Source organism: Dama dama, unplaced genomic scaffold (genome assembly GCF_033118175.1).
Source record: "Dama dama isolate Ldn47 unplaced genomic scaffold, ASM3311817v1 ptg000109l, whole genome shotgun sequence".
Taxonomy (NCBI): domain Eukaryota; kingdom Metazoa; phylum Chordata; class Mammalia; order Artiodactyla; family Cervidae; genus Dama; species Dama dama.
Window position 1 is genome coordinate 5,292,476 of NW_026870920.1, and position 67,934 is coordinate 5,360,409.

Here is a 67,934-nt window from a genome sequence, read left to right on the forward strand (position 1 = left end):
CTGTTCCCGCCAGCCACGCACAATGCTCCCAAGCCCGGGAGAAAAGCGCTTCGGGGTGGTGCTCTCTCCCGGCCCTTGGAAGACCTCCCCGGCTCCCTCCAAAGTCTGGTTTTCAAGAACTCCCTCCCGCTGACCCGCCAGCCGCACACAATGCTCCCAAGCCCGGGAGAAAAGCATTTTGGGGTGGTGCTCTCTCCGGGCCCTTGGAAGACCTTCCCGGCTGCCTACAAAGGCCGGTTTGCAAGCACTCATGTCCGCTGTTCCCGACAGCCGTGCACAATGCTCCCAATTCCGGGAGAAAAGTGCTTCGGGATGGTGCTCTCTCCGGGCACTTGGAAGACCTCCCCGGCTGCCTCCAAAGGCCGGTTTGCAAGCACTCCCACCCGCTGTTCCCGCCAGCCTCGCACAATGCTCCCAAGACCGGGAGAAAAGTGCTTCGGGGTGGTGCTCTCTCCGGGCCCTTGGAAGACCTCCCAAGCTTCCCCAAAGGCCGGTTTGCAAGCACTCCCACTCGCTGTTCCCGCCAGCCACGCACAATCCTCCAAAACCCCGGAGAAAAGCGCTTCGGGGTGGTGTACTCTCCGTGCCCATGGAAGACCTCCCGGGGTGCCCCCAAAGGCCGGTTTGGAAGCACTCCCACTCGCTGTCCCGCCATCCGCGCAAATGTTCCAAGCCCGGGAGAAAAGCGCTTCTGGGTGGTGCTCTCTCCGGGCCCTTGGAAGACCTCCCCGGCTGCCTCCAAAGGCCGGTTTGCAAGCACTCCCGCCCGCTGTTCCCACCAGCCACGCACAATGCTCCCAAGTCCGGGAGAAAAGCATTTTGGGGTGGTGCTCACACTGGGCCCTGGAAGACATCCCCGGCTGCCTCCAAAGGACGGTTTTCAAGCACTCCTGCCTGCTGTTCCCGGCACCCGCGCACAATGCTCCCAAGCCCGGGAGAAAAGCGCTTCGGGGTGGTGCTCTCTACAGGCCCTTGGAAGACCTCCCCGGCTGCCTCCAAAGGCCGGTTTGCAAGGACTCCTTCCTGCTGTTCCCGCCAGCCACGCACAATGCTCTCAAGCCCGGGAGAAAAGCATTTTGGGGTGGTGCTCACTCCGGGCCCTTGGAAGACCTCCCCGGCTGCCTCCAAAGGCCAGTTTGCAAGCACTCCTGCCTGCTGTTCCCGCCAGCCGCGCACAATGCTCCCAAGCCCGGGAGAAAAGCATTTTGGGGTGGTGCTCACTCCGGGCCCTAGGAAGACCTCCCCGGCTGCCTACAAAGGCCGGTTTGCAAGCACTCATGTCCGCTGTTCCCGACAGCCGTGCACAATGCTCCCAATTCCGGGAGAAAAGTGCTTCGGGATGGTGCTCTCTCCGGGCACTTGGAAGACCTCCCCGGCTGCCTCCAAAGGCCGGTTTGCAAGCACTCCCGCCCGCTGTTCACGCCAGCCTCGCACAATGCTCCCAAGACCGGGAGAAAAGTGCTTCGGGGTGGTGCTCTCTCCTGGCCCTTGGAAGACCTCCCAGGCTGTCCCCAAAGGCCGGTTTGCAAGCACTCCCACTCGCTGTTCCCGCCAGCCACGCACAATCCTCCAAAACCCCGGAGAAAAGCGCTTCGGGGTGGTGTACTCTCCGTGCCCATGGAAGACCTCCCGGGGTGCCCCCAAAGGCCGGTTTGGAAGCACTCCCACTCGCTGTCCCCGCCATCCGCGCAAATGTTCCAAGCCCGGGAGAAAAGCGCTTCTGGGTGGTGCTCTCTCCTGGCCCTTGGAAGACCTCCCCGGCTGCCTCCAAAGGCCGGTTTGCAAGCACTCCCGCCCGCTGTTCCCACCAGCCACGCACAATGCTCCCAAGCCAGGGAGAAAAGCGCTTCGGGGTGGTGCTCTCACCGGGCCCTTGCCCCTGAGCCTGGGGGCAATGCAGGGGAAACACACTCCCAGGCCAAGGCAGAACCACATGCACACGTCTGTTCCTGCCCCCTGCACCGGCAGAGAGCTCAGGGGAGCCAGAGTCTGTCAGGCAGCTGCTGGGCTGGCCGCCTGTGTGGGAAGGGGCAGAGCCGACCTAGGGGCAAGTTGGGCCTCTTGCTCTCCCTGCTGCCCTGAGGCTGCTGGGCCAAAGAGGTCTTGGGCATCCAGCCCCTTGCTGGTCCCTTCCCTCTGACGAGGCCCTCTGAGCTCCAGCACCTTGCAGTGTGGAGACAGCCCCTGCCTGCAACCTCCTCTCCAAGGAGGCCTCAACCGAGGCCTAGGCCCAGGGGAAAGGCACCAGCGGGGATGAGCCTGGGGAGGTGCCCGGGCATGTCTGGACCCAGTCCCCGCAGCCTGCCCCTTGGTGGGGCAGTACCCCCGGAGGCCAGGAAGGTCTGGGCAAGGCTGGCCAGGGGCAGGCGCCCTGCTGGGTCCTGCCCATGGCCTCTGGGGCCTCTGAGCACAACCGGCCCTCTCCCACTGGAAGACCTCCCCGGCTGCCTCCAAAGGCCGGTTTGCAACACTCCCGCCCGCTGTTCTTGCCAGGCACGCACAATGCTCCCAAGCCCGGGAGAAAAGCACTTCGGGGTGTTGCTCTCTCCGGGCCCTTGCCCCTGAGCCTGGGGGCCAGGCAGTGGGTCCACACTCCCAGACCAAGGCAGAACCACATGCACACGTCTGTTCCTGACCCGTGCACCGGCAGAGAGCTCGGGGGAGCCAGAGTCTGTCAGGCAGCTGCTGGGCTGGCCGCCTGTGTGGGAAGGGGCAGAGCCGACCTAGGGGCAAGTTGGGCCTCTTGCTCTCCCTGCTGCCCTGAGGCTGCTGGGCCAAAGAGGTCTTGGGCATCCAGCCCTTTGCTGGTCCCTTCCCTCTGACGAGGCCCTCTGAGCTCCAGCACCTTGCAGTGTGGAGACAGCGCCTGCCAGCAACCTCCTCTCCAAAGAGGCCTCAACCTAGGCCTACGCCCAGGGGAAAGGCACCAGCGGGGATGATCCTGGGGAGGCGCACGGACATGTCTGGACCCAGTCCCCACAGCCTGCCCCTTGGTGGGGCAGTACCCCCGGAGGCCAGGAAGGTCTGGGCAAGGCTGGCCAGGGGCAGGGGCCCTGCTGGGTCCTGCCCCTGGCCTGTGGGGCCTCTGAGCACAACCGGCCCTCTCCCACTGGAAGACCTCCCCGGCTGCCTCCAAAGTCCTGTTTGCAAACACTCCCGCCCGCTCTTCACGCCAGGCTCGCACAATGCTCCCAAGCCCGTGAGAAAAGCGCTTCGGGGTGGTGCTCTCTCCGGGCCCTTGCCCCTGAGCCTGGGGGCAAGGCAGGGGGAACACACTCCCAGGCCAAGGCAGAACCACATGCCCACGTCTGTTCCTGTCCCCTGCACTGCCAGAGACCTTGGGGGAGCCAGAGTCTGTCAGGCAGCTGCTGGGTTGGCCGCCTGTGTGGGAAGGGGCAGAGACGCCCTAGGGGCAAGTTGGGCCTCTTGCTCTCCCTGCTGCCCTGAGGCTGCTGGGCCAAAAACGTCTTGTGCATCCAGCCCCTTACTGGTCCCTTCCCTCTGACGAGGCCCTCTAAGTTCCAGCACCTTGCAGTGTGGCACAGCCCCTGCCAGCAACCTCCTCTCCAAGGAAGCCTCAACCGAGGCCTAGGCCCAGGGGAAAGGCACCAGCGGGGATGAGCCAGGGGAGGCGCCCGAGCATGTCTGGACCCAGTCCCCGCAGCCTGCCCCTTGGTGGGGCAGTACCCCCGGAGGCCAGGAAGGTCTGGGCAAGGCTGGCCAGGGACACGGGCCCTGCTGCGTCCTGCCCCTGGCCTGTGGGGCCTCTGAGCACAACCGGCCCTCTCCCACTGGAAGACCTCCCTGGCTGCCTCCAAAGGCCGGTTTGCAAACCCTCCCTCCAACTATTCCCAGCAGGCGTGCACAATGCTCCCAAGCCCGGGAGAAAAGCGCTTCAGGGTGGTGCTCTCTCCGGGCCCTTGCCCCTGAACCTGGGGGCAAGGCAGGGTGTCCACACTCCCAGGCCAAGGCAGAACCACATGCACACGACTGATCTGCCCCCTGCACCGGCAGAGAGCTCGGCAGAGCCAGAGTCTGTCAGGCAGCTGCTGGGCTGGCCGCCTGTGTGGGAAGGGGCAGAGCCGACCTAGGGGCAAGTTGGGCCTCTTGCTCTCCCTGCTGCCCTGAGGCTGCTGGGCCAAAGAGGTCTTGGGCATCCAGCCCCTTGCTGGTCCCTTCCCTCTGACGAGGCCCTCTGAGCTCCAGCACCTTGCAGTGTGGAGACAGCCCCTGCCAGCAACCTCCTCTCCAAGGAGGCCTCAACCGAGGCCTAGGCCCAGGGGAAAGGCACCAGCGGTGATGAGACTGGGGAGGCGCCCGGGCATGTCTGGACCCAGTCCCCGCAGCCTTCCCCTTGGTGGGGCTGTAACGCCGGAGGCAGGAAGGTCTGGGCCAGGCTGGCCAGGGGCAGGGGACCTGCTGGGTCCTGCCCCGGGCCTGTGGGGCCTCTGAGCACAACCGGCCCTCTCCCACTGGAAGACCTCCCCGGCTGCCTCCAAAGGCCGGTTTGCAAGCACTCCCGCCCACTGTTCCCACCAAGCACGCAAATGCTCCCAAGCCCGGGAGAAAAGCGCTTCGGGGTGGTGCTCTCTCCGGGCCCTTGCCCCTGAGCCTGGGGGCCAGGCAGGGGAAACACACTCCCAGGCCAAGGCAGAACGATATGCACACGTCTGTTCCTATCCCCTGCACCGGCAGAGAGCTCGGGGGAGCCAGAGGCTGTCAGGCAGCTGCTGGGCTGGCCGCCTGTGTGGGAAGGGGCAGAGCCGACCTAGGGGCAAGTTGGGCCTCTTGATCTCCCTGCTTCCCTGAGGCTGCTGGGCCAAATACGTCTTGGGCATCTAGCCCCTTACTGGTCCCTTCCCTCTGACGAGGCCCTCTGAGCTCCAGCACCTTGCAGTGTGGAGACAGCCCCTGCCAGGAACCTCCTCTCCTAGGAGGCCTCAACCGAGGCCTAGGCCCAGGGGAAAGGCACCAGCGGGGATGAGCCAGGGGAGGCGCCCGAGCATGTCTGGACCCAGTCCCCGCAGCCTGCCCCTTGGTGGGGCAGTACCCCCGGAGGCCAGGAAGGTCTGGTCAAGGCTGGCCAGGGGCAGGGGCCCTGCTGCGTCCTGCCCCTGGCCTGTGGGGCCTCTGAGCACAACCGGCCCTCTCCCACTGGAAGACCTCCCCGGCTGCCTCCAAAGGCCGGTTTGCCTACACTCCTGCCCACTGTTCCCAGCAGGCGCGCACAATGCTCCCAAGCCCGGGAGAAAAGCACTTCGGGGTGGTGCTCTCACCGGGCCCTTGCCCCTGAGCCTGGGGGCAATGCACGGGGAACACACTCCCAGGCAAAGGCAAAACCACATGCACATGTCTGTTCCTTCCCCCTGCACCGGCAGAGAGCTCAGGGGAGCCAGAGTCTGTCAGGCAGCTGCTGGGCTGGCCGCCTGTGTGGGAAGGGGCAGAGCCGACCTAGGGGCAAGTTGGGCCTCTTGCTCTCCCTGCTGCCCTGAGGCTGCTGGGCCAAAGAGGTCTTGGGCATCCAGCCCCTTGCTGATTCCTTCCCTCTGACGAGGCCCTCTGAGCTCCAGCACCTTGCAGTGTGGAGACAGCCCCTGCCAGCAACCTCCTCTCCAAGGAGGCCTCAACCGAGGCCTAGGCCCAGGGGAAAGGCACCAGCGGGGATGAGACTGGGGAGGCGCCCGGGCATGTCTGGACCCAGTCCCCGCAGCTTGCCCCTTGATGGGGCTGTAACCCCGGAGGCAGGAAGGTCTGGGCAAGGCTGGCCAGGGGCAGGGGCCCTGCTGGGTCCTGCCCCTGGCCTGTGGGGCCTCTGAGCACAACCGGCCCTCTCCCACTGGAAGACCTCCCCGGCTGCCTCCAAAGGCCGGTTTGCAAGCACTCCCGCCCACTGTTCCCACCAAGCACGCAAAATGCTCCCAAGCCCGGGAGAAAAGCGCTTCGGGGTGGTGCTCTCTCCAGGCCCTTGCCCCTGAGCCTGGGGGCCAGGCAGGGGGAACACACTCCCAGGCCAAGGCAGAACGATATGCACACGTCTGTTCCTGCCCCCTACAGCGGCAGAGAGCTCGGGGGAGCCAGAGACTGCCAGGCTGCTGCTGGGCTGGCTGCCTGTGTGGGACGGGGCAGAGCCGACCTAGGGGCAATTTCGGCTTCTTGCTCTCCTTGCTGCCCTGAGGCTGCTGGGCCAAAGAGGTCTTGGGCATCCAGCCCCTTGCTGGTCCCTTCCCGCTGACGAGGCCCTCTGAGCTCCAGCACCTTGCAGTGTGGAGACAGCCCCTGCCAGCAACCTCCTCTCCAAGGAGGCCTCAACCGAGGCCTAGGCCCAGGGGAAAGGCACCAGCGGGGATGAGCCAGGGGAGACGCCCGAGCATGTCTGGACCCAGTCCCCGCAGCCTGCCCCTTTGTGGGGCAGTACCCCCGGAGGCCAGGAAGGTCTGGGCAAGGCTGGCCAGGGGCAGGGGCCCTGCTGGGTCCGGCCCCTGGCCTGTGGGGCCTCTGAGCACAACTGGCCCTCTCCCACTGGAAGACCTCCCCGGCTGTCTCCAATGGCCGGTTTGCAAGCCCTCATGCTCGCTGTTCCCACCAGCCGCGCACAATGCTCCCTAGCCCGGGAGAAAAGCATTTTTGGGTGGTGCTCACTCCGGGCCCTTGGAAGACCTCCCTGGCTGCCTCCAAGGCCGGTTTGCAAGCACTTCTGCCTGCTGTTCCCGCCACACGCGCACAATGCTCCCAAGCCCGGGAGAAAAGCTTTTCGGTGTGGTGTTCTCTCTGGGCCCAAGAAAGACCTCCCGGGCTGCCCCCAAAGGCCGGTTTGCAAGCACTCCCACTCGCTGTTCCCGCCATCCGTGCAAATGCTCCAAGCCCAGGAGAAAAGCGCTTCGGGGTGCTGCTCTCTCCCGGCCCTTGGAAGACCTCCCCGGCTGCCTCCAAAGGCCGGTTTGCAAGCACTCAATCCCGCTGTTCCCGCCAGCCACGCACAATGCTCCCAAGCCCGGGAGAAAAGCGCTTCGGGGTGGTGCTCTCTCCCGGCCCTTGGAAGACCTCCCCGGCTCCCTCCAAAGTCTGGTTTTCAAGAACTCCCTCCCGCTGACCCGCCAGCCGCACACAATGCTCCCAAGCCCGGGAGAAAAGCATTTTGGGGTGGTGCTCTCTCCGGGCCCTTGGAAGACCTTCCCGGCTGCCTACAAAGGCCGGTTTGCAAGCACTCATGTCCGCTGTTCCCGACAGCCGTGCACAATGCTCCCAATTCCGGGAGAAAAGTGCTTCGGGATGGTGCTCTCTCCGGGCACTTGGAAGACCTCCCCGGCTGCCTCCAAAGGCCGGTTTGCAAGCACTCCCGCCGGCTGTTCCCGCCAGCCTCGCACAATGCTCCCAAGACCGGGAGAAAAGTGCTTCGGGGTGGTGCTCTCTCCGGGCCCTTGGAAGACCTCCCAAGCTTCCCCAAAGGCCGGTTTGCAAGCACTCCCACTCGCTGTTCCCGCCAGCCACGCACAATCCTCCAAAACCCCGGAGAAAAGCGCTTCGGGGTGGTGTACTCTCCGTGCCCATGGAAGACCTCCCGGGGTGCCCCCAAAGGCCGGTTTGGAAGCACTCCCACTCGCTGTCCCCGCCATCCGCGCAAATGTTCCAAGCCCGGGAGAAAAGCGCTTCTGGGTGGTGCTCTCTCCGGGCCCTTGGAAGACCTCCCCGGCTGCCTCCAAAGGCCGGTTTGCAAGCACTCCCGCCCGCTGTTCCCACCAGCCACGCACAATGCTCCCAAGCCCGGGAGAAAAGCATTTTGGGGTGGTGCTCACACTGGGCCCTGGAAGACCTCCCCGGGTGCCTCCAAAGGACGGTTTTCAAGCACTCCTGCCTGCTGTTCCCGGCACCCGCGCACAATGCTCCCAAGCCCGGGAGAAAAGCGCTTCGGGGTGGTGCTCTCTACAGGCCCTTGGAAGACCTCCCCGGCTGCCTCCAAAGGCCGGTTTGCAAGGACTCCTTCCTGCTGTTCCCGCCAGCCACGCACAATGCTCCCAAGCCCGGGAGAAAAGCATTTTGGGGTGGTGCTCACTCCGGGCCCTTGGAAGACCTCCCCGGCTGCCTCCAAAGGCCAGTTTGCAAGCACTCCTGCCTGCTGTTCCCGCCAGCCGCGCACAATGCTCCCAAGCCCGGGAGAAAAGCATTTTGGGGTGGTGCTCACTCCGGGCCCTAGGAAGACCTCCCCGGCTGCCTACAAAGGCCAGTTTGCAAGCACTCATGTCCGCTGTTCCCGACAGCCGTGCACAATGCTCCCAATTCCGGGAGAAAAGTGCTTCGGGATGGTGCTCTCTCCGGGCACTGAGAAGACCTCCCCGGCTGCCTCCAAAGGCCGGTTTGCAAGCACTCCCGCCCGCTGTTCCCGCCAGCCTCGCACAATGCTCCCAAGACCGGGAGAAAAGTGCTTCGGGGTGGTGCTCTCTCCTGGCCCTTGGAAGACCTCCCAGGCTGTCCCCAAAGGCCGGTTTGCAAGCACTCCCACTCGCTGTTCCCGCCAGCAACGCACAATCCTCCAAAACCCCGGAGAAAAGCGCTTCGGGGTGGTGTACTCTCCCTGCCCATGGAAGACCTCCCGGGGTGCCCCCAAAGGCCGGTTTGGAAGCACTCCCACTCGCTGTCCCCGCCATCCGCGCAAATGTTCCAAGCCCGGGAGAAAAGCGCTTCTGGGTGGTGCTCTCTCCTGGCCCTTGGAAGACCTCCCCGGCTGCCTCCAAAGGCCGGTTTGCAAGCACTCCCGCCCGCTGTTCCCACCAGCCACGCACAATGCTCCCAAGCCCGGGAGAAAAGCACTTCGGGGTGTTGCTCTCTCCGGGCCCTTGCCCCTGAGCCTGGGGACCAGGCAGTGGGTCCACACTCCCAGACCAAGGCAGAACCACATGCACACGTCTGTTCCTGCCCCCTGCACCGGCAGAGAGCTCAGGGGAGCCAGAGTCTGTCAGGCAGCTGCTGGGCTGGCCGCCTGTGTGGGAAGGGGCAGAGCCGACCTAGGGGCAAGTTGGGCCTCTTGCTCTCCCTGCTGCCCTGAGGCTGCTGGGCCAAAGAGGTCTTGGGCATCCAGCCCCTTGCTGGTCCCTTCCCTCTGACGAGGCCCTCTGAGCTCCAGCACCTTGCAGTGTGGAGACAGCCCCTGCCAGCAACCTCCTCTCCAAGGAGGCCTCAACCGAGGCCTAGGCCCAGGGGAAAGGCACCAGCGGGGATGAGCCTGGGGAGGTGCCCGGGCATGTCTGGACCCAGTCCCCGCAGCCTGCCCCTTGGTGGGGCAGTACCCCCGGAGGCCAGGAAGGTCTGGGCAAGGCTGGCCAGGGGCAGGCGCCCTGCTGGGTCCTGCCCATGGCCTCTGGGGCCTCTGAGCACAACCGGCCCTCTCCCACTGGAAGACCTCCCCGGCTGCCTCCAAAGGCCGGTTTGCAACACTCCCGCCCGCTGTTCTTGCCAGGCACGCACAATGCTCCCAAGCCCGGGAGAAAAGCACTTCGGGGTGTTGCTCTCTCCGGGCCCTTGCCCCTGAGCCTGGGGGCCAGGCAGTGGGTCCACACTCCCAGACCAAGGCAGAACCACATGCACACGTCTGTTCCTGACCCGTGCACCGGCAGAGAGCTCGGGGGAGCCAGAGTCTGTCAGGCAGCTGCTGGGCTGGCCGCCTGTGTGGGAAGGGGCAGAGCCGACCTAGGGGCAAGTTGGGCCTCTTGCTCTCCCTGCTGCCCTGAGGCTGCTGGGCCAAAGAGGTCTTGGGCATCCAGCCCTTTGCTGGTCCCTTCCCTCTGACGAGGCCCTCTGAGCTCCAGCACCTTGCAGTGTGGAGACAGCGCCTGCCAGCAACCTCCTCTCCAAAGAGGCCTCAACCGAGGCCTACGCCCAGGGGAAAGGCACCAGCGGGGATGATCCTGGGGAGGCGCACGGACATGTCTGGACCCAGTCCCCACAGCCTGCCCCTTGGTGGGGCAGTACCCCCGGAGGCCAGGAAGGTCTGGGCAAGGCTGGCCAGGGGCAGGGGCCCTGCTGGGTCCTGCCCCTGGCCTGTGGGGCCTCTGAGCACAACCGGCCCTCTCCCACTGGAAGACCTCCCCGGCTGCCTCCAAAGTCCTGTTTGCAAACACTCCCGCCCGCTGTTCACGCCAGGCTCGCACAATGTTCCCAAGCCGGTGAGAAAAGCGCTTCGGGGTGGTGCTCTCTCCGGGCCCTTGCCCCTGAGCCTGGGGGCAAGGCAGGGGGAACACACTCCCAGGCCAAGGCAGAACCACATGCCCACGTCTGTTCCTGTCCCCTGCACTGCCAGAGACCTTGGGGGAGCCAGAGTCTGTCAGGCAGCTGCTGGGTTGGCCGCCTGTGTGGGAAGGGGCAGAGCCGCCCTAGGGGCAAGTTGGGCCTCTTGCTCTCCCTGCTGCCCTGAGGCTGCTGGGCCAAAGACGTCTTGGGCATCCAGCCCCTTACTGGTCCCTTCCCTCTGACGAGGCCCTCTGAGCTCCAGCACCTTGCAGTGTGGAAACAGCCCCTGCCAGCAACCTCCTCTCCAAGGAGGCCTCAACCGAGGCCTAGGCCCAGGGGAAAGGCACCAGCGGGGATGAGCCAGGGGAGGCGCCCGAGCATGTCTGGACCCAGTCCCCGCAGCCTGCCCCTTGGTGGGGCAGTACCCCCGGAGGCCAGGAAGGTCTGGGCAAGGCTGGCCAGGGACACGGGCCCTGCTGCGTCCTGCCCCTGGCCTGTGGGGACTCTGAGCACAACCGGCCCTCTCCCACTGGAAGACCTCCCCGGCTGCCTCCAAAGGCCGGTTTGCAAGCGCTCCCTCCAACTGTTCCCAGCAGGCGTGCACAATGCTCCCAAGCCCGGGAGAAAAGCGCTTCAGGGTGGTGCTCTCTCCGGGCCCTTGCCCCTGAACCTGGGGGCAAGGCAGGGTGTCCACACTTCCAGGCCAAGGTAGAACCACATGCACACGACTGATCTGCCCCCTGCACCGGCAGAGAGCTCGGCAGAGCCAGAGTCTGTCAGGCAGCTGCTGGGCTGGCCGCCTGTGTGGGAAGGGGCAGAGCCGACCTAGGGGCAAGTTGGGCCTCTTGCTCTCCCTGCTGCCCTGAGGCTGCTGGGCCAAAGAGGTCTTGGGCATCCAGCCCCTTGCTGATCCCTTCCCTCTGACGAGGCCCTCTGAGCTCCAGCACCTTGCAGTGTGGAGACAGCCCCTGCCAGCAACCTCCTCTGCAACGAGGCCTCAACCGAGGCCTAGGCCCAGGGGAAAGGCACCAGCGGGGATGAGCCTGGGGAGGCGCCCGGGCATGTCTGGACCCAGTCCCCGCAGCCTGCCCCTTGGTGGGGCTGTACCCCCGGAGGCAGGAAGGTCTGGGCAAGGCTGCCAGGGGCAAGGATACTGCTGGGTCCTGCCCCTGGCCTGTGGGGCCTCTGAGCAAAACCGGCACTCTCCCGCTGGAAGACCTCCCCGTCTGCCTCTAAAGGCCGGTTTGCAAGCACTCCAGCCCGCTGTTCCCGCCAGGCCCGCACAATGCTCCCAAGCCCGGGAGAAAAGCGCTTCGGGCTGGTGCTCTCTCCGGGCCCTTGCCCCTGAGCCTGGGGGCCAGGCAGGGGGAACACAATCCCAGGCCAAGGCAGAACGACATGCACACGTCTGTTCCTGCCCCCTACACTGGCAGAGAGCTCGGGGGAGCCAGAGACTGCCAGGCTGCTGCTGGGCTGGCTGCCTGTGTGGGACGGGGAAGAGCCGACCTAGGGGCAAGTTGGGCCTCTTGCTCTCCCTGCTGCCCTGAGGCTGCGGGGTCAAAGAGGTCTTGGGCATCCAGCCCTTTGCTGGTCCCTTCCCTCTGACGAGGCCCTCTGAGCTCCAGCACCTTGCAGTGTGGAGACAGCCCCTGCCAGCAACCTCCTCTCCAAAGAGGCCTCAACCGAGGCCTACGCCCAGGGGAAAGGCACCAGCGGGGATGATCCTGGGGAGGCGCACGGACATGTCTGGACCCAGTCCCCGCAGCCTGCCCCTTGGTGGGGCAGTGCCCCCGGAGGCCAGGAAGGTCTGGGCAAGGCTGGCCAGGGGCACGGGCCCTGCTGCGTCCTGCCCCTGGCCTGTGGGGCCTCTGAGCACAACCGGCCCTCTCCCACTGGAAGACCTCCCCGGCTGCCTCCAAAGGCCGGTTTGCAAGCGCTCCCTCCCACTGTTCCCAGCAGGCGTGCACAATGCTCCCAAGCCCGGGAGAAAAGCGCTTCAGGGTGGTGCTCTCTCCGGGCCCTTGCACCTGAACCTGGGTGTAAGGCAGGGTGTCCACACTCCCAGGCCATGGCAGAAGCACATGCACACGTCTGATCTGCCCCCTGCAGCGGCAGAGAGCTCAGGGGAGCCAGAGTCTGTCAGGCAGCTGCTGGGCTGGCCGCCTGTGTGGGAAGGGGCAGAGCCGACCTAGGGGCAAGTTGGGCCTCTTGCTCTCCCTGCTGCCCTGAGGCTGCTGGGCCAAAGAGGTCTTGGGCATCCAGCCCTTTGCTGGTCCCTTCCCTCTGACGAGGCCCTCTGAGCTCCAGCACCTTGCAGTGTGGAGACAGCCCCTGCCAGCAACCTCCTCTGCAACGAGGCCTCAACCGAGGCCTAGGCCCAGGGGAAAGTCACCAGCAGGGATGAGCCTGGGGAGGCGCCCGGGCATGTCTGGACCCAGTCCCCGCAGCCTGCCCCTTGGTGGGGCTGTACCCCCGGAGGCAGGAAGGTCTGGGCAAGGCTGGCCAGGGGCAGGGGCCCTGCTGGATCCTGCCCATGGCCTGTGGGGCCTCTGAGCACAACCGGCCGTCTCCCGCTGGAAGACCTCCCCGGCTGCCTCCAAAGGCCGGTTTGCTAGCACTCCCGCCCGCTGTTCCCGCCAGGCACGCACAATGCTCCCAAGCCCGGGAGAAAACCGCTTCGGGGTGGTTCTCTCTCCGGGCCCTTGCCCCTGAGCCTGGGGGCCAGGCAGGGGTTCCACACTCCCAGGCCAAGTCAGAACCACATGCACACGTCTGTTGCTGCCCCCTGCACCGGCAGAGAGCTCGGGGGAGCCAGAGTCTGCCAGGCAGCTGCTGGGCTGTCTGCCTGTGTGGGAAGGGGCAGAGCCGACCTAGGGGCAAGTTGGGCCTCTTGCTCTCCCTGCTGCCCTGAGGCTGCTGGGCCAAAGAGGTCTTGGGCATCCAGCCCTTTGCTGGTCCCTTCCCTCTGACGAGGCCCTCTGAGTTCCAGCACCTCGCAGTGTGGAGACAGCCCCTGCCAGCAACCTCCTCTCCAAGGAGGCCTCAACCGAGGCCTAGGCCCAGGGGAAAGGCACCAGTGGGGATGAGCCTGGGGATGCGCCCGGGCATGTCTGGACCCAGTCCCGGCAATCTGCCCCTTGGTGGCGCAGTACCCCCAGAGGCCAGGAAGGTCTGGGCAAGGCTGCCAGGGCCAGGGACACTGCTGGGTCCTGCCCCTGGCCTGTGGGGCCTCTGAGCACAACCGGCACTCTCCCGCTGGAAGACCTCCCCGGCTGCCTCCAAAGGCCGCTTTGCAAGCACTCCCATCCGCTGTTCCCGCCAGGCGCGCACAATGATCCCAAGCCCGGGAGAAAAGCGCTTCGGGGTGGTGCTCTCTCCGGGCCCTTGCCCCTGAGCCTGGGGGCCAGGCAGGGGTCCACACTCCCAGGCAAAGGCAGAACCACATGCACACGTCTGTTCCTGTCCCCTGCACCGGCAGAGAGCTTGGGGGAGCCAGAGTCTGTCAGGCAGCTGCTGGGTTTGCCGCCTGTGTGGGAAGGGGCAGAGCCGCCCTAGGGGCAAGTTGGACCTCTTGCTCTCCCTGCTGCCCTGAGGCTGCTGGGCCAAAGAGGTCTTGGGCATCCAGCCCCTTACTGGTCCCTTCCCTCTGACAAAGCCCTCTGAGCTCCAGCACCTTGCAGTGTGGAGACAGCCCCTGCCAGCAACCTCCTCTCCAAGGAAGCCTCAACCAAGGCCTAGGCCCAGGGGAAAGGCACCAGCGGGGATGAGCCAGGGGAGGCACCCGAGCATGTCTGGACCCAGTCCCCACAGCCTGCCCCTTGGTGGGGCAGTACACCCGGAGGCCAGGAAGGTCTGGGCAAGGCTGGCCAGGGGCAGGGGCCCTGCTGGGTCCTGCCCCTGGCCTGTGGGGCCTCTGAGCACAACCGGCCCTCTCCCACTGGAAGACCTCCCCGGCTGCCTCCAAAGGCCGGTTTGCAAGCGCTCCCGCCCACTGTTCCCAGCATGCGCGCACAATGCTCCCAAGCCCGGGAGAAAAGCACTTCGGGGTGGTGCTCTCACCGGGCCCTTGCCCCTGAGCCTGGGGGCAATGCACTGGGAACACACTCCCAGGCCAGGGCAGAACCACATGCACACGTCTGTTCCTGCCCCCTGCACCGGCAGAGAGCTCGGGGGAGCCAGAGTCTGTCAGGCAGCTGCTGGGCTGGCCGCCTGTGTGGGAAGGGGCAGAGCCGACCTAGGGGCAAGTTGGGCCTCTTGCTCTCCCTGCTGCCCTGAGGCTGCTGGGCCAAAGAGGTCTTGGGCATCCAGCCCCTTGCTGGTCCCTTCCCTCTGACGAGGCCCTCTGAGCTCCAGCACCTTGCAGTGTGGAGACAGCCCCTGCCAGCAACCTCCTCTCCAAGGAGGCCTCAACCGAGGCCTAGGCCCAGGGGAAAGGCACCAGCGGTGATGAGACTGGGGAGGCGCCCGGGCATGTCTGGACCCAGTCCCCGCAGCCTTCCCCTTGGTGGGGCTGTAACCCCGGAGGCAGGAAGGTCTGCGCCAGGCTGGCCAGGGGCAGGGGCCCTGCTGGGTCCTGCCCCTGGCCTGTGGGGCCTCTGAGCACAACCGGCCCTCTCCCACTGGAAGACCTCCCCGGCTGCCTCAAAAGGCCGGTTTGCAAGCACTCCCGCCCACTGTTCCCACCAAGCACGCAAAATGCTCCCAAGCCCGGGAGAAAAGCGCTTCGGGGTGGTGCTCTCTCCGGGCCCTTGCCCCTGAGCCTGGGGGCCAGGCAGGGGGAACACACTCCCAGGCCAAGGCAGAACGATATGCACACGTCTGTTCCTATCCCCTGCACCGGCAGAGAGCTCGGGGGAGCCAGAGGCTGTCAGGCAGCTGCTGGGCTGGCCGCCTGTGTGGGAAGGGGCAGAGCCGACCTAGGGGCAAGTTGGGCCTCTTGATCTCCCTGCTTCCCTGAGGCTGCTGGGCCAAATACGTCTTGGGCATCTAGCCCCTTACTGGTCCCTTCCCTCTGACGAGGCCCTCTGAGCTCCAGCACCTTGCAGTGTGGAGACAGCCCCTGCCAGGAACCTCCTCTCCTAGGAGGCCTCAACCGAGGCCTAGGCCCAGGGGAAAGGCACCAGCGGGGATGAGCCAGGGGAGGCGCCCGAGCATGTCTGGACCCAGTCCCCGCAGCCTGCCCCTTGGTGGGGCAGTACCCCCGGAGGCCAGGAAGGTCTGGGCAAGGCTGGCCAGGGGCAGGGGCCCTGCTGCGTCCGGCCCCTGGCCTGTGGGGCCTCTGAGCACAACCGGCCCTCTCCCACTGGAAGACCTCCCCGGCTGCCTCCAAAGGCCGGTTTGCCTACACTCCTGCCCACTGTTCCCAGCAGGCGCGCACAATGCTCCCAAGCCCGGGAGAAAAGCACTTCGGGGTGGTGCTCTCACCGGGCCCTTGCCCCTGAGCCTGGGGGCAATGCACGGGGAACACACTCCCAGGCAAAGGCAGAACCACATGCACATGTCTGTTCCTTCCCCCTGCACCGGCAGAGAGCTCAGGGGAGCCAGAGTCTGTCAGGCAGCTGCTGGGCTGGCCGCCTGTGTGGGAAGGGGCAGAGCCGACCTAGGGGCAAGTTGGGCCTCTTGCTCTCCCTGCTGCCCTGAGGCTGCTGGGCCAAAGAGGTCTTGGGCATCCAGCCCCTTGCTGATCCCTTCCCTCTGACGAGGCCCTCTGAGCTCCAGCACCTTGCAGTGTGGAGACAGCCCCTGCCAGCAACCTCCTCTCCAAGGAGGCCTCAACCGAGGCCTAGGCCCAGGGGAAAGGCACCAGCGGTGATGAGACTGGGGAGGCACCCGGGCATGTCTGGACCCAGTCCCCGCAGCTTGCCCCTTGATGGGGCTGTAACCCCGGAGGCAGGAAGGTCTGGGCAAGGCTGGCCAGGGGCAGGGTCCCTGCTGGGTCCTGCCCCTGGCCTGTGGGGCCTCTGAGCACAACCGGCCCTCTCCCACTGGAAGACCTCCCCGGCTGCCTCCAAAGGCCGGTTTGCAAGCACTCCCGCCCACTGTTCCCACCAAGCACGCAAAATGCTCCCAAGCCCGGGAGAAAAGCGCTTCGGGGTGGTGCTCTCTCCAGGCCCTTGCCCCTGAGCCTGGGGGCCAGGCAGGGGGAACACACTCCCAGGCCAAGGCAGAACGACATGCACACGTCTGTTCCTGCCCCCTACACCGGCAGAGAGCTCGGGGGAGCCAGAGACTGCCAGGCTGCTGCTGGGCTGGCTGCCTGTGTGGGACGGGGCAGAGCCGACCTAGGGGCAATTTGGGCCTCTTGCTCTCCTTGCTGCCCTGAGGCTGCTGGGCCAAAGAGGTCTTGGGCATCCAGCCCCTTGCTGGTCCCTTCCCGCTGACGAGGCCCTCTGAGCTCCAGCACCTTGCAGTGTGGAGACAGCCCCTGCCAGCAACCTCCTCTCCAAGGAGGCCTCAACCGAGGCCTAGGCCCAGGGGAAAGGCACCAGCGGGGATGAGCCAGGGGAGACGCCCGAGCATGTCTGGACCCAGTCCCCGCAGCCTGCCCCTTGGTGGGGCAGTACCCCCGGAGGCCAGGAAGGTCTGGGCAAGGCTGGCCAGGGGCAGGGGCCCTGCTGGGTCCGGCCCCTGGCCTGTGGGGCCTCTGAGCACAACTGGCCCTCTCCCACTGGAAGACCTCCCCGGCTGCCTCCAATGGCCGGTTTGCAAGCCCTCATGCTCGCTGTTCCCACCAGCCGCGCACAATGCTCCCTAGCCCGGGAGAAAAGCATTTTTGGGTGGTGCTCACTCCGGGCCCTTGGAAGACCTCCCTGGCTGCCTCCAAGGCCGGTTTGCAAGCACTTCTGCCTGCTGTTCCCGCCACACGCGCACAATGCTCCCAAGCCCGGGAGAAAAGCTTTTCGGTGTGGTGTTCTCTCTGGGCCCAAGAAAGACCTCCCGGGCTGCCCCCAAAGGCCGGTTTGCAAGCACTCCCACTCGCTGTTCCCGCCATCCGTGCAAATGCTCCAAGCCCAGGAGAAAAGCGCTTCGGGGTGTTGCTCTCTCCCGGCCCTTGGAAGACCTCCCCGGCTGCCTCCAAAGGCCGGTTTGCAAGCACTCAATCCCGCTGTTCCCGCCAGCCACGCACAATGCTCCCAAGCCCGGGAGAAAAGCGCTTCAGGGTGGTGCTCTCTCCCGGCCCTTGGAAGACCTCCCCGGCTCCCTCCAAAGTCTGGTTTTCAAGAACTCCCTCCCGCTGACCCGCCAGCCGCACACAATGCTCCCAAGCCCGGGAGAAAAGCATTTTGGGGTGGTGCTCTCTCCGGGCCCTTGGAAGACCTTCCCGGCTGCCTACAAAGGCCGGTTTGCAAGCACTCATGTCCGCTGTTCCCGACAGCCGTGCACAATGCTCCCAATTCCGGGAGAAAAGTGCTTCGGGATGGTGCTCTCTCCGGGCACTTGGAAGACCTCCCTGGCTGCCTCCAAAGGCCGGTTTGCAAGCACTCCCGCCCGCTGTTCCCGCCAGCCTCGCACAATGCTCCCAAGACCGGGAGAAAAGTGCTTCGGGGTGGTGCTCTCTCCGGGCCCTTGGAAGACCTCCCAAGCTTCCCCAAAGGCCGGTTTGCAAGCACTCCCACTCGCTGTTCCCGCCAGCCACGCACAATCCTCCAAAACCCCGGAGAAAAGCGCTTCGGGGTGGTGTACTCTCCGTGCCCATGGAAGACCTCCCGGGGTGCCCCCAAAGGCCAGTTTGGAAGCACTCCCACTCGCTGTCCCCGCCATCCGCGCAAATGTTCCAAGCCCGGGAGAAAAGCGCTTCTGGGTGGTGCTCTCTCCGGGCCCTTGGAAGACCTCCCCGGCTGCCTCCAAAGGCCGGTTTGCAAGCACTCCCGCCCGCTGTTCCCACCAGCCACGCACAATGCTCCCAAGCCCGGGAGAAAAGCATTTTGGGGTGGTGCTCACACTGGGCCCTGGAAGACCTCCCCGGCTGCCTCCAAAGGACGGTTTTCAAGCACTCCTGCCTGCTGTTCCCGGCACCCGCGCACAATGCTCCCAAGCCCGGGAGAAAAGCGCTTCGGGGTGGTGCTCTCTACAGGCCCTTGGAAGACCTCCCCGGCTGCCTCCAAAGGCCGGTTTGCAAGGACTCCTTCCTGCTGTTCCCGCCAGCCACGCACAATGCTCCCAAGCCCGGGAGAAAAGCATTTTGGGGTGGTGCTCACTCCGGGCCCTTGGAAGACCTCCCCGGCTGCCTACAAAGGCCGGTTTGCAAGCACTCATGTCCGCTGTTCCCGACAGCCGTGCACAATGCTCCCAATTCCGGGAGAAAAGTGCTTCGGGATGGTGCTCTCTCCGGGCACTTGGAAGACCTCCCCGGCTGCCTCCAAAGGCCGGTTTGCAAGCACTCCCGCCCGCTGTTCCCGCCAGCCTCGCACAATGCTCCCAAGACCGGGAGAAAAGTGCTTCGGGGTGGTGCTCTCTCCTGGCCCTTGGAAGACCTCCCAGGCTGTCCCCAAAGGCCGGTTTGCAAGCACTCCCACTCGCTGTTCCCGCCAGCCACGCACAATCCTCCAAAACCCCGGAGAAAAGCGCTTCGGGGTGGTGTACTCTCCGTGCCCATGGAAGACCTCCCGGGGTGCCCCCAAAGGCCGGTTTGGAAGCACTCCCACTCGCTGTCCCCGCCATCCGCGCAAATGTTCCAAGCCCGGGAGAAAAGCGCTTCTGGGTGGTGCTCTCTCCTGGCCCTTGAAAGACCTCCCCGGCTGCCTCCAAAGGCCGGTTTGCAAGCACTCCCGCCCGCTGTTCCCACCAGCCACGCACAATGCTCCCAAGCCCGGGAGAAAAGCATTTTGGGGTGGTGCTCACACCGGGCCCTGGAAGACCTCCCCGGCTGCCTCCAAACGACGGTTTTCAAGCACTCCTGCCTGCTGTTCCCGGCACTCGCGCACAATGCTCCCAAGCCCGGGAGAAAAGCGCTTCGGGGTGGTGCTCTCTACAGGCCCTTGGAAGACCTCCCCGGCTGCCTCCAAAGGCCGGTTTGCAAGGACTCCTTCCTGCTGTTCCCGCCAGCCACGCACAATGCTCCCAAGCCCGGGAGAAAAGCATTTTGGGGTGGTGCTCACTCCGGGCCCTTGGAAGACCTCCTTGGCTGCCTCCAAAGGCCAGTTTGCAAGCACTCCTGCCTGCTTTTCCCGCCAGCCGCGCACAATGCTCCCAAGCCCGGGAGAAAAGCGCTTCAGGGTGGTGCTCTCTCCGGGCACTTTCAAGACCTCCCCGGCTGCCTCCAAAGGCAGGTTTGTAAGTACTCATTCCCGCTGCTTCCGCCAGCCACGCACAATGCTCCCAAGCCCGGGAGAAAAGCATTTTGGGATGGTGATCAGTCCGGGCCCTTGGAAGACCTCCCCGGCTGCCCCCAAAGGCCGGTTTGGAAGCACTCCCACTCGCTGTTCCCGCCATCCGCGCAAATATTTCAAGCCCGGGAGAAAAGCGCTTCGGGGTGGTGCTCTCTCCTGGCCCTTGGAAGACCTCCCCGGCTGCCTCCAAAGGCCGGTTTGCAAGCACTCCCGCCCGCTGTTCCCGCCAGCCGCGCACAATGCTCCCAATCACGGGAGAAAAGCGCTTCGGGGTGCTGCTCTGTCCGGGCCCTTGGAAGACCTCCCCGTCTGCCTCCAATGGCCAGTTTGCAAGCACTCATACCCGCTGTTCCCACCAGCCGCGCACAATGCTCCCAAGCCCGGGAGAAAAGCTTTTTGGGGTGGTGCTCACACCGGGCCCTGGAAGACCTCCCCGGCTGCCTCCAAAGGCCGGTTTTCAAGCACTCCTGCCTGCTGTTCCCGCCACCCGCGCACAATGCTCCCAAGCCCGGGAGAAAAGCGCTTCGGGGTGGTGCTCTCTACAGGCCCTTGGAAGACCTCCCCGGCTGCCTCCAAAGGCCGGTTTGCAAGGACTCCTTCCTGCTGTTCCAGCCAGCCACGCACAATGCTCCCAAGCACGGGAGAAAAGTGCTTCGGGGTGGTGCTCTCTCCAGCCCTTGGAAGACGTTTCTGGCTGCCTCCAAAGGCCGGTTTGCAAGCACTCATGCCCGTTGTTCCCACCAGCCGCGCACAATGCTCCCAAGCCCGGGAGAAAAGCATTTTGGGGTGGTGCTCACTCCGGGCCCTTGGAAGACCTCCCCGGCTGCCTCCAAAGGCCAGTTTGCAAGCACTCCTGCCTGCTGTTCCCGCCAGTCACGCACAATGCTCCCAAGCCCAGGAGAAAAGCGCTTCGGGGTGGTGCTCTCTCCGGGCACTTTCAAGACCTCCCCGGCTGCCTCCAAAGGCCGGTTTGTAAGTACTCATTCCCGCTGCTTCCGCCAGCCACGCACAATGCTCCCAATCCCGGGAGAAAAGCATTTTGGGGTGGTGCTCTCTCCGGGCCCTTGGAAGACCTCCCCGGCTGCCTCCAAAGGCCGGTTTGTAAGCACTCATGTCCGCTGTTCCCAACAGCCGCAGACAATGCTCCCAAGCCCGGGAGTAAAGCATTTTGGGGTGGTGATCAGTCCGGGCCCTTGGAAGACCTCCCCGGCTGCCTCCAAAGGACAGTTTGCATGCACTCATGCCCGCTGTTCCCGCCAGCCGCGCACAATGCTCCCAAGACCGTGAGAAAAGCGCTTCGGGGTGGTGTTCTCTCCGGGACCATGGAGGACGTCCCCGGCTGCCCCCAAAGGCCGGTTTGCAAGCACTCCCACTCGCTGTTCCCGCCAGCCACACACAATGTTCCAAAACGCCGGAGAAAAGCGCTTCGGGGTGCTGCTCTCTCCGGGCCCTTGGAAGACTTCTCTGGCTGCCTCCAAAGGCCGGTTTGCAAGAATTCCCTCCCGCTGTTCCACCAGCCGCACACAATGCTCCAAAACCCGAGAGAAAAGCGCTTCGAGGTGGTGTTCTCTCCGGGCCCTTGGAAGTCCTCCCCGGCTGCCTCCAAAGGCCGGTTTGCAAGCACTCCTGCCTGCTGTTCCCGCCACAAGCGCACAATGCACCCAAGCCCGGGAGAAAAGCGCTTCGGGGTGGTGCTCTCTCCGGGCCTTTGGAAGACCTCCCCGGCTGCCTCCAAAGGCCGGGTTGCAAGGACTCCTTCCTGCTGTTCCCGCCAGGCACGCACAAGGCTCCCAATCCCGGGAGAAAAGTGCTTCCGGATGGTGCTCTCTCCGGGCCCTTGGAAGACCTCCCCGGCTACCTCCAAAGGCGGGTTTGCAAGTACTCATTCCCGCTGTTCCCGCCAGCTGCGCACAATGCTCCCAAGCCCGGGAGAAAAGCATTTTGGGGTGGTGCTCACTCCGGGCCCTTGAAAGACCTGCCCGGCTGCCTCAAAAGGCCGGTTTGCAAGCACTCAGGCCCGCTGTTCCCGCCAGCCGCGTACAATGCTCCCTAGCCCGGGAGAAAAGCATTTTGGGGTGGTGCTCACTCCGGGCCCTTGAAAGACCTGCCCGGCTGCCTCCAAAGTCCGGTTTGCAAGAACTCATGCCCGCTGTTCCCGCCAGCCACGCACAATGCTCCCAAGACCGGGAGAAATGCGCTTCGGGGTGGTGTTCTCTCCGTGCCCATGGAGGACCTCCCCGGCTGCCCCCAAAGGCCGGTTTGCAATCACTCCCACTCACTGTTCCGGCCAGCCACGCACATGCTCCAAAACACGGGAGAGAAGCGCTTTGGGGTGGTGCTCTCTCCCGGCCCTTGGAAGACTTCCCCGGCTGCCTCCAAAGGCCGGTTTGCAAGAACTCCCTCCCGCTGTTCCGCCAGCCGCACACAATGCTCCCAATCACGGGAGAAAAGCGCTTCGTGGTGGTGCTCTCTCAGGGCCCTTTGAAGACCTCCCCGGCTGCCTCCAATGGCCGGTATGCAAGCACTCATGCCCGCTGTTCCCACCAGCCGTGTACAATGCTCCCAGGCACGGGAGAAAAGCATTTTGGGGTGGTGCTCACTCCTTGCCCTTGGAAGACCTCCGCGCCTGCCTCCAAAGGCCGGTTTGCAAGCACTCCTGCCTGCTGTTCCCGCCACACGCGCACACTGCTCCCAAGCCCGGGAGAAAAGCGCATCGGGGTGGTGTTCTCTCCGGGCCCATGGAGGACCTCCCAGGCTGCAACCAAAGGCTGGTTTGCAAGCATTCCCACTAGCTGTTCCCGCCAGCCATGCAAATGCTCCCAAGCCGGGGGGAAAAGCATTTTGGGGTGGTGCTCTCTCCGGGCCCTTGCCCCTGTGCCTGGGGGCCAGGCAGGGCGTCCACACTCCCAGGCCAAGTCAGAACCACATGAACACGTTTGTTCCTGCCCCCTGCACCGGCAGAGAGCTCGGGGGAGCCAGAGTCTGCCAGGCAGCTGCTGGGCTGGCTGCCTGTGTGGGAAGGGGCAGAGCCGACCTAGGGGCAAGTTGGGCCTCTTGCTCTCCCTGCTGCCCTGAGGCTGCTGGGCCAAAGAGGTCTTGGGCATCCAGCCCCTTGCTGGTCCCTTCCCTCTGACGAGGCCCTCTGAGCTCCAGCATCTCGCAGTGTGGAGACAGCCCCTGCCAGCAACCTACTCTCCAAGGAGGCCTCAACCGAGGCCTAGGCCCAGGGGAAAGGCACCAGCGGGGATGAGCCTGGGGAGGCGCCCGGGCATGTCTGGACCCAGTCCCCGCAGCCTGCCCCTTGGTGGGGCTGTACCCCCGAAGGCCAGGAAGGTCTGGGCAAGGCTGGCCAGGGGCAGGGGCCCTGCTGGGTCCTGCCCCTGGGCTGTGGGGCCTCTGAGCAGGACCGGCCCTCTCCCGCTGGAAGACCTCCCCGGCTGCCTCCAAAGGCTGGTTTGCAAGCACTCCCGCCCACTGTTCCCACCAGGCGCGCACAATGCTCCCAAGCCCAGGAGAAAAGCACTTCGGGGGGGTGCTCTCTCCGGGCCCTTGCCCCTGAGCATGGGGGCCAGGCAGGGGGTCCACACTCCCAGGCCAAGGCAGAACCACATGCACACGTCTGTTCCTGCCCCCTGCACCGGCAGAGAGCTCGGGGGAGCCAGAGTCTGTCAGGCAGCTGCTGGGCTGGCCCCCTGTGTGGGAAGGGGCAGAGACGACCTAGGGGCAAGTTGGGCCTCTTGCTCTCCCTGCTGCCCTGAGGCTGCTGGTCCAAAGAGGTCTTGGGCATCCAGCCCCTTGCTGGTCCCTTCCCTCTGACGAGGCCCTCTGAGCTCCAGCACCTTGCAGTGTGGAGACAGCCCTTGCCAGCAACCTCCTCTCCAAGGAGGCCTCAACCGAGGCCTAGGCCCAGGGGAAAGGCACCAGCGGGGATGAGACTGGGGAGGCGCCCGGGCATGTCTGGACCCAGTCCCCGCAGCCTGCCCCTCGGTGGGGCTGTAACCCCGGAGGCAGGAAGGTCTGGGCAAGGCTGCCCAGGGGCTGGGGCCCTGCTGGGTCCTGCCCCTGGCCTGTGGGGCCTCTGAGCACAACCGGCCCTCTCCCACTGGAAGACCTCCCCGGCTGCCTCCAAAGGCCGGTTTGCAAGCACTCCCGCCCACTGTTCCCAACAAGCACGCAAAATGCTCCCAAGCCCGGGAGAAAAGCGCTTCGGGCTGGTGCTCTCTCCGGGCCCTTGCCCCTGAGCCTGGGGGCCAGGCAGGGCGCAAACACTCCCAGGCCAAGGCAGAACGACATGCACACGTCTGTTCCTGCCCCCTGCACCGGCAGAGAGCTCGGGGGAGCCAGAGACTGCCAGGCTGCTGCTGGGCTGGCTGCCTGTGTGGGACGGGGCAGAGCCGACCTAGGGGCAAGATGGGCCTCTTGCTCTCCCTGCTGCCCTGAGGCTGCTGGGTCAAAGAGGTCTTGGGCATCTAGCCCTTGGCTGGTCCCTTCCCTCTGACGAGTCCCTCTGAGCTCCAGCACCTTGCAGTGTGGAGACAGCCCCTGCCAGCAATCTCCTCTCCAAAGAGGCCTAAACCGAGGCCTACGCCCAGGGGAAAGGCACCAGCAGGGATGATCTTGGGGAGGCGCACGGACATGTCTGGACCCAGTCGCCGCAGCCTGCCCCTTGGTGGGGCAGTACCCCCGGAGGCCAGGAAGTTCTGGGCAAGGCTGGCTAGGGGCAGGGGCCCTGCTGGGTCCTCCCCCTGGCCTGTGGGGCCTCTGAGCACAACCGGCCCTCTCCCACTGGAAGACCTCCCCGGCTGCCTCCAAAGTCCTGTTTGCAAACACTCCGGCCCGCTGTTCACGCCAGGCTCTCACAATGCTCCCAAGCCCGGGAGAAAAGCGCTTTGGAGTGATGCTCTCACCGGGCCCTTTCCCCTGAGCCTGGGGGCAAGGCAGGGGGAACACACTCCCAGGCCAAGGCAGAACCACATGCCCACGTCTGTTCCTGTCCCCTGCACCGGCAGAGAGCTTGGGGGAGCCAGAGTCTGTCAGGCAGCTGCTGGGTTGGCCGCCTGTGTGGGAATTAGCAGAGCCGCCCTAGGGGCAAGTTGGGCCTCTTGCTCTCCCTGCTGCCCTGAGGCTGCTGGGCCAAAGAGGTCTTGGGCATCCAGCCCCTTGCTGGTCCCTTCCCTCTGACGAGGCCCTCTGAGCTCCAGCACCTTGCAGTGTGGAGACAGCCCCTGCCAGCAACCTCCTCTCCAAGGAGGCCTCAACCGAGGCCTAGGCCCAGGGCAAAGGCACCAGCGGGGATGAGACTGGGGAGGCGCCCGGGCATGTCTGGACCCAGTCCCCGCAGCCTGCCCCTTGGTGGGGCAGTACCCCCGGAGGCCAGGAAGGTCTGGGCAAGGCTGGCCAGGGGCAGGGGCCCTGCTGGGTCCTGCCCATGGCCTCTGGGGCCTCTGAGCACAACCGGCCCTCTCCCACAGGAAGACCTCCCCGGCTGCCTCCAAAGGCCGGTTTGCAACACTCCCGCCCGCTGTTCTTGCCAGGCACGCACAATGCTCCCAAGCCCGGGAGAAAAGCACTTCGGGGTGTTGCTCTCTCCGGGCCCTTGCCACTGAGCCTGGGGGCCAGGCAGTGGGTCCACACTCCCAGACCAAGGCAGAACCACATGCACACGTCTGTTCCTGACCCCTGCACCGGCAGAGAGCTCGGGGGAGCCAGAGTCTGTCAGGCAGCTGCTGGGCTGGCCGCCTGTGTGGGAAGGGCCAGAGCCGACCTAGGGGCAAGTTGCGCCTCTTGCTCTCCCTGCTGACCTGAGGCTGCTGGGCCAAAGAGGTCTTGGGCATCCAGCCCCTTGCTGGTCACTTCCCGCTGACGAGGCCCTCTGAGCTCCAGCACCTTGCAGTGTGGAGACAGCCCCTGCCAGCAACCTCCTCTCCAAGGAGGCCTCAACCGAGGCCTAGGCCCAGGGGAAAGGCACCAGCGGGGATGAGCCTGGGGAGGCGCCCGGCCATATCTGGACCCAGTCCCCGCAGCCTGCCCCTTGGTGAGGCAGTACTCCCGGAGGCCAGGAAGGTCTGGGCAAGGCTGCCAGGGGCAGGGACACTGCTGGGTCCTGCCCCTGGCCTGTGGGGCCTCTGAGCACAACCGGCACTCTCCCGCTGGAAGACCTCCCCGTCTGCCTCCAAAGGCCGGTTTGCAAGCACTCCAGCCCGCTGTTCCCGCCAGGCCCGCACAATGCTCCCAAGCCCGGGAGAAAAGCGCTTCGGGCTGGTGCTCTCTCCGGGCCCTCGCCCCTGAGCCTGGGGGCCAGGCAGGGAGAACACACTCCCAGGCCAAGGCAGAACGACATGCACACGTCTGTTCCTGCCCCCTACACCGGCAGAGAGCTCGGGGGAGCCAGAGACTGCCAGGCTGCTGCTGGGCTGGCTGCCTGTGTGGGACGGGGCAGAGCCGACCTAGGGGCAAGTTGGGCCTCTTGCTCTCCCTGCTGCCCTGAAGCTGCTGGGTCAAAGAGGTCTTGGGAATCCAGCCCTTTGCTGGTCCCTTCCCTCTGACGAGGCCCTCTGAGCTCCAGCACCTTGCAGTGTGGAGACAGCCCCTGCCAGCAACCTCCTCTCCAAAGAGGCCTCAACCGAGGCCTACGCCCAGGGGAAAGGCACCAGCGGGGATGATCCTGGGGAGGCGCACGGACATGTCTGGACCCAGTTACCACAGCCTGCCCCTTGGTGGGGCAGTACCCCTGGAGGCCAGGAAGGTCTGGGCAAGGCTGGCTAGGGGCAGGGGCCCTGCTGGGTCCTGCCCCTGGCCTGTGGGGCCTCTGAGCACAACCGGCCCTCTCCCACTGGAAGACCTCCCCGGCTGCGTCCAAAGTCCTGTTTGCAAACACTCCCGCCCGCTGTTCACGCCAGGCTCGCACAATGCTCCCAAGCCCGGGAGAAAAGCGCTTCGGGGTGGTGCTCTCTCCGGGCCCTTGCCCCTGAGCCTGGGGGCAAGGCAGGGGGAACACAATCCCAGGCCAAGGCAGAACCACATGCCCACGTCTGTTCCTGTCCCCTGCACTGCCAGAGAACTTGGGGGAGCCAGAGTCTGTCAGGCAGCTGCTGGGTTGGCCGCCTGTGTGGGAAGGGGCAGAGCAGCGCTAGGGGCAAGTTGGGCCTCTTGCTCTCCCTGCTGCCCTGAGGCTGCTGGGCCAAAGACGTCTTGGGCATCCAGCCCCTTACTGGTCCCTTCCCTCTGACGAGGCCCTCTGAGCTCCAGCACCTTGCAGTGTGGACACAGCCCCTGCCAGCAACCTTGTCTCCAAGGAGGCCTCAACCGAGGCCTAGGCCCAGGGGAAAGGCACCAGCGGGGATGAGCCAGGGGAGGCGCCCGAGCATGTCTGGACCCAGTCCCCGCAGCCTGCCCCTTGGTGGGGCAGTACCCCCGGAGGCCAGGAAGGTCTGGGCAAGGCTGCCAGGGGCAGGGACACTGCTGGGTCCTGCCCCTGGCCTGTGGGGCGTCTGAGCACAACCGGCACTCTCCCGCTGAAAGACCTCCCCATCTACCTCCAAAGGACGGTTTGCAAGCACTCCCACCCGCTGTTCCCGCCAGGCACGCACAATGCTCCCAAGCCCGGGAGAAAAGCGCTTCGGGCTGGTGCTCTCTCCGGGCCCTTGCCCCTGAGCCTGGGGGCCAGGCAGGGGGAAAACACTCCCAGGCCAAGGCAGAACGACATGCACACGTCTGTTCCTGCCCCCTGCACCGGCAGAGAGCTCGGGGGAGCCAGAGACTGCCAGGCTGCTGCTGGGCTGGCTGCCTGTGTGGGACGGGGCAGAGCCGACCTAGGGGCAAGTTGGGCCTCTTGCTCTCCCTGCTGCCCTGAGGCTGCTGGGTCAAAGAGGTCTTGGGCATCCAGCCCTTTGCTGGTCCCTTCCCTCTGACGAGTCCCTCTGAGCTCCAGCACCTTGCAGTGTGGAGACAGCCCCTGCCAGCAACCTCCTCTCCAAAGAGGCCTAAACCGAGGCCTACGCCCAGGGGAAAGGCACCAGCAGGGATGATCTTGGGGAGGCGCACGGACATGTCTGGACCCAGTCGCCGCAGCCTGCCCCTTGGTGGGGAGGTACCCACGGAGGCCAGGAAGTTCTGGGCAAGGCTGGCCAGGGGCAGGGGCCCTGCTGGGTCCTGCCCCTGGCCTGTGGGGCCTCTGAGCACAACCGGCCCTCTCCCACTGGAAGACCTCCCCGGCTGCCTCCAAAGTCCTGTTTGCAAACACTCCCGCCCGCTGTTCCCGCCAGGAACGCACAACGCTCCCAAGCCCGGGAGAAAAGCGCTTCGGGGTGGTGCTCTCACCGGGCCCTTGCCCCGGAGCCTGGGGGCAATGCAGGGGGAACACACTCCCAGGCCAAGGCAGAATCACAAGCACACGTCTGTTCCTGCCCCCTGCACCGGCAGAGAGCTCGGGGGAGCCAGAGTCTGTCAGGCAGCTGCTGGGCTGGCGGCCTGTGGGGGAAGGGGCAGAGCCGACCTAGGGGCAAGTTGGGCCTCTTGCTCTCCCTGCTGCCCTGAGGCTGCTGGGCCAAAGAGGTCTTGGGCATCCAGCCCCTTGCTGGTCCCTTCCCTCTGACGAGGCCGTCTGAGCTCCAGCACCTTGCAGTGTGGAGACAGCCCCTGCCAGCAACCTCCTCTCCAAGGAGGCCTCACCCGAGGCCTAGGCCCAGGGGAAATGCACCAGCGGGGATGAGCCTGGGGAGGCGCCCGGGCATGTCTGGACCCAGTCCCCGCAGCCTGCCCCTTGTTGGGCCAGTACCCCCGGAGGCCAGGAAGGTCTGGGCAAGGCTGGCCAGGGGCAGGGGCCCTTCTGTGTCCTTCCCCTTGCCTGTGAGGCCTCTGAGCACAACCGGCCCTCTCTCGCTGGAAGACCTCCCCGGCTGCCTCCAAAGGCCGATTTGCCAACACTCCCGCCCGCTGTTCCCGCCAGGCACGCACAATGCTCCCAAGCCTGGGAGAAAAGTGCTTCGGGGTGGTGCTCTCACCGGGCCCTTGCCCCTGAGCCTGGGGGCAATGCAGGGGGAACACGCTTCCAGGCCAAGGCAGAACCACATGCACACGTCTGTTCCTGCCCCCTGCAATGGCAGAGAGCTCGGGGGAGCCAGAGTCTGCCAGGCAGCTGCTGGGCTGGCCGTCTGTGTGGGAAGTGGCAGAGCCGACCTTGGGGCAAGTTGGGCTGCTTGCTCGGCCTGCTGCCCTGAGGCTGCTGGGCCAAAGAGGTCTTGGGCATCCAGCCCCTTGCTGGTCCCTTCCCTCTGACGAGGCCCTCTGAGCTCCAGCACCTTGCAGTGTGGAGACAGCCCCTGCCAGCAACCTCCTCTCCAAGGAGGCCTCACCCGAGGCCTAGGCCCAGGGGAAAGGCACCAGGAGGGATGAGCCTTTGGAGGCGCCCGGGCATGTCTGGACCCAGTCCCCGCAGCCTGCCCCTTGGTGGGACAGTACCCCCAAAGGCCAGGAAGGTCTGGGCAAGGCTGGCCAGGGGCAGGGGCCCTGCTGGGTCCTGCCCCTGGCCTGTGGGTCCTCTGAGCACAACCGTCCCTCTCCCGCTGGAAGACCCCCCCGGCTGCCTCCAAAGGCCTGTTTGCCAACACTTCCGCCCACTGTTCCCACCAGGCACGCACAATGCTCCCAAGCCCGGGAGAAAAGTGCTTCAGGGTGTTGCTCTCTCCGGGCCCTTGCCCCTGAGCCTGGGGCCAGGCAGGGGGAACACACTCCCAGGCCAAGGCAGAACCACATGCCCACGTCTGTTCCTGTCCCCTGCACCGGCAGAGTGCTCGGGGGAGCCAGAGTCTGCCAGGCAGCTGCTGTTCTGGCCGCCTGTGTGGGAAGGGGCAGAGCCGATCTAGGGGCAAGTTGGGCCTCTTCCTCTCCCTGCTGCCCTGAGGCTGCTGGGCCAAAGAGGTCTTGGGCATCCAGCCCCTTGCTGGTCCATTCCATCTGACGAGGCCCTCTGAGCTCAAGCACCTTGCAGTGTGGAGACAGCCCTGCCAGCAACCTCCTCTCCAAGGAGGCCTAAACCGAGGCCTAGGCCCAGGGGAAAGGCACCATCGGGGATGAGCCTGGGGAGGCGCCCGGGCATGTCTGGACCCTGTCCCCGCAGCCTGCCCCTTGGTGGGGCAGTACCCCCGGAGGCCAGGAAGGTCTGGGCAAGGCTGGCCAGGGGCAGGGGCCCTGCTGGGTCCTGCCCCTGGCCTGTGGGACCTCTGAGCACAACCGGCCCTCTCTCGCTGGAAGACCTCCCCGGCAGCCTCCAAAGGCCGGTTTGCTAGCACTCATGCCCGTTGTTCCCACCAGCCGCGCACAATGCTCCCAAGCCCGGGAGAAAAGCATTTTGGGGTGGTGCTCACTCCGGGCCCTTGGAAGACCTCCCCGGCTGCCTCCAAAGGCCAGTTTGCAAGAACTCCTGCCTGCTGTTCCCGCCAGCCGCGCACAATGCTCCCAAGCCCGGGAGAAAAGCGCTTCGGGGTGGTGCTCTCTCCGGGCACTTTCAAGACCTCCCCGGCTGCCTCCAAAGGCCGGTTTGTAAGTACTCATTCCCGCTGCTTCCGCCAGCCACGCACAATGCTCCCAAGCCCGGGAGTTAAGCATTTTGGGGTGGTGCTCTCTCCGGGCCCTTGGAAGACCTCCCGGGCTGCCTCCAAAGGCCGGTTTGTAAGCACTCATGTCCGCTGTTCCCGACAGCCGCACACAATGCTCCCAAGCCCGGGAGTTAAGCATTTTGGGGTGGTGATCAGTCCGGGCCCATGGAAGACCTCCCCGGCTGCCTCCAAAGGACAGTTTGCAAGCACTCATGCCCGCTGTTCCCGCCAGCCGCGCACAATGCTCCCAAGACCGTGAGAAAAGTGCTTCGGGGTGGTGTTCTCTCCGGGACCATGGAGGACGTCCCCGGCTGCCCCCAAAGGCCGGTTTGCAAGAATTCCCTCCCGCTGTTCCACCAGCCACACACAATGTTCCAAAACCCCAGAGAAAAGCGCTTCGGGGTGGTGCTCTCTCCGGGCCCTTGGAAGACTTCTCTGGCTGCCTCCAAAGGCCGGTTTGCAAGAATTCCCTCCCGCTGTTCCACCAGCCGCACACAATGCTCCAAAACCCGAGAGAAAAGCGCTTCGAGGTGGTGTTCTCTGCGGGCCCTTGGAAGACCTCACTGGCTGCCTCCAAAGGCCGTTTTGCAAGCACTCCTGCCTGCTGTTCCCGCCACACGCGCACAAGGCACCCAAGCCCGGGAGAAAAGCGCTTCGGGGTGGTGCTCTCTCCGGGCCTTTGGAAGACCTCCCCGGCTGCCTCCAAAGGCCGGTTTGCAAGGACTCCTTCCTGCTGTTCCCGCCAGGCTCGCACAATGCTCCCAATCCGGGAGAAAAGTGCTTCGGGATGGTGCTCTCTCCGGGCCCTTGGAAGACCTCCCCGGCTACCTCCAAAGGCGGGTTTGCAAGTACTCATTCCCGCTGTTCCCGCCAGCTGCGCACAATGCTCCCAAGCCCGGGAGAAAAGCATTTTGGGGTGGTGCTCTCTCCGGGCCCTTGGAAGACCACCCCGGCTGCCTCAAAAGGCCGGTTTGCAAGCACTCAGGCCCACTGTTCCCGCCAGCCGCGTACAATACTCCCTAGCCCGGGAGAAAAGCATTTTGGGGTGGTGCTCACTCCGGGCCCTTGAAAGACCTGCCCGGCTGCCTCCAAAGTCCGGTTTGCAAGAACTCATGCCCGCTGTTCCCGCCAGCCGCGCACAATGCTCCCAAGACCGGGAGAAATGCGCTTCGGGGTGGTGTTCTCTCCGTGCCCATGGAGGACCTCCCCGGCTGCCCCCAAAGGCCGGTTTGCAATCACTCCCACTCACTGTTCCGGCCAGCCACGCACATGCTCCAAAACACGGGAGAGAAGCGCTTTGGGGTGGTGCTCTCTCCCGGCCCTTGGAAGACTTCCCCGGCTGCCTCCAAAGGCCGGTTTGCAAGAACTCCCTCCCGCTGTCCCGCCAGCCGCACACAATGCTCCCAATCACGGGAGAAAAGCGCTTCGGGGTGGTGCTCTCTCCCTGCCCTTGGAAGACCTCCCCGGCTGCCTCCAATGGCCGGTATGCAAGCACTCATGCCCGCTGTTCCCACCAGCCGTGTACAATGCTCCCAATCCCGGGAGAAAAGCGCTTCGGGGTGGTGCTCTCTCCGGGCCCTTGCCCCTGAGCCTGGGGGCCAGGCAGGTGATCCACACTCCCAGGCCAAGGCAGACCCACATGCACACGTCTGTTCCTGCCCCTGCACCGGCAGAGAGCTCGCGGGAGCCAGATTCTGTCAGGCAGCTGTTGGGCTGGCCGCCTGTGTGGGAAGGGGCAGAGCTGACCTAGGGGCAAGTTGGGCCTCTTGTTCTCCCTGCTGCCCTGAGGCTGCTGGGCCAAAGAGGTCTTGGGCATCCAGCCCCTTGCTGGTCCCTTCCCTCTGATGAGGCCCTCTGAGCTCCAGCACCTTGCAGTGTGGAGACAGCCCCTGCCAGCAACCTCCTCTCCAAGGAGGCCTAAACCGAGGCCTAGGCCCGGGGGAAAGGCACCAGCGGGGATGAGCCTGGGGAGGCGCCCGGGCATGTCTGGACCCACTCCCCGCAGCCTGCCCCTTGGTGGGGCAGTACCCCCGGAGGCCAGGAAGTTCTGGGAAAGGCTGGCCAGGGGCAGGGGACCTGCTGGGTCCTGCCCCTGGCCTGTGGGGCCTCTGAGCACATCCGGCCCTCTCCCGCTGGAAGACCTCCCCGGCTGCCTCCAAAGGCCGGTTTGCCAACACTCACGCCCACTGTTCCCACCAGGCGCGCACAATGCTCCCAAGCCCGGGAGAAAAGCGCTTCGGGGTGGTGCTCTCACCGGGCCCTTGCCCCTGAGCCTGGGGGCAATGCAGGGGGAACACACTCCCAGGCCAAGGCAGAACCACATGCACACGTCTGTTCCTGCCCCCTGCACCGGCAGAGAGCTCAGGGGAGCCAGAGTCTGTCAGGCAGCTGCTGGGCTGGCCGCCTGTGTGGGAAGGGGCAGAGCCGACCTGGGGCAAGTTGGGCCTCTTGCTCTCCCTGCTGCCCTGAGGCTGCTGGGCCAAAGAGGTCTTGGGCATCCAGCCCCTTGCTGGTCCCTTCCCTCTGACGAGGCCCTCTGAGCTCCAGCACCTTGCAGTGTGGAGACAGCCCCTGCCAGCAACCTGCTCTCCAAGGAGGCCTCAACCGAGGCCTAGGCCCAGGGGAAAGGCACCAGCGGGGATGAGCCTGGGGAGGCGCCCGGGCATGTCTGGACCCAGTCCCCTCAGCCTGCCCCTTGGTGAGGCAGTACTCCCGGAGGCCAGGAAGGTCTGGGCAAGGCTGGCCAGGGGCAGGCGCCCTGCTGGGTCCTGCCCCTGGTCTCTGGGGCCTCTGAGCACAACCGGCCCTCTCCCACTGGAAGACCTCCCCGGCTGCCTCCAAAGGCCGGTTTGCAACACTCCCGCCCGCTGTTCCCGCCAGGCACGCACAATGCTCCCAAGACCAGGAGAAAAGCACTTCGGGGTGTTGCTCTCTCCGGGCCCTTGCCCCTGAGCCTGGGGGCCAGACAGTGGGTCCACACTCCCAGACCAAGGCAGAACCACATGCACACGTCTGTTCCTGACCCCTGCACCGGCAGAGAGCTCGGGGGAGCCAGAGTCTGTCAGGCAGGTGCTGGGCTGGCCGCCTGTGTGGGAAGGGGCAGAGCCGACCTAGGGGCAAGTTGGGCCTCTTGCTCTCCCTGCTGCCCTGAGGCTGCTGGGCCAAAGAGGTCTTGGGCATCCAGCCCCTTGCTGGTCCCTTCCCTCTGACGAGGCCCTGTGAGCTCCAGCATCTCGCAGTGTGGAGACAGCCCCTGCCAGCAACCTCCTCTCCAAGGAGGCCTCAACCGAGGCCTAGGCCCAGGGGAAAGGCACCAGCGGGGATGAGCCTGGGGAGGCGCCCGGGCATGTCTGGACCCAGTCCCCGCATCCTGCCCCTTGGTGGGGCAGTACCCCCGGAGGCCAGGAAGGTCTGGGCAAGGCTGGCCAGGGGCAGGGGCCCTGCTGGGTCCTGCCCCTGGGCTGTGGGGCCTCTGAGCACGACCGGCCCTCTCCCGCTGGAAGACCTCCCCGGCTGCCTCCAAAGGCTGGTTTGCAAGCACTCCCGCCCACTGTTCCCACCAGGCGCGCACAATGCTCCCAAGCCCGGGAGAAAAGCACTTCGGGGTGGTGCTCTCTCCGGGCCCTTGCCCGTGAGCCTGGGGGCCAGGCAGGGGGTCCACACTCCCAGGCCAACGCAGAACCACATGCACACGTCTGTTCCTGCCCCCTGCACCGGCAGAGAGCTCGGGGGAGCCAGAGTCTGTCAGGCAGCTGCTGGGCTGGCCCCCTGTGTGGGAAGGGGCAGAGCCGACCTAGGGGCAAGTTGGGCCTCTTGCTCTCTCTCGTGCCCTGAGGCTGCTGGGCCAAAGAGGTCTTGGGTATCCAGCCCCTTGCTGGTCCCTTCCCTCTGACGAGGCCCTCTGAGCTCCAGCACCTTGCAGTGTGGAGACAGCCCCTGCCAGCAACCTCCTCTCCAAGGAGGCCACAACCGAGGCCTAGGCCCAGGGGAAAGGCACCAGCGGGGATGAGACAGGGGAGGCGCCCGGGCATGTCTGGACCCAGGCCCCGCAGCCTGCCCCTTGGTGGGGCAGTACCCCCGGAGGCCAGAAAGGTCTGGGCAAGGCTGGCGAGGGGCAGGGGCCGTGCTGGGTCCTGCCCCTGGCCTGTGGGGCCTCTGAGCACAACCGACCCTCTCCCACTGGAAGACCTCCCCGGCTGCCTCCAAAGGCCGGTTTGCAAGCGCTCCCGCCCACTGTTCCCACCAGGCGCGCACAATGCTCCCAAGCCCGGGAGAAAAGCGCTTCGGGGTGGTGCTCTCACCGGGCCCTTGCCCCTGAGCCTGGGGCAATGCAGGGGGAACACACTCCCAGGCCAAGGCAGAACCACATGCACACGTCTGTTCCTGCCCCCTGCACCGGCAGAGAGCTCAGGGGAGCCAGAGTCTGTCAGGCAGCTGCTGGGCTGGCTGCCTGTTTGGGAAGGGGCAGAGCCGACCTAGGGGTAAGTTGGGCCTCTTGCTCTCCCTGCTGCCCTGAGGCTGCTGGGTCAAAGAGGTCTTGGGCATGCAGCCCCTTGCTGGTCCCTTCCCTCTGACGAGGCCCTCTGAGCTCCAGCACCTTGCAGTGTGGAGACAGCCCCTGCCAGCAACCTCCTCTCCAAGGAGGCCTCAACCGAGGCCTACGCCCAGGGGAAAGGCACCAGCGGGGATGAGCCAGGGGAGGCGCCCGAGCATGTCTGGACCCAGTCCCCGCAGCCTGTCCCTTGGTGGGGCAGTACCCCCGGAGGCCAGGAAGGTCTGGGCAAGGCTGGCCAGGGGCAGGGGCCGTGCTGGGTCTTGCCCCTGGCCTGTGGGGCCTCTGAGCACAACCGGCCCTCTCCCACTGGAAGACCTCCCCGGCTGCCTCCAAAGGCAGGTTTGCAAGCGCTCCCGCACACTGATCCCAGCAGGCGCGCACAATGCTCTCAAGCCCGGGAGAAAAGCGCTTCGGGGTGGTGCTCTCACCGGGCCCTTGCCCCTGAGCCTGGGGGCAATGCAGGGGGAACACACTCCCAGGCCAAGGCAGAACCACATGCACACGTCTATTCCTGCCCCCTGCACCGGCAGAGAGCTCAGGGGAGCCAGAGTCTGTCAGGCAGCTGCTGGGCTGGCCGCCTGTGTGGGAAGGGGCAGAGCCGACCTAGGGGCAAGTTGGGCCTCTTGCTCTCCCTGCTGCCCTGAGGCTGCTGGGCCAAAGAGGTCTTGGGCATCCAGCCCCTTGCTGGTCCCTTCCCTCTGACGAGGCCCTCTGAGCTCCAGCACCTTGCAGTGTGGAGACAGCCCCTGCCAGCAACCTCCTCTCCAAGGAGGCCTCAACCGAGGCCTACGCCCAGGGGAAAGGCACCAGCGGGGATGAGACTGGGGAGGCGCCCGGGCATGTCTGGACCCAGTCCCCGCAGCCTGCCCCTTGGTGGGGCTGTAACCCCGGAGGCAGGAAGGTCTGGGCAAGGCTGGCCAGGGGCAGGGGCCCTGCTGGGTCCTGCCCATGGCCTCTGGGGCCTCTGAGCACAACCGGCCCTCTCCCACTGGAAGACCTCCCCGGCTGCCTCCAAAGGCCGGTTTGCAACACTCCCGCCCGCTGTTCTTGCCAGGCACGCACAATGCTCCCAAGCCCGGGAGAAAAGCACTTCGGGGTGTTGCTCTCTCCGGGCCCTTGCCCCTGAGCCTGGGGGCCAGGCAGTGGGTCCACACTCCCAGACCAAGGCAGAACCACATGCACACGTCTGTTCCTGACCCCTGCACCGGCAGAGAGCTCGGGGGAGCCAGAGTCTGTCAGGCAGCTGCTGGGCTGGCCGCCTGTGTGGGAAGGGGCAGAGCCGACCTAGGGGCAAGTTGGGCCTCTTGCTCTCCCTGCTGACCTGAGGCTGCTGGGCCAAAGAGGTCTTGGGCATCCAACCCCTTGCTGGTCACTTCCCGCTGACGAGGCCCTCTGAGCTCCAGCACCTTGCAGTGTGGAGACAGCCCCTGCCAGCAACCTCCTCTCCAAGGAGGCCTCAACCGAGGCCTACGCCCAGGGGAAAGGCACCAGCGGGGATGATCCTGGGGAGGCGCACGGACATGTCTGGACCCAGTCCCCACAGCCTGCCCCTTGGTGGGGCAGTACCCCCGGAGGCCAGGAAGGTCTGGGCAAGGCTGGCCAGGGGCAGGGGCCCTGCTGGGTCCTGCCCCTGGCCTGTGGGGCCTCTGAGCACAACCGGCCCTCTCCCACTGGAAGACCTCCCCGGCTGCCTCCAAAGTCCTGTTTGCAAACACTCCCTCCCGCTGTTCACGCCAGGTTCGCACAATGCTCCCAAGCCCGGGAGAAAAGCGCTTCGGGGTGGTGCTCTCTCCGGGCCCTTGGAAGACGTTTCTGGCTGCCTCCAAAGGCCGGTTTGCAAGCACTCATGCCAGCTGTTCCCACCAGCCGCGCACAATGCTCCCAAGCCCGGGAGAAAAGCTTTTTGGGGTGGTGCTCACACCGGGCCCTGGAAGACCTCCCCGGCTGCCTCCAAAGGCCGGTTTTCAAGCACTCCTGCCTGCTGTTCCCGCCACCCGCGCACAATGCTCCCAAGCCCGGGAGAAAAGCGCTTCGGGGTGGTGGTCTCTACAGGCCCTTGGAAGACCTCCCCGGCTGCCTCCAAAGGCCGGTTTGCACGGAATCCTTCCTGCTGTTCCCGCCAGCCACGCACAATGCTCCCAAGCACGGGAGAAAAGTGCTTCGGGCTGGTGCTCTCTCCGGGCCCTTGGAAGACGTTTCTGGCTGCCTCCAAAGGCCGGTTTGCAAGCACTCATGCCCGTTGTTCCCACCAGCCGCGCACAATGCTCCCAAGCCCGGGAGAAAAGCATTTTGGGGTGGTGCTCACTCCGGGCCCTTGGAAGACCTCCCCGGCTGCCTCCAAAGGCCAGTTTGCAAGCACTCCTGCCTGCTGTTCCCGCCAGTCGCGCACAATGCTCCCAAGCACAGGAGAAAAGCGCTTCGGGGTGGTGCTCTCTCCGGGCACTTTCAAGACCTCCCCGGTTGCCTCCAAAGGCCGGTTTGTAAGTACTCATTCCCGCTGCTTCCGCCAGCCACGCACAATGCTCCCAATCCCGGGAGAAAAGCATTTTGGGGTGGTGCTCTCTCCGGGCCCTTGGAAGACCTCCCCGGCTGCCTCCAAAGGCCGGTTTGTAAGCACTCATGTCCGCTGTTCCCGACAGCCGCAGACAATGCTCCCAAGCCCGGGAGTAAAGCATTTTGGGGTGGTGATCAGTCCGGGCCCTTGGAAGACCTCCCCGGCTGCCTCCAAAGGACAGTTTGCAAGCACTCATGCCCGCTGTTCCCGCCAGCCGCGCACAATGCTCCCAAGACCGTGAGAAAAGCGCTTCGGGGTGGTGTTCTCTCCGGGACCATGGAGGACGTCCCCGGCTGCCCCCAAAGGCCGGTTTGCAAGCACTCCCACTCGCTGTTCCCGCCAGCCACACACAATGTTCGAAAACCCCGGAGAAAACGCTTCGGGGTGGTGCTCTCTCTGGGCCCTTGGAAGACTTCTCTGGCTGCCTCCAAAGGCCGGTTTGCAAGAATTCCCTCCCGCTGTTCCACCAGCCGCACACAATGCTCCAAAACCCGAGAGAAAAGCGCTTCGAGGTGGTGTTCTCTCCGGGCCCTTGGAAGACCTCCCCGGCTGCCTCCAAAGGCCGGTTTGCAAGCACTCCTGCCTGCTGTTCCCGCCACACGCGCACAATGCACCCAAGCCCGGGAGAAAAGCGCTTCGGGGTGGTGCTCTCTCCGGGCCTTTGGAAGACCTCCCCGGCTGCCTCCAAAGGCCGGGTTGCAAGGACTCCTTCCTGCTGTTCCCGCCAGGCACGCACAATGCTCCCAATCCGGGAGAAAAGTGCTTCCGGATGGTGCTCTCTCCGGGCCCTTGGAAGACCTCCCCGGCTACCTCCAAAGGCGGGTTTGCAAGTACTCATTCCCGCTGTTCCCGCCAGCTGCGCACAATGCTCCCAAGCCCGGGAGAAAAGCATTTTGGGGTGGTGCTCACTCCGGGCCCTTGAAAGACCTGCCCGGCTGCCTCAAAAGGCCGGTTTGCAAGCACTCAGGCCCGCTGTTCCCGCCAGCCGCGTACAATGCTCCCTAGCCCGGGAGAAAAGCATTTTGGGGTGGTGCTCACTCCGGGACCTTGAAAGACCTGCCCGGCTGCCTCCAAAGTCCGGTTTGCAAGAACTCATGCCCGCTGTTCCCGCCAGCCACGCACAATGCTCCCAAGACCGGGAGAAATGCGCTTCGGGGTGGTGTTCTCTTCGTGCCCATGGAGGACCTCCCCGGCTGCCCCCAAAGGCCGGTTTGCAATCACTCCCACTCACTGTTCCGGCCAGCCACGCACATGCTCCAAAACACGGGACAGAAGCGCTTTGGGGTGGTGCTCTCTCCCGGCCCTTGGAAGACTTCCCCGGCTGCCTCCAAAGGCCGGTTTGCAAGAACTCCCTCCCGCTGTTCCGCCAGCCGCACACAATGCTCCCAATCACAGGAGAAAAGCATTTTGAGGTGGTGCTCACTCCGGGCCCTTGGAAGACCTCCCCGGCTGCCTCCAAAGGCCGGTATGCAAGCATTCATGCCCGCTGTTCCCACCAGCCGTGTACAATGCTCCCAAGCACGGGAGAAAAGCATTTTGGGGTGGTGCTCACTCCTTGCCCTTGGAAGACCTCCGCGCCTGCCTCCAAAGGCCGGTTTGCAAGCACTCCTGCCTGCTGTTCCCGCCACCCGCGCACACTGCTCCCAAGCCCGGGAGAAAAGCGCATCGGGGTGGTGTTCTCTCCGGGCCCATGGAGGACCTCCCAGGCTGCAACCAAAGGCCGCTTTGCAAGCATTCCCACTAGCTGTTCCCGCCAGCCATGCAAATGCTCCCAAGCCGGGGGGAAAAGCATTTTGGGGTGGTGCTCTCTCCGGGCCCTTGCCCCTGTGCCTGGGGGCCAGGCAGGGGGTCCACACTCCCAGGCCAAGTCAGAACCACATGCACACGTTTGTTCCTGCCCCCTGCACCGGCAGAGAGCTCGGGGGAGCCAGAGTCTGCCAGGCAGCTGCTGGGCTGGCTGCCTGTGTGGGAAGGGGCAGAGCCGACCTAGGGGCAAGTTGGGCCTCTTGCTCTCCCTGCTGCCCTGAGGCTGCTGGGCCAAAGAGGTCTTGGGCATCCAGCCCCTTGCTGGTCCCTTCCCTCTGACGAGGCCCTCTGAGCTCCAGCATCTCGCAGTGTGGAGACAGCCCCTGCCAGCAACCTCCTCTCCAAGGAGGCCTCAACCGAGGCCTAGGCCCAGGGGAAAGGCACCAGCGGGGATGAGCCTGGGGAGGCGCCCGGGCATGTCTGGACCCAGTCCCCGCAGCCTGCCTCTTGGTGGGGCAGTACCCCCGGAGGCCAGGAAGGTCTGGGCAAGGCTGGCCAGGGGCAGGGGCCCTGCTGGGTCCTGCCCCTGGGCTGTGGGGCCTCTGAGCACGACCGGCCCTCTCCCGCTGGAAGACCTCCCCGGCTGCCTCCAAAGGCTGGTTTGCAAGCACTCCCGCCCACTGTTCCCACCAGGCGCGCACAATGCTCCCAAGCCCGGGAGAAAAGCACTTCGGGGGGGTGCTCTCTCCGGGCCCTTGCCCCTGAGCCTGGGGGCCAGGCAGGGGGTCCACACTCCCAGGCCAAGGCAGAACCACATGCACACGTCTGTTCCTGCCCCCTGCACCGGCAGAGAGCTCGGGGGAGCCAGAGTCTGTCAGGCAGCTGCTGGGCTGGCCCCCTGTGTGGGAAGGGGCAGAGCCGACCTAGGGGCAAGTTGGGCCTCTTGCTCTCCCTCGTGCCCTGAGGCTGCTGGGCCAAAGAGGTCTTGGGTATCCAGCCCCTTGCTGGTCCCTTCCCTCTGACGAGGCCCTCTGAGCTCCAGCACCTTGCAGTGTGGAGACAGCCCCTGCCAGCAACCTCCTCTCCAAGGAGGCCACAACCGAGGCCTAGGCCCAGGGGAAAGGCACCAGCGGGGATGAGACAGGGGAGGCGCCCGGGCATGTCTGGACCCAGGCCCCGCAGCCTGCCCCTTGGTGGGGCAGTACCCCCGGAGGCCAGGAAAGTCTGGGCAAAGCTGGCCAGGGACAGGGGCCCTGCTGTGTACTGTCCCTGGCCTGTGGGGCCTCTGAGCACAACCGGCCCTCTCCCGCTGGAAGACTTCCCCGGCTGCCTCCAAAGGCCGGTTTGCCAACACTCCGCCCACTGTTCCCACCAGGAACGCACAATGCTCCCAAGCCCGGGAGAAAAGCACTTCGGGGTGGTGCTCTCTCCGGGCCCTTGCCCATGAGCCTGGGGCCAGGCAGGTGATCCACACTCCCAGGCCAAGGCAGAACCACATGCACACGTCTGTTCCTGCCCCCTGCACCGGCAGAGAGCTCGCGGGAGCCAGAGTCTGTCAGGCAGCTGCTGGGCTGGCCGCCTGTGTGGGAAGGGGCAGAGCTGACCTAGGGGCAAGTTGGGCCTCTTGCTCTCCCTGCTGCCCAGAGGCTGCTGGGCCAAAGAGGTCTTGGGCATCCAGCCCCTTGCTGGTCCCTTCCATCTGACGAGGCCCTCTGAGCTCCAGCACCTTGCAGTGTGGAGACAGCCCCTGCCAGCAACCTCCTCTCCAAGGAGGCCTCAACCGAGGCCTAGTCCCAGGGAAAGGCACCAGCGGGGATGAACCTGGGGAGGCGCCCGGGAATGTCTGGACCCAGTCCCCGCAGCCTGCCCCTTGGTGGGGCAGTACCCCCGGAGGCCAGGAAGGTCTGGGCAAGGCTGGCCAGGGGCAGGGGCCCTGCTGGGTCCTGCCCCTGGCCTGTGGGGCCTCTGAGCACAACCGGCCCTCTCCCACTGGAAGACCTCCCCGACTGCCTCCAAAGTCCTGTTTGCAAACACTCCCGCCCGCTGTTCACGCCAGGTTCGCACAATGCTCCCAAGCCCGGGAGAAAAGCGCTTCGGGGTGGTGCTCTCTCCTGGCCCTTGCCCCTGAGCCTGGGGGCAAGGCAGGGGGAACACACTCCCAGGCCAAGGCAGAACCACATGCCCACGTCTGTTCCTGTCCCCTGCACTGCCAGAGAACTTGGGGGAGCCAGAGTCTGTCAGGCAGCTGCTGGGTTGGCCGCCTGTGTGGGAAGGTGCAGAGCCGCCCTAGGGGCAAGTTGGGCCTCTTGCTCTCCCTGCTGCCCTGAGGCTGCTGGGCCAAAGACCTCTTGGGCATCCAGCCCCTTACAGGTCCCTTCCCTCTGACGAGGCCCTCTGAGCTCCAGCACCTTGCAGTGTGGACACAACCCATGCCAGCAACCTCCTCTCCAAGGAGGCCTCAACCGAGGCCTAGGCCCAGGGGAAAGGCACCAGCGGGGATGAGCCAGGGGAGGCGCCCGAACATGTCTGGACCCAGTCCCCGCAGCCTGCCCCTTGGTGGGGCAGTACCCCCGGAGGCCAGGAAGGTCTGGGCAAGGCTGCCAGGGGCAGGGACACTGCTGGGTCCTGCCCCTGGCCTGTGGGGTGTCTGAGCACAACCGGCACTCTCCCGCTGAAAGACCTCCCCGTCTGCCTCCAAAGGACGGTTTGCAAGCTCTCCCACCCGCTGTTCCCGCCAGGCACGCACAATGCTCCCAAGCCCGGGAGAAAAGCGCTTCGGGGTGGTGCTCTCTCCGGGCCCTTGCCCCTGAGCCTGGGGGCCAGGCAGGGGGAAAACACTCCCAGGCCAAGGCAGAACGACATGCACACGTCTGTTCCTGCCCCCTGCACCGGCAGAGAGCTCGGGGGAGCCAGAGACTGCCAGGCTGCTGCTGGGCTGGCTGCCTGTGTGGGACGGGGCAGAGCCGACCTAGGGGCAAGTTGGGCCTCTTGCTCTCCCTGCTGCCCTGAGGCTGCTGGGTCAAAGAGGTCTTGGGCATCTAGCCCTTTGCTGGTCCCTTCCCTCTGACGAGTCCCTCTGAGCTCCAGCACCTTGCAGTGTGGAGACAGCCCCTGCCAGCAACCTCCTCTCCAAAGAGGCCTAAACCGAGGCCTACGCCCAGGGGAAAGGCACCAGCAGGGATGATCTTGGGGAGGCGCACGGACATGTCTGGACCCAGTCGCCGCAGCCTGCCCCTGGGTGGGGCAGTACCCCCAGAGGCCAGGAAGTTCTGGGCAAGGCTGGCTAGGGGCAGGGGCCCTGCTGGGTCCTGCCCCTGGCCTGTGGGGCCTCTGAGCACAACCGGCCCTCTCCCACTGGAAGACCTCCCCGGCTGCCTCCAAAGTCCTGTTTGCAAACACTCCGGCCCGCTGTTCACGCCAGGCTCTCACAATGCTCCCAAGCCCGGGAGAAAAGCGCTTTGGAGTGATGCTCTCACCGGGCCCTTGCCCCTGAGCCTGGGGGCAAGGCAGGGGGAACACACTACCAGGCCAAGGCAGAACCACATGCCCACGTCTGTTCCTGTCCCCTGCACCGGCAGAGAGCTTGGGGGAGCCAGAGTCTGTCAGGCAGCTGCTGGGTTGGCCGCCTGTGTGGGAATTAGCAGAGCCGCCCTAGGGGCAAGTTGGGCCTCTTGCTCTCCCTGCTGCCCTGAGGCTGCTGGGCCAAAGAGGTCTTGGGCATCCAGCCCCTTGCTGGTCCCTTCCCTCTGACGAGGCCCTCTGAGCTCCAGCACCTTGCAGTGTGGAGACAGCCCCTGCCAGCAACCTCCTCTCCAAGGAGGCCTCAACCGAGGCCTAGGCCCAGGGGAAAGGCACCAGCGGGGATGAGACTGGGGAAGCGCACGGGCATGTCTGGACCCAGTCCCCGCAGCCTGCCCCTTGGTGGGGCAGTACCCCCGGAGGCCAGGAAGGTCTGGGCAAGGCTGGCCAGGGGCAGGGGCCCTGCTGGGTCCTGCCCATGGCCTCTGGGGCCTCTGAGCACAACCGGCCCTCTCCCACAGGAAGACCTGCCCGGCTGCCTCCAAAGGCCGGTTTGCAACACTCCCGCCCGCTGTTCTTGCCAGGCACGCACAATGCTCCCAAGCCCGGGAGAAAAGCACTTCGGGGTGTTGCTCTCTCCGGGCCCTTGCCCCTGAGCCTGGGGGCCAGGCAGTGGGTCCACACTCCCAGACCAAGGCAGAACCACATGCACACGTCTGTTCCTGACCCCTGCACCGGCAGAGAGCTCGGGGGAGCCAGAGTCTGTCAGGCAGCTGCTGGGCTGGCCGCCTGTGTGGGAAGGGGCAGAGCCGACCTAGGGGCAAGTTGCGCCTCTTGCTCTCCCTGCTGCCCTGAGGCTGCTGGGCCAAAGAGGTCTTGGGCATCCAGCCCCTTGCTGGTCACTTCCCGCTGACGAGGCCCTCTGAGCTCCAGCACCTTGCAGTGTGGAGACAGCCCCTGCCAGCAACCTCCTCTCCAAGGAGGCCTCAACCGAGGCCTAGGCCCAGGGGAAATGCACCAGCGGGGATGAGCCTGGGGAGGCGCCCGGCCATATCTGGACCCAGTCCCCGCAGCCTGCCCCTTGGTGGGGCTGTACCCCCGGAGGCCAGGAAGGTCTGGGCAAGGCTGCCAGGGGCAGGGGCCCTGCTGGGTCCTGCCCCTGGCCTGTGGGGCCTCTGAGCACAACCGGCACTCTCCCGCTGGAAGACCTCCCCGTCTGCCTCCAAAGGCCGGTTTGCAAGCACTCCAGCCCGCTGTTCCCGCCAGGCCCGCACAATGCTCCCAAGCCCGGGAGAAAAGCGCTTCGGGCTGGTGCTCTCTCCGGGCCCTCGCCCCTGAACCTGGGGGCCAGGCAGGGAGAACACACTCCCAGGCCAAGGCAGAACGACATGCACACGTCTGTTCCTGCCCCCTACACCGGCAGAGAGCTCGGGGGAGCCAGAGACTGCCAGGCTGCTGCTGGGCTGGCTGCCTGTGTGGGACGGGGCAGAGCCGACCTAGGGGCAAGTTGGGCCTCTTGCTCTCCCTGCTGCCCTGAGGCTGCTGGGTCAAAGAGGTCTTGGGAATCCAGCCTTTTGCTGGTCCCTTCCCTCTGACGAGGCCCTCTGAGCTCCAGCACCTTGCAGTGTGGAGACAGCCCCTGCCAGCAACCTCCTCTCCAAAGAGGCCTCAACCGAGGCCTACGCCCAGGGGAAAGGCACCAGCGGGGATGATCCTGGGGAGGCGCACGGACATGTCTGGACCCAGTTACCACAGCCTGCCCCTAGGTGGGGCAGTACCCCCGGAGGCCAGGAAGGTCTGGGCAAGGCTGGCTAGGGGCAGGGGCCCTGCTGGGTCCTGCCCCTGGCCTGTGGGGCCTCTGAGCACAACCGGCCCTCTCCCACTGGAAGACCTCCCCGGCTGCCTCCAAAGTCCTGTTTGCAAACACTCCCGCCCGCTGTTCACGCCAGGCTCGCACAATGCTCCCAAGCCCGGGAGAAAAGCGCTTCGGGGTGGTGCTCTCTCCGGGCCCTTGCCCCTGAGCCTGGGGGCAAGGCAGGGGGAACACAATCCCAGGCCAAGGCAGAACCACATGCCCACGTCTGTTCCTGTCCCCTGCACTGCCAGAGAACTTGGGGGAGCCAGAGTCTGTCAGGCAGCTGCTGGGTTGGCCGCCTGTGTGGGAAGGGGCAGAGCCGCGCTAGGGGCAAGTTGGGCCTCTTGCTCTCCCTGCTGCCCTGAGGCTGCTGGGCCAAAGACGTCTTGGGCATCCAGCCCCTTACTGGTCCCTTCCCTCTGACGAGGCCCTCTGAGCTCCAGCACCTTGCAGTGTGGACACAGCCCCTGCCAGCAACCTCCTCTCCAAGGAGGCCTCAACCGAGGCCTAGGCCCAGGGGAAAGGCACCAGCGGGGATGAGCCAGGGGAGGCGCCCGAGCATGTCTGGACCAAGTCCCCGCAGCCTGCCCCTTGGTGGGGCAGTACCCCCGGAGGCCAGGAAGGTCTGGGCAAGGCTGCCAGGGGCAGGGACACTGCTGGGTCCTGCCCCTGGCCTGTGGGGCGTCTGAGCACAACCGGCACTCTCCCGCTGAAAGACCTCCCCATCTACCTCCAAAGGACGGTTTGCAAGCACTCCCACCCGCTGTTCCCGCCAGGCCCGCACAATGCTCCCAAGCCCGGGAGAAAAGTGCTTCGGGCTGGTGCTCTCTCCGGGCCCTTGCCCCTGAGCCTGGGGGCCAGGCAGGGGGAAAACACTCCCAGGCCAAGGCAGAACGACATGCACACGTCTGTTCCTGCCCCCTGCACCGGCAGAGAGCTCGGGGGAGCCAGAGACTGCCAGGCTGCTGCTGGGCTGGCTGCCTGTGTGGGACGGGGCAGAGCCGACCTAGGGGCAAGTTGGGCCTCTTGCTCTCCCTGCTGCCCTGAGGCTGCTGGGTCAAAGAGGTCTTGGGCATCCAGCCCTTTGCTGGTCCCTTCCCTCTGACGAGTCCCTCTGAGCTCCAGCACCTTGCAGTGTGGAGACAGCCCCTGCCAGCAACCTCCTCTCCAAAGAGGCCTAAACCGAGGCCTACGCCCAGGGGAAAGGCACCAGCAGGGATGATCTTGGGGAGGCGCACGGACATGTCTGGACCCAGTCGCCGCAGCCTGCCCCTTGGTGGGGAGGTACCCCCGGAGGCCAGGAAGTTCTGGGCAAGGCTGGCCAGGGGCAGGGGCCCTGCTGGGTCCTGCCCCTGGCCTGTGGGGCCTCTGAGCACAACCGGCCCTCTCCCACTGGAAGACCTCCCCGGCTGCCTCCAAAGTCCTGTTTGCAAACACTCCCGCCCGCTGTTCCCGCCAGGAACGCACAACGCTCCCAAGCCCGGGAGAAAAGCGCTTCGGGGTGGTGCTCTCACCGGGCCCTTGCCCCGGAGCCTGGGGGCAATGCAGGGGGAACACACTCCCAGGCCAAGGCAGAATCACAAGCACACGTCTGTTCCTGCCCCCTGCACCGGCAGAGAGCTCGGGGGAGCCAGAGTCTGTCAGGCAGCTGCTGGGCTGGCGGCCTGTGTGGGAAGGGGCAGAGCCGACCTAGGGGCAAGTTGGGCCTCTTGCTCTCCCTGCTGCCCTGAGGCTGCTGGGCCAAAGAGGTCTTGGGCATCCAGCCCCTTGCTGGTCCCTTCCCTCTGACGAGGCCGTCTGAGCTCCAGCACCTTGCAGTGTGGAGACAGCCCCTGCCAGCAACCTCCTCTCCAAGGAGGCCTCACCCGAGGCCTAGGCCCAGGGGAAATGCACCAGCGGGGATGAGCCTGGGGAGGCGCCCGGGCATGTCTGGACCCAGTCCCCGCAGCCTGCCCCTTGTTGGGCCAGTACCCCCGGAGGCCAGGAAGGTCTGGGCAAGGCTGGCCAGGGGCAGGGGCCCTTCTGTGTCCTTCCCCTTGCCTGTGAGGCCTCTGAGCACAACCGGCCCTCTCCCGCTGGAAGACCTCCCCGGCTGCCTCCAAAGGCCGATTTGCCAACACTCCCGCCCGCTGTTCCCGCCAGGCACGCACAATGCTCCCAAGCCTGGGAGAAAAGTGCTTCGGGGTGGTGCTCTCACCGGGCCCTTGCCCCTGAGCCTGGGGGCAATGCAGGGGGAACACGCTTCCAGGCCAAGGCAGAACCACATGCACACGTCTGTTCCTGCCCCCTGCAATGGCAGAGAGCTCGGGGGAGCCAGAGTCTGCCAGGCAGCTGCTGGGCTGGCCGTCTGTGTGGGAAGTGGCAGAGCCGACCTTGGGGCAAGTTGGGCTGCTTGCTCGGCCTGCTGCCCTGAGGCTGCTGGGCCAAAGAGGTCTTGGGCATCCAGCCCCTTGCTGGTCCCTTCCCTCTGACGAGGCCCTCTGAGCTCCAGCACCTTGCAGTGTGGAGACAGCCCCTGCCAGCAACCTCCTCTCCAAGGAGGCCTCACCCGAGGCCTAGGCCCAGGGGAAAGGCACCAGGAGGGATGAGCCTTTGGAGGCGCCCGGGCATGTCTGGACCCAGTCCCCGCAGCCTGCCCCTTGGTGGGACAGTACCCCCAAAGGCCAGGAAGGTCTGGGCAAGGCTGGCCAGGGGCAGGGGCCCTGCTGGGTCCTGCCCCTGGCCTGTGGGTCCTCTGAGCACAACCGGCCCTCTCCCGCTGGAAGACCCCCCCGGCTGCCTCCAAAGGCCTGTTTGCCAACACTCCCGCCCACTGTTCCCGCCAGGCACGCACAATGCTCCCAAGCCCGGGAGAAAAGTGCTTCAGGGTGTTGCTCTCTCCGGGCCCTTGCCCCTGAGCCTGGGGCCAGGCAGGGGGAACACACTCCCAGGCCAAGGCAGAACCACATGCCCACGTCTGTTCCTGTCTCCTGCACCGGCAGAGTGCTCGGGGGAGCCAGAGTCTGCCAGGCAGCTGCTGTTCTGGCCGCCTGTGTGGGAAGGGGCAGAGCCGACCTAGGGGCAAGTTGGGCCTCTTCCTCTCCCTGCTGCCCTGAGGCTGCTGGGCCAAAGAGGTCTTGGGCATCCAGCCCCTTGCTGGTCCATTCCATCTGACGAGGCCCTCTGAGCTCAAGCACCTTGCAGTGTGGAGACAGCCCTGCCAGCAACCTCCTCTCCAAGGAGGCCTAAACCGAGGCCTAGGCCCAGGGGAAAGGCACCATCGGGGATGAGCCTGGGGAGGCGCCCGGGCATGTCTGGACCCTGTCCCCGCAGCCTGCCCCTTGGTGGGGCAGTACCCCCGGAGGCCAGGAAGGTCTGGGCAAGGCTGGCCAGGGGCAGGGGCCCTGCTGGGTCCTGCCCCTGGCCTGTGGGACCTCTGAGCACAACCGGCCCTCTCTCGCTGGAAGACCTCCCCGGCAGCCTCCAAAGGCTGGTTTGCTAGCACTCATGCCCGTTGTTCCCACCAGCCGCGCACAATGCTCCCAAGCCCGGGAGAAAAGCATTTTGGGGTGGTGCTCACTCCGGGCCCTTGGAAGACCTCCCCGGCTGCCTCCAAAGGCCAGTTTGCAAGCACTCCTGCCTGCTGTTCCCGCCAGCCGCGCACAATGCTCCCAAGCCCGGGAGAAAAGCGCTTCGGGGTGGTGCTCTCTCCGGGCACTTTCAAGACCTCCCCGGCTGCCTCCAAAGGCCGGTTTGTAAGTACTCATTCCCGCTGCTTCCGCCAGCCACGCACAATGCTCCCAATCCCGGGAGAAAAGCATTTTGGGGTGGTGCTCTCTCCGGGCCCTTGGAAGACCTCCCGGGCTGCCTCCAAAGGCCGGTTTGTAAGCACTCATGTCCGCTGTTCCCGACAGCCGCACACAATGCTCCCAAGCCCGGGAGTTAAGCATTTTGGGGTGGTGATCAGTCGGGCGCCATGGAAGACCTCCCCGGCTGCCTCCAAAGGACAGTTTGCAAGCACTCATGCCCGCTGTTCCCGCCAGCCGCGCACAATGCTCCCAAGACCGTGAGAAAAGTGCTTCGGGGTGGTGTTCTCTCCGGGACCATGGAGGACGTCCCCGGCTGCCCCCAAAGGCCGGTTTGCAAGAATTCCCTCCCGCTGTTCCACCAGCCACACACAATGTTTCAAAACCCCAGAGAAAAGCGCTTCGGGGTGGTGCTCTCTCCGGGCCCTTGGAAGACTTCTCTGGCTGCCTCCAAAGGCCGGTTTGCAAGAATTCCCTCCCGCTGTTCCACCAGCCGCACACAATGCTCCAAAACCCGAGAGAAAAGCGCTTCGAGGTGGTGTTCTCTCCGGGCCCTTGGAAGACCTCCCTGGCTGCCTCCAAAGGCCGTTTTGCAAGCACTCCTGCCTGCTGTTCCCGCCACACGCGCACAAGGCACCCAAGCCCGGGAGAAAAGCGCTTCGGGGTGGTGCTCTCTCCGGGCCTTTGGAAGACCTCCCCGGCTGCCTCCAAAGGCCGGTTTGCAAGGACTCCTTCCTGCTGTTCCCGCCAGGCTCGCACAATGCTCCCAATCCCGGGAGAAAAGTGCTTCGGGATGGTGCTCTCTCCGGGCCCTTGGAAGACCACCCCGGCTGCCTCAAAAGGCCGGTTTGCAAGCACTCAGGCCCACTGTTCCCGCCAGCCGCGTACAATACTCCCTAGCCCGGGAGAAAAGCATTTTGGGGTGGTGCTCACTCCGGGCCCTTGAAAGACCTGCCCGGCTGCCTCCAAAGTCCGGTTTGCAAGAACTCATGCCCGCTGTTCCCGCCAGCCGCGCACAATGCTCCCAAGACCGGGAGAAATGCGCTTCGGGGTGGTGTTCTCTCCGTGCCCATGGAGGACCTCCCCGGCTGCCCCCAAAGGCCGGTTTGCAATCACTCCCACTCACTGTTCCGGCCAGCCACGCACATGCTCCAAAACACGGGAGAGAAGCGCTTTGGGGTGGTGCTCTCTCCCGGCCCTTGGAAGACTTCCCCGGCTGCCTCCAAAGGCCGGTTTGCAAGAACTCCCTCCCGCTGTCCCGCCAGCCGCACACAATGCTCCCAATCACGGGAGAAAAGCGCTTCGGGGTGGTGCTCTCTCCCTGCCCTTGGAAGACCTCCCCGGCTGCCTCCAATGGCCGGTATGCAAGCACTCATGCCCGCTGTTCCCACCAGCCGTGTACAATGCTCCCAATCCCGGGAGAAAAGCGCTTCGGGGTGGTGCTCTCTCCGGGCCCTTGCCCCTGAGCCTGGGGGCCAGGCAGGTGATCCACACTCCCAGGCCAAGGCAGACCCACATGCACACGTCTGTTCCTGCCCCTGCACCGGCAGAGAGCTCGCGGGAGCCAGATTCTGTCAGGCAGCTGTTGGGCTGGCCGCCTGTGTGGGAAGGGGCAGAGCTGACCTAGGGGCAAGTTGGGCCTCTTGCTCTCCCTGCTGCCCTGAGGCTGCTGGGCCAAAGAGGTCTTGGGCATCCAGCCCCTTGCTGGTCCCTTCCCTCTGATGAGGCCCTCTGAGCTCCAGTACCTTGCAGTGTGGAGACAGCCCCTGCCAGCAACCTCCTCTCCAAGGAGGCCTCAACCGAGGCCTAGGCCCAGGGGAAAGGCACCAGCGGTGATGAGCCTGGGGAGGCGCCCGGGCATGTCTGGACCCAGTCCCCGCAGCCTGCCCCTTGGTGGGGCTGTAACCCCGGAGGCAGGAAGGTCTGGGCAAGGCTGGCCAGGGGCTGGGGCCCTGCTGGGTCCTGCCCCTGGCCTGTGGGGCCTCTGAGCACAACCGGCCCTCTCCCACTGGAAAACCTCCCCGGTTGCCTCCAAAGGCCGGTTTGCAAGCACTCCCGCCCACTGTTCCCACCAAGCACGCAAAATGCTCCCAAGCCCGGGAGAAAAGCGGTTCGGGGTGTTGCTCTCTCCGGGCCCTTGCCCCTGAGCCTGGGGACCAGGCAGTGGGTTCACACTCAAAGACCAAGGCAGAACCACATGTACACGTCTGTTCCTGCCCCCTGCACCGGCAGAGAGCTCGGGGGAGCCAGAGTCTGTCAGGCAGCTGCTGGGCTGGCCGCCTGTGTGGGAAGAGGCAGAGCCGACCTAGGGGCAAGTTGGGCCTCTTCCTCTCCCTGCTGCCCTGAGGCTGCTGGGCCAAAGAGGTCTTGGGCATCCAGTCCCTTGCTGGTCCCTTCCCTCTGATGAAGCCCTCTGAGCTCCAGCACCTTGCAGTGTGGAGACAGCCCCTGCCAGCAACCTCCTCTCCAAGGAGGCCTTAACCGAGGCCTAGGCCCAGGGGAAAGGCACCAGCGGGGATGAGACTGGGGAGGCACCCGGGCCTGTCTGGACCCACTCCCCGCTGCCTGCCCCTTGGTGGGGCAGTACCCCCGGAGGCCAGGAAGATCTGGGCAAGGCTGGCCAGGGATAGGGGCCCTGCTGGGTCCTGCCCCTGGCCTCTGGGTCCTCTGAGCACAACCGGCCCTCTCCCACTGGAAGACCTCCCCAGGCTGCCTCCAAAGGCCGGTTTGCAAACACTCCCGCCCGCTGTTCACGCCAGGCACGCACAATGCTCCCAAGCCCGGGAGAAAAGCGCTTCGGGGTGGTGCTCTCTCCGGGCCCTTGCCCCTGAGCCTGGGGGCCAGGCAGGGGCCCACACTCCCAGGCAAAGGCAGAACCACATGCACACGTCTGTTCCTGTCCCCTGCACCGGCAGAGAGCTTGAGGGAGCCAGAGTCTGTCAGGCAGCTGCTGGGTTGGCCGCCTGTGTGGGAAGGGGCAGAGCCGACCTAGGGGCAAGTTGGGCCTCTTGCTCTCCCTGCTGCCCTGAGGCTGCTGGGCCAAAGAAGTCTTGGGCATCCAGCCCCTTGCTGGTCCCTTCCCTCTGATGAGACCCTCTGAGCTCCAGCACCTTGCAGTGTGGAGACAGCCCCTGCCAGCAACCTCCTCTCCAAGGAGGCCTCAACCGAGGCCTAGGCCCAGGGGAAAGGCACCAGCGGGGATGAGCCAGGGGAGGCACCCGAGCATGTCTGGACCCAGTCCCCACAGCCTGCCCCTTGGTGGGGCAGTACACCCGGAGGCCAGGAAGGTCTGGACAAGGCTGGCCAGGGGCAGGGGCCCTGCTGGGTCCTGCCCCTGGCCTGTGGGTCCTCTGAGCACAACCGGCCCTCTGCCACTGGAAGACCTCCCCGGCTGCCTCCAAAGGCCGGTTTGCAAGCGCTCCCGCACACTGTTCCCAGCAGGCGCGCACAATGCTCCCAAGCCCGGGAGAAAAGCACTTCGGGGTGGTGCTCTCACCGGGCCCTTGCCCCTGAGCCTGGGGGCAATGCAGGGGGAACACACTCCCAGGCCAAGGCAGAACGACATGCACACGTCTGTTCCTGCCCCCTACACCGGCAGAGAGCTCGGGGGAGCCAGAGACTGCCAGGCTGCTGCTGGGCTGGCTGCCTGTGTGGGACAGGGCAGAGCCGACCTAGGGGCAAGTTGGGCCTCTTGCTCTCCCTGCTGCCCTGAGGCTGCTGGGTCAAAGAGGTCTTGGGCATCCAGCCCTTTGCTGGTCCCTTCCCTCTGACGAGGCCCTCTGAGCTCCAGCACCTTGCAGTGTGGAGACAGCCCCTGCCAGCAACCTCCTCTCCAAGGAGGCCTAAACCGAGGCCTAGGCCCAGTGGAAAGGCACCAGCGGGGATGAGCCTGGGGAGGCGCCCGGGCATGTCTGGACCCAGTCCCCGCAGCCTGCCCCTTGGTGGGGCAGTACCCCCGGAGGCCAGGAAGGTCTGAGCAAGGCTGGCCAGGGGTACGGGCCCTGCTGCGTCCTGCCCCTGGCCTGTGGGGCCTCTGAGCACAACCGGCCCTCTCCCGCTGGAAGACCTCCCCGCCTGCCTCCAAAGGCCGGTTTGCCAACACTCGCGCCCGCTGTTCCCGCCAGGTACGCACAATGATCCCAAGCCCGGGAGAAAAGCGCTTCGGGGTGGTGCTCTCTCCCGGCCCTTGCCCATGAGCCTGGGGGCCAGGCATGGGGTCCACACTCCCAGGCCAAGGCAGAACCACATGCACACGTCTGTTCCTGACCCCTGCACCGGCAGAGAGCTCGGGGGAGCCAGAGTCTGCCAGGCAGCTGCTGGGCTGGCGGCCTGTGTGGGAAGGGGCAGAGCCGACCTAGGGGCAAGTTGGGCCTCTTGCTCTCCCTGCTGCCTTGAGGCTGCTGGGCCAAAGAGGTCTTGGGCATCCAGCCCCTTTCTGGTCCCTTCCCTCTGACGAGGCCCTCTGAGCTCCAGCACCTTGCAGTGTGGAGACAGCCCCTGCCAGCAACCGCCTCTCCAAGGAGGCCTCAACCGAGGCCTAGGCCTAGGGGAAAGGCACCAGCGGGGATGAGCCTGGGGAGGCGCCCGTTCATGTCTGGACCCAGTCCCCCCAACCTGCCCCTTGGTGGGGCAGTACCCCCGGAGGCCAGGAAGGTCTGGGCAAGGCTGCCAGGGGCAGGGACACTGCTGGGTCCTACCCATGGCCTGTGGGGCGTCTGAGCACAACCGGCACTCTCCCCCTGGAAGACCTCCCCGTCTGCCTCCAAAGGACGTTTGCAAGCACTCCCACCCGCTGTTTCCACCAGGCACGCACAATGCTCCCAAGCCCGGGAGAAAAGCGCTTCGGGCTGGTGCTCTCTCCGGGCCCTTGCCCCTGAGCCTGGGGGCCAGGCAGGGGGAACACACTCCCAGGCCAAGGCAGAACGACATGCACACGTCTGTTCCTGCCCCCTACACCGGCAGAGAGCTCGGGGGAGCCAGAGACTGCCAAGCTGCTGCTGGGCTGGCTGCCTGTGTGGGACGGGGCAGAGCCGACCTAGGGGCAAGTTGGGCCTCTTGCTCTCCCTGCTGCCCTGAGGCTCCTGGGTAAAAGAGGTCTTGGGCATCCAGCCCTTTGCTGGTCCCTTCCCTCTGACGAGGCCCTCGGAGCTCCAGCACCTTGCAGTGTGGAGACAGCCCCTGCCAGCAACCTCCTCTCCAAAGATGCCTAAACCGAGGCCTAGGCCCAGGGGAAAGGCACCAGCGGGGATGATCCTGGGGAGGCTCACGGACATGTCTGGACCCAGTCCCCACAGCCTGCCCCTTGGTGGGGCAGTACCCCCGGAGGCCAGGAAGGTCTGGGCAAGGCTGGCCAGGGCAGGGGCCCTGCTGGGTCCTGCCCCTGGCCTGTGGGGCCTCTGAGCACAACCGGCCCTCTGCCACTGGAAGACCTCCCCGGCTGCCTCCAAAGGCCGGTTTGCAAGCGCTCCCGCCCACTGTTCCCAGCAGGCGCGCACAATGCTCCCAAGCCCGGGAGAAAAGCACTTCGGGGTGGTGCTCTCACCGGGCCCTTGCCCCTGAGCCTGGGGGCAATGCAGGGGGAACACACTCCCAGGCCAAGGCAGAACCACATGCACACGTCTGTTCCTGCCCCCTGCACCGGCAGAGAGCTCAGGGGAGCCAGAGTCTGTCAGGCAGCTGCTGGGCCGGCCGCCTGTGTGGGAAGGGGCAGAGCCGACCTGGGGCAAGTTGGGCCTCTTGCTCTCCCTGCTGCCCTGAGGCTGCTGGGCCAAAGAGGTCTTGGGCATCCAGCCCCTTGCTGGTCCCTTCCCTCTGACGAGGCCCTCTGAGCTCCAGCACCTTGCAGTGTGGAGACAGCCCCTGCCAGCAACCTGCTCTCCAAGGAGGCCTCAACCGAGGCCTAGGCCCAGGGGAAAGGCACCAGCGGGGATGAGCCTGGGGAGGCGCACGGGCATGTCTGGACCCAGTCCCCTCAGCCTGCCCCTTGGTGGGGCAGTACTCCCGGAGGCCAGGAAGGTCTGGGCAAGGCTGGCCAGGGGCAGGCGCCCTGCTGGGTCCTGCCCCTGTCCTCTGGGGCCTCTGAGCACAACCGGCCCTCTCCCACTGGAAGACCTCCCCGGCTGCCTCCAAAGGCCGGTTTGCAACACTCCCGCCCGCTGTTCCCGCCAGGCACGCACAATGCTCCCAAGACCGGGAGAAAAGCGCTTCGGGGTGATGCTCTCTCCGGGCCCTTGCCCCTGAGCCTGGGGGCCAGGCAGTGGGTCCACACTCCAAGACCAAGGCAGAACCACATGCACACGTCTGTTCCTGCCCCCTGCACCGGCAGAGAGCTCGGGGGAGCCAGAGTCTGTCAGGCAGCTGCTGGGCTGGCCGCCTGTGTGGGAAGGGGCAGAGCCGACCTAGGGGCAAGTTGGGCCTCTTCCTCTCCCTGCTGCCCTGAGGCTGCTGGGCCAAAGAGGTCTTGGGCATCCAGCCCCTTGCTGGTCCCTTCCCGCTGACGAGGCCCTCTGAGCTCCAGCACCTTGCAGTGTGGAGACAGCCCCTGCCAGCAACCTCCTCTCCAAGGAGGCCTCAACCGAGGCCTAGGCCCAGGGGAAAGGCACCAGCGGGGATGAGACTGGGGAGGCGCCCGGGCATGTCTGGACCCAGTCCCCGCAGCCTGCCCCTTGGTGGGGCTGTAACCCCGGAGGCAGGAAGGTCTGGGCAAGGCTGGCCAGGGGCTGGGGCCCTGCTGGGTCCTGCCCCTGGCCTGTGGGGCCTCTGAGCACAACCGGCCCTCTCCCACTGGAAAACCTCCCCGGCTGCCTCCAAAGGCCGGTTTGCAAGCACTCCCGCCCACTGTTCCCACCAAGCACGCAAAATGCTCCCAAGCCCGGGAGAAAAGCGCTTCGGGGTGGTGCTCTCTCCGGGCCCTTGCCCCTGAGCCTGGGGGCCAGGCAGGGGGAACACACTCCCAGGCCAAGGCAGAACGACATGCACACGTCTGTTCCTGCCCCCTACACCAGCAGAGAGCTCGGGGGAGCCAGATACTGCCAGGCTGCTGGTGGCTGGCTGCCTGTGTGGGACGGGGCAGATCCGACCTACGGGCAAGTTGGGCCTCTTGCTCTCCCTGCTGCCCTGAGGCTGCTGGGCCAAAGAGGTCTTGGGCATCCAGCCCCTTGCTGGTCCCTTCCCTCTGACGAGGCCCTCTGAGCTCCAGCACCTTGCAGTGTGGAGACAGCCCCTGCCAGCAACCTCCTCTCCAAAGATGCCTCAACCGAGGCCTACGCCCAGGGGAAAGGCACCAGCGGGGATGATCCTGGGGAGGCGCACGGACATGTCTGGACCCAGTCCCCGCAGCCTGCCCCTTGGTGGGGCAGTACCCCCGGAGGCCAGGAAGGTCTGGGCAAGGCTGGCCAGGGGTCACGGGCCGTGCTGCGTCCTGCCCCTGGCCTGTGGGGCCTCTGAGCACAACCGGCCCTCTCCCACTGGAAGACCTCCCCGGCTGCCTCCAAAGGCCGGTTTGCAAGCGCTCCCTCCCACTGTTCCCAGCAGGCATGCACAATGCTCCCAAGCCCGGGAGAAAAGCGCTTCAGGGTGGTGCTCTCTCCGTGCACTTGCCCCTGAGCCTGGGGGCAAGGCAGGGTGTCCACACTCCCAGTCCAAGGCAGAACCACTTGCACATGTCTGATCTGCCCCCTGCACCGGCAGAGAGCTCGGCAGAGCCAGAGTCTGTCAGGCAGCTGCTGGGCTGGCCGCATGTGTGGGAAGGGGCAGAGCCGACCTAGGGGCAAGTTGGGCCTCTTGCTCTCCCTGCTGCCCTGAGGCTGCTGGGCCAAAGAGGTCTTGGGCATCCAGCCCCTTGCTGGTCCCTTCCCTCTGACGAGGCCCTCTGAGCTCCAGCACCTTGCAGTGTGGAGACAGCCCCTGCCAGCAACCTCCTCTCCAAGGAGGCCTCAACCGAGGCCTAGGCCCAGGGGAAAGGCACCAGCGGGGATGAGCCTGGGGAGGCGCCCGGGCATATCTGGACCCAGTCCCCGCAGCCTGCCCCTTGGTGGGGCAGTACCCCCGGAGGCGAGGAAGGACTTGGAAAGGCTGGCCAGGGGCAGGGGACCTGCTGGGTCCTGCCCCTGGCCTGTGGGGCCTCTGAGCACATCCGGCCCTCTCCCGCTGGAAGACCTCCCCGGCTGCCTCCAAAGGCCAGTTTGCCATCACTCCCGCCCACTGTACCCACCAGGCGCGCACAATGCTCCCAAGCCCGGGAGAAAAGTGCTTCGGGGTGGTACTCCCACCGGGCCCTTGCCCCTGAGCCTGGGGGCAATGCAGGGGTTACACACTCCCAGGCCAAGGCAGAACCACATGCACACGTCTGTTCCTGCCCTCTCCACCGGCAGAGAGCTGGGGGGAGCCAGAGTCTGTCAGGCAGCTGCTGGGCTGGCCGCCTGTGTGGGAAGGGGCAGAACCGACCTAGGGGCAAGTTGGGCCTCTTGCTCTCCCTGCTGCCCTGAGGCTGCTGGGCCAAAGAGGTCTTGGGCATCCAGCCCCTTGCTGGTCCCTTCCCTCTGACGAGGCCCTCTGAGCTCCACCACCTTGCAGTGTGGAGACAGCCCCTGCCAGCAACCTCCTCTCCAAGGAGGCCTCAACCGAGGCCTAGGCCCAGGGGAAAGGCACCAGCGGGGATGAGCCAGTGGAGGCGCCCGGGCATGTCTGGACCCAGTCCCCGCAGCCTGCCCCTTGGTGGGGCAGTAACCCCGGAGGCCAGGAAGGTCTGGGCAAGGCTGGCCAGGGGCAGGGGCCCTGCTGGGTCCTGCCCCTGGCCTGTGGGGCCTCTGAGCACAATAGGCCCTCTCCCACTGGAAGACCTCCCCGGCTGCCTCCAAAGGCCGGTTTGCCAACACTCGGGCCCGCTGTTCCCGCCAGGTACGCACAATGCTCCCAAGCTCGGGAGAAAAGCGCTTCGGGGTGGTGCTCTCTCCGGGCCCTTGCCCCTGAGCCTGGGGGCCAGGCAGTGGGTCCACACTCCAAGACCAAGGCAGAACCACATGCACACGTCTGTTCCTGCCCCCTGCACCGGCAGAGAGCTCGGGGGAGCCAGAGTCTGTCAGGCAGCTGCTGGGCTGGCCGCCTGTGTGGGAAGGGGCAGAGCCGACCTAGGGGCAAGTTGGGCCTCTTGCTCTCCCTGCTGCCCTGAGGCTGCTGGGCCAAAGAGGTCTTGGGCATCCAGCCCCTTGCTGGTCCCTTCCCTCTGACTAGGCCCTCTGAGCTCCAGCACCTTGCAGTGTGGAGACAGCCCCTGCCAGCAACCTCCTCTCCAAGGAGGCCTCAACCGAGGCCTAGGCCCAGGGGAAAGGCACCAGCGGGGATGAGCCTGGGGAGGCGCCCGGGCATGTCTGGACCCAGTCCCCGCAGCCTGCCCCTTGGTGGGGCAGTACCCCCGGAGGCCAGGAAGGTCTGGGCAAGGCTGGCCAGGGGCAGGCGCCCTGCTGGGTCCTGCCCATGGCCTCTGGGGCCTCTGAGCACAACCGGCCCTCTCCCACTGGAAGACCTCCCCGGCTGCCTCCAAAGGCCGGTTTGCAACACTCCCGCCCGCTGTTCTTGCCAGGCACGCACAATGCTCCCAAGCCCGGGAAAAAAGCGCTTCGGGGTGGTGCTCTCTCCGGGCCCTTGCCCCTGAGCCTGGGGGCAAGGCAGGGGGAACACACTCCCAGGCCAAGGCAGAACCACATGCCCAAGTCTGTTCCTGTCCCCTGCACCGGCAGAGAGCTTGAGGGAGCCAGAGTCTGTCAGGCAGCTGCTGGGTTGGCCGCCTGTGTGGGAAGGGGCAGAGCCGTCCTAGGGGCAAGTTGGGCCTCTTGCTCTCCCTGCTGCCCTGAGGCTGCTGGGCCAAAGTCGTCTTGGGCATCCAGCCCCTTACTGGTCCCTTCCCTCTGACGAGGCCCTCTGAGCTCCAGCACCTTGCAGTGTGGAGACAGCCCCTGCCAGCAACCTCCTCTCCAAGGAGGCCTCAACCGAGGCCTAGGCCCAGGGGAAAGGCACCAGCGGGGATGAGCCAGGGGAGGCGCCCGAGCATGTCTGGACCCAGTCCCCGCAGCCTGCCCCTTGGTGGGGCAGTACCCCCGGAGGCCAGGAAGGTCTGGGCAAGGCTGGCCAGGGGCATGGGCCCTGCTGAGTCCTGACCCTGGCCTGTGGTGCGTCTGAGCACAACCGGCACTCTCCCGCTGGAAGCCCTCCCCGTCTGCCTCCAAAGGACGTTTGCAAGCACTCCCACCCGCTGTTCCCACCAGGCACGCACAATGCTCCCAAGCCCGGGAGAAAAGCGCTTCGGGCTGGTGCTCTCTCCGGGCCCTTGCCCCTGAGCCTGGGGGCCAGGCAGGGGGAACACACTCCCAGGCCAAGGCAGAACGACATGCACACGTCTGTTCCTGCCCCCTACACCGGCAGAGAGCTCGGGGGAGCCAGAGACTGCCAGGCTGCTGCTGGGCTGGCTGCCTGTGTGGGAAGGGGCAGAGCCGACCTAGGGGCAAGTTGGGCCTCTTGCTCTCCCTGCTGCCCTGAGGCTCCTGGGTCAAAGAAGTCTTGGGCATCCAGCCCTTTGCTGGTTCCTTCCCTCTGACGAGGCCCTCTGAGCTCCAGCACCTTGCAGTGTGGAGACAGCCCCTGCCAGCAACCTCCTCTCCAAAGAGGCCTAAACCGAGGCCTACGCCCAGGGGAAAGGCACCAGCGGGGATGATCCAGGGGAGGCGCACGGACATGTCTGGACCCAGTCCCCGCAGCCTGCCCCTTGGTGGGGCAGTACCCCCGGAGGCCAGGAAGGTCTGGGCAAGGCTGGCCAGGGGCATGGGCCCTGCTGAGTCCTGACCCTGGCCTGTGGGGCCTCTGAGCACAACCGGCCCTCTCCCACTGGAAGACCTCCCCGGCTGCCTCCAAAGTCCTGTTTGCAAACACTCCCGCCCGCTGTTCACGCCAGGCTCGCACAATGCTCCCAAGCCCGGGAGAAAAGCGCTTTGGAGTGATGCTCTCTGCGGGCCCTTGCCCCTGAGCCTGGGGGCAAGGCAGGGGGAACACACTCCCAGGCCAAGGCAGAACCACATGCCCACGTCTGTTCCTGTCCCCTGCACCGGCAGAGAGCTTGGGGGAGCCAGAGTCTGTCAGGCAGCTGCTGGGTTGGCCGCCTGTGTGGGATGGGGCAGAGCCGCCCTAGGGGCAAGTTGGGCCTCTTGCTCTCCCTGCTGCCCTGAGGCTGCTGGGCCAAAGAGGTCTTGGGCATCCAGCCCCTTACTGGTCCCTTCCCTCTGACGAGGCCCTCTGAGCTCCAGCACCTTGCAGTGTGGAGACAGCCCCTGCCAGCAACCTCCTCTCCAAGGAGGCCTCAACCGAGGCCTAGGCCCAGGGGAAAGGCACCAGCGGGGATGAGCCAGGGGAGGCGCCCGAGCATGTCTGGACCCAGTCCCCGCAGCCTGCCCCTTGGTGGGGCAGTACACCCGGAGGCCAGGAAGGTCTGGGCAAGGCTGGCCAGGGGCAGGGGCCCTGCTGGGTCCTGCCCCTGGCCTGTGGGGCCTCTGAGCACAACCGGCCCTCTCCCACTGGAAGACCTCCCCGGCTGCCTCCAAAGGCCGGTTTGCAAGCGCTCCCGCCCACTGTTCCCAGCAGGCGCGCACAATGCTCCCAAGCCCGTGAGAAAAGCACTTCGGGGTGGTGCTCCCACCGGGCCCTGGCCCCTGAGCCTGGGGGCAATGCAGGGGGAACACACTCCCAGGCCAAGGCAGAACCACATGCACACGTCTGTTCCTGCCCCTTGCACTGGCAGAGAGCTCAGGGGAGCCAGAGTCTGTCAGGCAGCTGCTGGGCTGGCCGCCTGTGTGGGAAGGGGCAGAGCCGACCTAGGGGCAAGTTGGGCCTCTTGCTCTCCCTGCTGCCCTGAGGCTGCTGGGCCAAAGAGGTCTTGGGCATCCAGCCCCTTGCTGGTCCCTTCCCTCTGACGAGGCCCCCTGAGCTCCAGCACCTTGCAGTTTGGAGACAGACCCTGCCAGCAACCTCCTCTCCAAGGAAGCCTCAACCGAGGCCTAGGCCCAGGGGAAAGGCACCAGCGGGGATGAGACTGGGGAGGCGCCCGGGCATGTCTGGACCCAGTCCCCGCAGCCTTCCCCTTGGTGGGGCTGTAACCCCGGAGGCAGGAAGGTCTGGGCAAGGCTGGCCAGGGGCAGGGGCCCTGCTGGGTCCTGCCCCTGGCCTGTGGGGCCTCTGAGCACAACCGGCCCTCTCCCACTGGAAGACCTCCCCGGCTGCCTCCAAAGGCCGGTTTGCAAGCACTCCCGCCCACTGTTCCCACCAAGCACGCAAAATGCTCCCAAGCCCGGGAGAAAAGCGCTTCGGGGTGGTGCTCTCTCCGGGCCCTTGCCCCTGAGCCTGGGGGCCAGGCATGGGGAACACACTCCCAGGCCAAGGCAGAACGACATGCACACGTCTGTTCCTGCCCCCTACACCGGCAGAGAGCTCGGGGGAGCCAGAGACTGCCAGGCTGCTGCTGGGCTGGCTGCCTGTGTGGGACGGGGCAGAGCCGACCTAGGGGCAAGTTGGGCCTCTTGCTCTCCCTGCTGCCCTGAGGCTGCTGGGCCAAAGAGGTCTTGGGCATCCAGCCCCTTGCTGGTCCCTTCCCTCTGACGAGGCCCTCTGAGCTCCAGCACCTTGCAGTGTGGAGACAGCCCCTGCCAGCAACCTCCTCTCCAAGGAGGCCTAAACCGAGGCCTAGGCCCAGGGGAAAGGCACCAGCGGGGATGAGCCTGGGGAGGCGCCCGGGCATGTCTGGACCCAGTCCCCGCAGCCTGCCCCTTGGTGGGGCAGTACCTCCGGAGGCCAGGAAGGTCTGGGAAAGGCTGGCCAGGGGCAGGGGACCTGCTGGGTCCTGCCCCTGGCCTGTGGGGCCTCTGAGCACATCCGGCCCTCTCCCGCTGGAAGACCTCCCCGGCTGCCTACAAAGGCCGGTTTGCCAACACTCACGCCCACTGTTCCCACCAGGCGCTCACAATGCTCCCAAGCCCGGGAGAAAAGCGCTTCGGGGTGCTGCTCTCACCGGGCCCTTGCCCCTGAGCCTGGGGGCAATGCAGGGGGAACACACTCCCAGGCCAAGGCAGAACCACATGCACACGTCTGTTCCTGCCCCCTGCACCGGCAGAGAGCTCAGGGGAGCCAGAGTCTGTCAGGCAGCTGCTGGGCTGGCCGCCTGTGTGGGAAGGGGCAGAGCCGACCTAGGGGCAAGTTGGGCCTCTTGCTCTCCCTGCTGCCCTGAGGCTGCTGGGCCAAAGAGGTCTTGGGCATCCAGCCCCTTGCTGGTCCCTTCCCTCTGACGAGGCCCTCTGAGCTCCAGCACCTTGCAGTGTGGAGACAGCCCCTGCCAGCAACCTCCTCTCCAAGGAGGCCTCAACCGAGGCCTAGGCCCAGGGGAAAGGCACCAGCGGGGATGAGCCTGGGGAGGTGCCCGGGCATGTCTGGACCCAGTCCCCGCAGCCTGCCCCTTGGTGGGGCAGTACCCCCGGAGGCCAGGAAGGTCTGGGCAAGGCTGGCCAGGGGCAGGCGCCCTGCTGGGTCCTGCCCATGGCCTCTGGGGCCTCTGAGCACAACCGGCCCTCTCCCACTGGAAGACCTCCCCGGCTGCCTCCAAAGGCCGGTTTGCAACACTCCCGCCCGCTGTTCTTGCCAGGCACGCACAATGCTCCCAAGCCCGGGAGAAAAGCACTTCGGGGTGTTGCTCTCTCCGGGCCCTTGCCCCTGAGCCTGGGGGCCAGGCAGTGGGTCCACACTCCCAGACCAAGGCAGAACCACATGCACACGTCTGTTCCTGACCCGTGCACCGGCAGAGAGCTCGGGGGAGCCAGAGTCTGTCAGGCAGCTGCTGGGCTGGCCGCCTGTGTGGGAAGGGGCAGAGCCGACCTAGGGGCAAGTTGGGCCTCTTGCTCTCCCTGCTGCCCTGAGGCTGCTGGGCCAAAGAGGTCTTGGGCATCCAGCCCTTTGCTGGTCCCTTCCCTCTGACGAGGCCCTCTGAGCTCCAGCACCTTGCAGTGTGGAGACAGCGCCTGCCAGCAACCTCCTCTCCAAAGAGGCCTCAACCGAGGCCTACGCCCAGGGGAAAGGCACCAGCGAGGATGAGCCTGGGGAGGCGCCCGGACATGTCTGGACCCAGTCCCCGCAGCCTGCCCCTTGGTGGGGCAGTACCCCCGGAGGCCAGGAAAGTCTGGGCAAGGCTGGCCAGGGGCAGGCGCCCTGCTGGGTCCTGCCCCTGGACTCTGGGGCCTCTGAGCACAACCGGCCCTCTCCCACTGGAAGACCTCCCCGGCTGCCTCCAAAGGCCGGTTTGCAACACTCCCGCCCGCTGTTCTTGCCAGGTACGCACAATGCTCCCAAGCCCGGGAAAAAAGCGCTTCGGGGTGGTGCTCTCTCCGGGGCCTTGCCCCTGAGCCTGGGGGCAAGGCAGGGGGAACACACTCCCAGTCCAAGGCAGAACCACATGCCCAAGTCTGTTCCTGTCCCCTGCACCGGCAGAGAGCTTGAGGGAGCCAGAGTCTGTCAGGCAGCTGCTGGGTTGGCCGCCTGTGTGGGAAGGGGCAGAGCCGTCCTAGGGGCAAGTTGGGCCTCTTGCTCTCCCTGCTGCCCTGAGGCTGCTGGGCCAAAGTCGTCTTGGGCATCCAGCCCCTTACTGGTCCCTTCCCTCTGACGAGGCCCTCTGAGCTCCAGCACCTTGCAGTGTAAAGACAGCCCCTGCCAGCAACCTCCTCTCCAAGGAGGCCTCAACCGAGGCCTAGGCCCAGGGGAAAGGCACCAGCGGGGATGAGCCAGGGGAGGCGCCCGAGCATGTCTGGACCCAGGCCCCGCAGCCTGCCCCTTGGTGGGGCAGTACCCCCGGAGGCCAGGAAGGTCTGGGCAAGGCTGGCCAGGGGCAGGGGCCGTGCTGGGTCCTGCCCCTGGCCTGTGGGGCCTCTGAGCACAACCGGCCCTCTCCCACTGGAAGACGTCCCCGGCTGCCTCCAAAGGCCGGTTTGCAAGCGCTCCTGCCCACTGTTCCCAGCAGGCACGCACAATGCTCTCAAGCCCGGGAGAAAAGCGCTTCGGGGTGGTGCTCTCACCGGGCCCTTGCCCCTGAGCCTGGGGGCAATGCAGGGGGAACACACTCCCAGGCCAAGGCAGAACCACATGCACACGTCTATTCCTGCCCCCTGCACCGGCAGAGAGCTCAGGGGAGCCAGAGTCTGTCAGGCAGCTGCTGGGCTGGCCGCCTGTGTGGGAAGGGGCAGAGCCGACCTAGGGGCAAGTTGGGCCTCTTGCTCTCCCTGCTGCCCTGAGGCTGCTGGGCCAAAGAGGTCTTGGGCATCCAGCCCCTTGCTGGTCCCTTCCCTCTGACGAGGCCCTCTGAGCTCCAGCACCTTGCAGTGTGGAGACAGCCCCTGCCAGCAACCTCCTCTCCAAGGAGGCCTCAACCGAGGCCTAAGCCCAGGGGAAAGGCACCAGCGGGGATGAGACTGGGGAGGCGCCCGGGCATGTCTGGACCCAGTCCCCGCAGCCTGCCCCTTGGTGGGGCTGTAACCCCGGAGGAGGAAGGTCTGGGCAAGGCAGGCCAGGGGCTGGGGCCCTGCTGGGTCCTGCCCCTGGCCTGTGGGGCCTCTGAGCACAACCGGCCCTCTCCCACTGGAAGACCTCCCCGGCTGCCTCCAAAGGCCGGTTTGCAAGCACTCCCGCCCACTGTTCCCACCAAGCACGCAAAATGCTCCCAAGCCTGGGAGAAAAGCGCTTCGGGGTGGTGCTCTCTCCGGGCCCTTGCCCCTGAGCCTGGGGGCCAGGCATGGGGTCCACACTCCCAGGCCAAGGCAGAACCACATGCACACGTCTGTTCCTGACCCCTGCACCGGCAGAGAGCTCGGGGGAGCCAGAATCTGCCAGGCAGCTGCTGGGCTGGCGGCCTGTGTGGGAAGGGGCAGAGCCGACCTAGGGGCAAGTTGGGCCTCTTGCTCTCCCTGCTGCCCTGAGGCTGCTGGGCCAAAGAGGTCTTGGGCATCCAGCCCCTTTCTGGTCCCTTCCCTCTGACGAGGCCCTCTGAGCTCCAGCACCTTGCAGTGTGGAGACAGCCCCTGCCAGCAACCTCCTCTCCAAGGAGGCCTCAACCGAGGCCTAGGCCTATGGGAAAGGCACCAGCGGGGATGAGCCTGGGGAGGCGCCCGGCCATGTCTGGACCCAGTCCCCCCAACCTGCCCCTTGGTGGGGCAGTACCCCCGGAGGCCAGGAAGGTCTGGGCAAGGCTGCCAGGGGCAGGGACACTGCTGGGTCCTGCCCCTGGCCTGTGGTGCGTCTGAGCACAACCGGCACTCTCCCGCTGGAAGACCTCCCCGTCTGCCTCCAAAGGACGTTTGCAAGCACTCCCACCCGCTGTTCCCACCAGGCACGGACAATGCTCCCAAGCCCGGGAGAAAAGCGCTTCAGGCTGGTGCTCTCTCCGGGCCCTTGCCCCTGAGCCTGGGGGCCAGGCAGGGGGAACACACTCCCAGGCCAAGGCAGAACGACATGCACACGTCTGTTCCTGCCCCCTACACCGGCAGAGAGCTCGGGGGAGCCAGAGACTGCCAGGCTGCTGCTGGGCTGGCTGCCTGTGTGGGACGGGGCAGAGCCGACCTAGGGGCAAGTTGGGCCTCTTGCTCTCCCTGCTGCCCTGAGGCTCCTGGGTCAAAGAAGTCTTGGGCATCCAGCCCTTTGCTGGTTCCTTCCCTCTGACGAGGCCCTCTGAGCTCCAGCACCTTGCAGTGTGGAGACAGCCCCTGCCAGCAACCTCCTCTCCAAAGATGCCTAAACCGAGGCCTAGGCCCAGGGGAAAGGCACCAGCGGGGATGATCCTGGGGAGGCGCACGGACATGTCTGGACCCAGTCCCCACAGCCTGCCCCTTGGTGGGGCAGTACCCCCGGAGGCCAGGAAGGTCTGGGCAAGGCTGGCCAGGGCAGGGGCCCTGCTGGGTCCTGCCCCTGGCCTGTGGGGCCTCTGAGCACAACCGGCCCTCTGCCACTGGAAGACCTCCCCGGCTGCCTCCAAAGGCCGGTTTGCAAGCGCTCCCGCCCACTGTTCCCAGCAGGTGCGCACAATGCTCCCAAGCCCGGGAGAAAAGCACTTCGGGCTGGTGCTCTCTCCGGGCCCTTGCCCCTGAGCCTGGGGGCAATGCAGGGGGAACACACTCCCAGGCCAAGGCAGAACCACATGCACACGTCTGTTCCTGCCCCCTGCACCGGCAGAGAGCTCAGGGGAGCCAGAGTCTGTCAGGCAGCTGCTGGGCCGGCCGCCTGTGTGGGAAGGGGCAGAGCCGACCTGGGGCAAGTTGGGCCTCTTGCTCTCCCTGCTGCCCTGAGGCTGCTGGGCCAAAGAGGTCTTGGGCATCCAGCCCCTTGCTGGTCCCTTCCCTCTGACGAGGCCCTCTGAGCTCCAGCACCTTGCAGTGTGGAGACAGCCCCTGCCAGCAACCTGCTCTCCAAGGAGGCCTCAACCGAGGCCTAGGCCCAGGGGAAAGGCACCAGCGGGGATGAGCCTGGGGAGGCGCCCGGGCATGTCTGGACCCAGTCCCCTCAGCCTGCCCCTTGGTGGGGCAGTACTCCCGGAGGCCAGGAAGGTCTGGGCAAGGCTGGCCAGGGGCAGGCGCCCTGCTGGGTCCTGCCCCTGGCCTGTGGGGCCTCTGAGCACAACCGGCCCTCTCCCACTGGAAGACCTCCCCGGCTGCCTCCAATGGCCGGTTTGCAAGCCATCATGCTCGCTGTTCCCACCAGCCGCGCACAATGCTCCCTAGCCCGGGAGAAAAGCATTTTTGGGTGGTGCTCACTCCGGGCCCTTGGAAGACCTCCCTGGCTGCCTCCAAGGCCGGTTTGCAAGCACTTCTGCCTGCTGTTCCCGCCACACGCGCACAATGCTCCCAAGCCCGGGAGAAAAGCGTTTCGGGGTGGTGTTCTCTCTGGGCCCAAGAAAGACCTCCCGGGCTGCACCGAAAGGCCGGTTTGCAAGCACTCCCACTCGCTGTTCCCGCCATCCGTGCAAATGCTCCAAGCCCAGGAGAAAAGCGCTTCGGGGTGGTGCTCTCTCCGGGCCCTTGGAAGACCTCCCCGGCTGCCTCCAAAGGCTGGTTTTCAAGAACTCCCTCCCGCTGTCCCGCCAGCCGCACACAATGCTCCCAATCACGGGAGAAAAGTGCTTCGGGGTGGTGATCTCTCCGCGCCCTTGGAAGACCTCCCCGGCTGCCTCCAAAGGCCGGTTTGCAAGCACTCATGCCCGCTGTTCCCGCCCGCCGCGCACAATGCTCCCAAGCCCGGGAGAAAAGCGCTTCGGGGTGGTGCTCTCTCCCGGCCCTTGGAAGACCTCCCCGGCTGCCTCCAAAGGCAGGTTTGCAAGCACTCAATCCCGCTGTTCCCGCCAGCCACGCACAATGCTCCCAAGCCCGGGAGAAAAGCGCTTCGGGGTGGTGCTCTCTCCCGGCCCTTGGAAAACCTCCCCGGCTCCCTCCAAAGGCTGGTTTTCAAGAACTCCCTCCCGCTGACCCGCCAGCCGCACACAATGCTCCCAAGACCGTGAGAAAAGCGCTTCGGGGTGGTGTTCTCTCCGGGACCATGGAGGACGTCCCCGGCTGCCCCCAAAGGCCGGTTTGCAAGCACTCCCACTCGCTGTTCCCGCCAGCCACACACAATGTTCCAAAACCCCGGAGAAAAGCGCTTCGGGGTGGTGCTCTCTCCGGGCCCTTGGAAGACTTCTCTGGCTGCCTCCAAAGGCCGGTTTGCAAGAATTCCCTCCCGCTGTTCCACCAGCCGCACACAATGCTCCAAAACCCGAGAGAAAAGCGCTTCGAGGTGGTGTTCTCTCCGGGCCCTTGGAAGACCTCCCCGGCTGCCTCCAAAGGCCGGTTTGCAAGCACTCCTGCCTGCTGTTCCCTCCACACGCGCACAATGCACCCAAGCCCGGGAGAAAAGCGCTTCGGGGTGGTGCTTTCTCCGGGCCTTTGGAAGACCTCCCCGGCTGCCTCCAAAGGCCGGGTTGCAAGGACTCCTTCCTGCTGTTCCCGCCAGGCACGCACAATGCTCCCAATCCCGGGAGAAAAGTGCTTCCGGATGGTGCTCTCTCCGGGCCCTTGGAAGACCTCCCTGGCTACCTCCAAAGGCGGGTTTGCAAGTACTCATTCCCGCTGTTCCCGCCAGCTGCGCACAATGCTCCCAAGCCCGGGAGAAAAGCATTTTGGGGTGGTGCTCTCTCCGGGCCCTTGGAAGACCACCCTGGCTGCCTCAAAAGGCCGGTTTGCAAGCACTCAGGCCCGCTGTTCCCGCCAGCCGCGTACAATGCTCCCTAGCCCGGGAGAAAAGCATTTTGGGGTGGTGCTCACTCCGGGCCCTTGAAAGACCTGCCTGGCTGCCTCCAAAGTCTGGTTTGCAAGAACTCATGCCCGCTGTTCCCGCCAGCCGCGCACAATGCTCCCAAGACCGGGAGAAATGCGCTTCGGGGTGGTGTTCTCTCCGTGCCCATGGAGGACCTCCCCGGCTGCCCCCAAAGGCCGGTTTGCAATCACTCCCACTCACTGTTCCGGCCAGCCACGCACATGCTCCAAAACACGGGAGAGAAGCGCTTTGGGGTGGTGCTCTCTCCCGGCCCTTGGAAGACTTCCCCGGATGCCTCCAAAGTCCGGTTTGCAAGAACTCCCTCCCGCTGTCCCGCCAGCCGCACACAATGCTCCCAATCACGGGAGAAAAGCGCTTCGGGGTGGTGCTCTCTCAGGGCCCTTTGAAGACCTCCCTGGCTG